Source organism: Anas platyrhynchos, chromosome 28 (assembly GCF_047663525.1).
Source record: "Anas platyrhynchos isolate ZD024472 breed Pekin duck chromosome 28, IASCAAS_PekinDuck_T2T, whole genome shotgun sequence".
In the NCBI taxonomy this organism is placed as follows: Eukaryota; Metazoa; Chordata; class Aves; order Anseriformes; family Anatidae; genus Anas; species Anas platyrhynchos.
Genome location: NC_092614.1, coordinates 4,975,955 through 5,045,666, shown reverse-complemented (window position 1 = coordinate 5,045,666; position 69,712 = coordinate 4,975,955). Strand labels below are relative to the sequence as shown.

Genomic DNA, 69,712 nt, shown 5'->3' with positions numbered 1-69,712 from the left:
CTGGAGCCTGGGTGCAGCTGAACGGAGATGGCAGCAGCCTGGCAGAGGTGTGTGCAGGGAAGAGGCACTGAAACACAGCCCCTTTCTCCTGAGCCCTCCTTTTCCTCACTCTGCAGCAATGTTCCTCAGTTTCTCCCAAATTCATGCCCAAACAAGGACTGAATCAGGACAGTTTGGATCCTTGGTTTAATTCAGGGTAACTGAATGTTTGGAGTGCCTCAGCGTGGCTGTCCATCGATGACCTTGGGATATATAGGAGAAGCAGACTGTTGTGAGGCTCCTAATGGTGCCTGTCAGTCAGAGATTTCCACCCGTAGACACTGCCAGGTCCTCCTGGGAGTCAGTGCTGAAGCCAGGCCTATCTCCTCAAACCTGTCTATAAAGGCTGGCCAGCATTGTCTCAGAAATGCATCAGAGAGGATATAGAATCCCATCCAACCCATGTCTGGCTGGTTCTCCTGAAGGCAAGGGGGCAGCTTCACATGTCGTATTTCAGAGCAAATGTGTTTTCTCAGCGTAGTGGGTGTCTCATCGAAGATAATCTGCCTTGTTCAAACTCAGAGGCAGATCCCAACCACACTTTTATCTGTTTGCCAATGACATGCACCCAGAACTACACACAAGGTTTATATATTGCTATCAGTGTCCTGGGGCATTCAAGGTAGGCAATAAACAGCAGAGCAATTAAGAAACCAATGTCTCCAGGAACTACCAGTCATGTTTTGGGTTGCAACATGGGCCAAGCCCTTCCAGGGCAATGGGCCATCCCAACAAAGCAGAAATGTCTGTCAGAGCTCTGCCTGGGTCTCTTTCCTGTGGTCTACCCCACACCTTAGCCTTGGCAGTGCCATACCTTCACCTGGGCTAAATTGGTTGCATTCTCTTGCAGCTGTGACTAATTCCATTCCTCTGGCACCAGGAAAGACAAAGGGTTTACCCCAGCACAACTTTGGCTCATCTCTCTTGCCTGCATGGCTGATTCCTTCTGGACATGACAAGGCTGTACCAAGCAGGGCCATAAGTGGATCCATAAGAAAACAGCTCTGTAATCGAGCAGGGAAGGACAAGGTGCCCTTCTGATGCGACCTGTCATAGATGTAACCAGGCTCTAATAAGATACTGATGAGAAACATCAAAGGGCTGCAAAGCACTGACAGGAAAAATGTCTGCCAGCAGTCAAGCAGGGCCTGGAAACAATGGGCATCCTTGAAGTGCAACTGGGCAACAGAGAGCTGCACGCATCCTGAACATAGCCTCTACATAACCAAAAGAAGAAACAGAGAAACAACTTGCCTGAGCAGGAGCAAAGCAAATGGTCAGGAAAAGTGGAAATGAGAGTGAGGAAGTCCCTGTGAGTGCACGTCCTGCACCTGAGGAAAGCTGTTGCATGCTTGGGGGCAAGTGGGCACCCTAGAGCAGTGTGGGGGCATGCAAACTGCCTGCTGTCTCTGCACTGACCCACCCCATATGGGTTCAGGGTCCTCAGGGACTAGAGATTTACGTGTATGGTCCATGACGGGGGACACCGATGCTGACTTGTGGAAGGGGATCAGCCCTGCATGTGTGCCATCACCTGGGCCCTGCCAAGTGCCGTGCTGGGGGCGGTTGGGCCTCATGGGACACATGTTCCTGCCGCACATGCCCATGTGTGCTGGCCATAGCCCTGAGGTAGGGCAAACAAGGGAAGATGAGGGTGGAGTAGAAGCAGTTGGGCATCCCTGCACTTATTCCACCCATTCCCCACATCTGCCATCCATCTTCTGTCCCCATCTGCTTCCCCAGCACAGCACTGTCCTGAGCAAGAAGAAGCCCATTCCTAAGAGCCTACAGGGTGCCAAGCCTCCACAGCCTCCCACAGACTCGTAGCTTCTTCCATGAGGACAGCAGAGGTTGTGCTCTCTGTTTGCAGGACAGGGGGGAGCTGTGGGCAGAGATGCTGCAAGGCAAGGGTAGATAGCCCCTAGCTCTGTGAAAGTGAGGAATGTCTTCTTCAGCCCCAAGGGGCATTGTCCAAGAGAGGACCCTCTGCAGCATGTCGCAACCTCCCATTGTTCTGGGAGTGGGGAAAAGGCTCCTTAAACACCCATCTTATACCCACCAAGGGCAAGACAATTCTCGCTGGGCGGCTCAGGAGGGCATACGCAGAGGGAAGAAACATGTACAACCAAGGCTGGGTTGCCGGAAACTTTAAAGAGTGTACAGAGGAAAAGGAGGTCACTCTGAGCAGAGGCCCTTCAGTGCAGGGATCTCCAGGGCCTACTGAGAGACATGGGCCGAGTTTTCAGAAATCTCAGGGTAGCCCCTGGTCAGGCTCCTGCCAATGTTTGCCAGAGGAGGTGAGGAAGGTCCGTCATTCTGAAAGCAATTGCATGAAGACTTTAAACACCCATCTTATACCCACCAAGGGCAAAACCATTCTCGCTGAGCAGCTCGGGAGGGCATATGCAGAGGGAAGAAACATGTACAACCAAGGCCGGGATGCAGAAATCTTTAATGAATGTAGAGAGGAAAAGGAGGTCACTCTGAGCAGAGGCCCTTCAGTGCAGGGATCACCAGGGCCAACCAAGAGGCAGCATCCTTCGCCCATGGAGGAGTTCATGCAGGGCATTTGTCTGCTGTTACCACAGTGGCAGGGCTGGATCTGAGGATCCCCACAGCACAGGGGAGGAGAAGAACACTATGAAAATTGAGACAGGAGGGTAGGTGTTAGAATGGAAGGAGAGACATGGACTGTGTTTTCAGAGATCTCAGACTAGCCCCTGGTCAGGCTCCTGCCAATGTTTGCCAGAGGAGGTGAGGAAGGTCAGTCATTCTGAAAGCAATGGCCTGAAGACTCCTCCTTCTGTTGTCCAGCACCATGGTCGTGCTGGAACCCCAGGGCCATGGGCAGTGGCTTTAGCAGGGCAGGCATCTTCTGTCACAGTAGCGGCTGGAAATGCCTGAGAGATCACAGCACCCGGAGGTGATGGGGACTCCGTCACAGCTGAGGATGCTGCCAACGGCAGCAGAGGTGGAGGATCCCACAACGGTGTTCTGCGGGAAGGAGCTGAGGATGGGGCCGGGCAGGGTCACCACTACGGGAGAGGGCTCAATGACGACGGTGGAGTTCTGGCACTGCCTGACGCAGGGCTCGTTGCAGCTGCTGGCCAGCGGGGTCGGGCCACAGGGCCGGCATGGCAGGCACTGGTCGTAGCAGGACATGTCTTGGGCTGGAGATGCACCTGGGAGAGAGGGAAGAGAGGAAGAAGAGCATATGGTGAGGAGCAGCCCCATTATCCCACCACAAAGGAGCTAAGGCAACTGGTGAGGGTGGATGTGGAGGCTATGCCAGGAGGTTCATGGTCTTCAGTGCCTTGTACTGACAGGGGCCTTCTAAGTGCAGGCTGATCTAATGAGACAATCACGTTGCATATAACCCAAAAGGCTACCTCTGCACCATGTCCCAGCCTCTCTCTACACAGAACGTCTCTCTCCACCCCTCTCCCATGGGAAGGAACTCCAAGGCCCAGTATAGCTCTGAACCACCACCAGATGAGATGTCTATTGATGCAAGATCCCTTCTACTTGAGAAGAGGAGGAGAGAGGGCTTCAGACTCACCTGGTTACCAAGGAGGATGAGGCAACAGAATTGGATGAGAGAGCAGAGAGCTGGGCTGCCTTTTATACTGGTACTTCATTGCCACAGGCCCAGAGGCACCCTTGGCAGAGGTAACAATTTTCTGACAAGCTCATCTTGAATGCAAACCATCCCTACAAATGATATGGGTTGTGTGCTGGTTTCCTGCACTGCTGCCTTTTCATTTGCAGATCTAGGCCATGGCCATTCCGCAGTGATGGTTTCTTTAGAGTGCTGGGATGAAATGTCCAAGGACTTCTAGGGCAGGAATGCATCAGTGAGGGCAGAAGACTCACTGGACGTGCTGGATGGGTCCCCTCTGATCATCTCCATGGCTCTGCTATGAACCCACTTGAACAGGTCTATATCTTTCTCGTGCTGGGAGCCCCAAAGCTGAACACAGCACTCCAGGTCAGGTCTCACTGAAGTGGAGCACAGGCCGTGAATCACCTCCCTCCACATTCTGGACGTGCTTCTGTCAAGGCAGACAAGCATGGAAACAAAGCTTCTTTCCTTGGCCAAATTCAATTCTGGCTTCGATTTAGCTCTCCTAACTAGATTCCTATCTTTCCTCATCAGACTATGTATCTATATTCTTTCCAGTCTACCTGTCCTTGCTCCCACCCTCTATGGCCTTCTCTGTCATGTTTGAGTTCAGCCAGTTGCTCCATGTTCATCCATGTAGGTATCCTGGCATTTTGCCTGACTCCTTCTTTGGTGGGATGCATCACTCCTGAACTTGGAGGAGATGATCCTTGAATATTAACCAGCCTTCTTGGGCCCATGTCCCCTCAGGGTTTTGTATCATGGTACTCTACCAAGAAGATGCCTGAGCAGACCAAAGTCTGCTCTCCAGAAGTCCAGGGCAGCAAGTTTCTTGTGCTTCCTCCTCACTGTGCTCAGGAACCTAAATTCCACCATTTCACAGTAACTGCAGCCAAGGCTGCCCTTGAGCTTCACAGTCCCACCAACCCCAGGTACTATGAGAACGAGTTTCATAATATAGCACCTGTCCTTGTAGGCTCACCTTGTGCACTCACCTGAGTGCCCGGTTGCTTTTGTTCACACATCTGCTCTTGTCTTGTGACAACCACTGTGCAGCTAGCTTTGTGTGAAGGCACGTGGGTGCAGAGATTTGTCCAGGACTCCATGCAGGTATAGATGAGCACGTGCGTGTGTCCTTGTTTCCCCTTTATCATGAGGGAATGTGCACAGTTGTAGCACTCTCCTGTGCTCTGTGCGTGAGTCCTGCAGGGGAGCGGGTTCCCATTGTCAGAAGGAGCCTGAGAGCAGTTGAACGCAGATGGCACCAGCCTCTCAGAGGTGTGTGCAGGGAAGAGGCACTGAAAAATACAGCTCCTTTCTCCTGAGCCCTCCTTTTCGTCCCGCTGCAACAATCACCCTCTGTTCCTGCCATCTTCAGGCCCAAACAAGGACCGTATCAGGACAGTTTGGATCCTTGGTTTAATTCAGGATAGCAACGTTTGGAGTGCCTCTGAGTGGCTGTCCATCGATGACCTTGGGATGTACAGGAGAAGCAGACTGCTGTAAGGCTCCTGATAGTGTCTGTCAGTCAGAGATTTCCACCCGTAGACACTGCCAGGTCCTCCTGGGAGTCAGTGCTGAAGCCAGGCCTATCTCCTCTCACTTGTCTAGAAAGGCCTGCCAGCATTGTCTCAGAAATACATCGGAAAGCAGGCAGATTCTCATGCACCCCATGTTAGACTGGTTCTCCTGAAGGCAAAGGGACAACTGTCACTCCTCCACATGTGGGATTTCACAGCAAAGGGATCACACAGTGGCAAGAGTAAATTGATCCACCCCTTGCACCAGAGGAATGCTCAGTGTTTGGAGTGCTTCAGCATGGCTGCCCATTAAGCACAGTTTTCATAGTTCCTGGGAGCCCTTCCCGGAGGCCCAAGCCTGCAGCTTTGGCGTGGAGGGCACCTTCTGCCTGAGTAGCAGCTGGCAGTGCCAGACACCCAGTCCTGCTGAATGCTTTCATTAGGGCCACAAGCAGTCGGAAGGAGGGCACCCTCGGTCAGTTTGTGCATGGTCCCCAACCAGGGCACACAGGTGGTGACTGCATAGGTCACAAATGTGTTGTGGAGAATACAGGCTGGCTGGAGAAAGGGGCTGACCAGAACCTCATTTTGGTGCAAAGGAGCAAAGAAAAGGATTTTCCTCTTGGGTAGGAAGCACCCCCAGAGTAATTCAGGATGGGGGCTGGCTGCCAAGGAAGCAGACCCTCAGGAAAGGCTTTTGGGTGCAGGAGGCACCCAGCCACACACGAGCCAGCAGCGCGCCCTTGCAGCAAAGGCAGCCAACGGCCTGTGCAGCTGGAGGCATCAGGGGGTGCCCCGCAGTGCGTGGGGCCGGGCAGGTGGGGCGTGGGCGAGGCGGGGGCACAGCCACAGTCGGGCCGCGTGGGGTCGCTGCCGGTGCTTGGAAGTCCCCTTGCAGGGCCTGGAGTTAAACAGCATGGGCCCGAGGGAGCCTCAGAACAGCCACACTGGGTTTCCTCCATTCTCTTTAGTGGTCTCTTTTTAAGAGCTTGTTGTACAGGTTTCTTCCTAAGCCCAAATCCAGGACCTCTGGTGCTGAGATGATGTCCTGGCAATACAACAAATATCTGTGCTGGTCACTCACTCTAATGACACGTGTTGGAACCTTGGATCTTGCCAAAGGACTGAGTTGTAGAGGGGTTTGCTGTACTAGCCCGCGCTGCTGAAGGTCTGCCCTTGGTGCAGGATTCACTCCTGTGTGTGTGTGCAGAGGTGCTGACTGCTGAGCAGAGCGCTGTGGTGGGGCGTCCTTCCCTGCCAACTTGAGAGAACGTGGCTTTTCCAAGGGGGTTGTGGGGAAGGGGTGGGGGAAGCAATCCCATCTTCATTGACAACAGACGTGGGTGCAGACCTCTGTGTCTGGGGCTGGGTTCTGGATGGGAGGGGGAGGCCACTTGGGATTCTTGCCCCTTGCTGGTGTTACATATGGAGTGGTAATTCAAGTCGAGAAAATGGTAGATATTAATAAAGAAGGGGGAGATGTGGGAGTGTGGCCATGGGGGTTGGCAAGCCCCGTGATTAATGATAACATTAGACTCCTAACGATGAGTCCATCAGGAATGTAAAAGAATTTAGAGGGAACAAAGAAGGGTGATTCAGGAGACTCCATGCAGTCTGGGTTTTCTTGTTCTCCAGCCCTTAAGGCATGGAAATTTCTGGGTGTTTGCTGTTGTTGTTATATTCAAAGTTGTTTGACCAATTAAAAGTTGTTTTGAAAAGAACTGCTGTGGAGAGAAGGGTGTAAGAGGGGAGCCTGCCCTCAAGATTGAAAAAAAAAAAGAAAAAAGAAAAAAAAGAAGGCAACACGATGAAGTTATGTCATTAGTAAAGGAGCAGAAAGAAGGAATGAAAAGGAACAGGCTAGCAGAACGGAGACCAGGACTGGAACAGGCACACTGATCTCCTCATGAAGATAGGTTCGGCCAAACTCAGCAAACTGCTCAAAGAAGCTCGTACAGAAAGTTGCTGGAAATAGGCGCACCAGAGCTGGAAAGAAGATAAAGCTGAAAGAAGCGGACCTGTGCACACAACTGCCCCTTGCTGGTAAGCAGTTGCGCATTATGGGGAATCATACGTCCTTTGGAACAAAGACAGTCCTGGTAACCTTACATCTTATTCTCCTTATTAACAATCAGACGGTTTATGATCCTGAAATATGGGACCAAATTGAGGTCAAGGTGTGTGACTCTGCTACTAAAAACGACAAGGTTGCAGTGGGATTGCTCGGCACCTGGCAAGCAGTCTCTGAGGCTTTAAAGAGCCACGTGGGGCCACAATCTATGCCACTGGCCCCGCTGCTGCTACAGCCGTCGAAGGCTTTCGCTGTTACGCCCCCTGCTGACCTGGACGTGCCTTTTGACCAAGGCCTATTGGCCTTGAATGGAGTCAAATCCAGCTGGAGGCTAGTCACTAGTGGCGTCCCCCAGGGCTCAGTACTAGAGCCAGTTCTCTTTAATATCTTTATTGATGATGTGGAAGAGAGGATCGAGTGCACCCTCAGTAAGTTTTCAGATGACACCAAGTTAGGTGCATGTGTCGATCTGCTCGAGGAAGGAAGGCTCTGCAGAATGATATGGATGAGCTGAGGCCAACCGTATGAAGTTCAACAAGGCCAAGTGCCGGGTCCTGCACCTGGGGCACAACAACTCCAAGCAGAGCTACAGGCTGGGAGATGAGTGCTTGGAAAGCTGCCTGGCAGAGAAGGACCTGGGAGTATTGGTTGATAGTCGGCTGAATATGAGCCAGCAGTGTGCTCAGGGGGCCAAGAAGGCCAACAGCATCCTGGCTTGTATCAGAAGCAGTGTGGCCAGCAGGTCATGGGAAGTGATCGTCCCCCTGTACTCGGCTCTGGTGAGGCTGCACCTCGAGTACTGTGTTCAGTTTTGGGCCCCTCACTACAAGAAGGGCATGGAGGAGCCTGAGCAAGTGCAGAGAAGAGCAACGAAGCTGGTGATGGGTCTGGAGAACAAGTCTTACGAGGAGCCGCGGGGGTTCCCCCGCCAGCCCGGCCCCTCCAAGGCACTTTGGTTCTGCTGAAAGGGTCTGGAGTCTGGGTGCAGCTGAACGGAGATGGCAGCAGCCTGCCAGAGACACAGCCACAGCCGGAGCCACGTGGGCGTCCTGGCGTTGCTTGGAAGTCCCCTTGCAGGTTGGATGGCAGAGGGAGGCCAATGGGGACACTTGCCCCTTGCTGGGGCTGCCCACCTGCCAGAAGGTGTGGGAATAGAAATGTTGTTTTTGCAGAGTTACATTGTTTAGAAGGAGGGAATGTGGTACTGAGATATGCTTACAGTGATAAGAAAGTTTAGCAGGCGACCTTGTAAAATGCAGACAACCAGTCTCCTTAGGACAATTAGGTGAAAATCACGGTGTCAAGTCAAGTCAGATAAGTGAAGAAACATTACCACTTCAAACAGTAAAAATGTCAAAAGAAATTTGAAATTTAACAGGCCGGCAACTGAAGACTATGCATTGTTTGTGAAGCATCAGATAGATTGTGAACCTGGATTACCCACTCAGTGGGGAAACAGGGGAGGGTCCTGCCATCAAAAGGTATATAAACTGTGTTTTGGAACTAGTAGATGCGCTCTCTCCTGCTTGTGGGGCGCCCGCCATTGCAATCGCGAATAAATTACTACTTCACTGAGATCCTCGCCTGAGCCTAAGTTATTGGCTACGGAGTGTTTCTCACAATTTGGGGGCTCGTCCGGGATCCAGTCACCTACTGGGGAGCCCCACCGCCGCAGCAGCAGGAAGGCATGCCCCGCTGATTTCAGCGGTCCTGTGCATCGACGGTGGCGGTTCTGCGGAAAGCTGACAGAGGGCCCGAGACTGGTTAAAGAGGCAGGATCCGTGAAGTAGTGGGGAAAGGAAGAAGGTAGGCACTCCGGGTTTTTAAGAATCGATCCGGTAACTCTGTGCACAGACCAAGGTAAGAAATATTAAGTATTGCCTTGGGGGTCGGGTATCTGGTGTATGGTAAGCCCTTGCACGGGGAAGTGCTGGCACTACACCAGGGGAATCTGGTGTACGGTAATCCTTGCACGGGGAAGTGCTTGGAAGTACACCGGGGAATCTGGTAAACTCAGGTGTGCGGTAACGCTGGCACGGGGAAGTGCTTGGCGGTACACCCCCATCTTTCAGTACGTTGGTGTGTGGTAAACTGCAGAAGGGAAATTTCTGTAGCACATACTGGCGAGGGTTAGGAAAGATGGGAAGTACGAGTTCCAGGGAATCTGGTAAACTCATAGGTGTGCGGTAACGCTTGCACGGGGAAGTGCTTGGCGGTACACCCCCATTTTTCAGTACGTTGGTGTGTGGTACACTGCAGAAGGGAAATTTCTGTAGCACATACTGGCGAGGGTTAGGAAAAATGGGAAAATATGAGTTCCAGGGGACAGGGAGATATCCCTGGGGGAGTGCCTACTAATAGTTCTTCCTGAAGAATGATAAGAAATTGGAAACATAATCCCAAAATTAGAGGGATTGTAAAAGAAAAATAATTTTAAAAAGGTTAAATATTGTGTATCAGTCTGGACAAAAAGAACCAATTAAGGAAACAGCAGTATTTTGGCCAAAATACGGGTCTGATGAAAATTCAGGCTTTAAATTTATGTGTAAACAAGAAGATTCCTTTTTTTAGAGAATGAGCCAAGTTATGCTCCCTATAATCTTAATATTGAACTGGTGGCAGCAGCAGTCACTCCAGGAAGGGAGACAGGGACTATAATTAACACTGTCCCTAAAAAAAAAGTATCGTACCCTAGGCTCCGGCAAGAATTAGAACAAGGTAGAAGAGATATTGAGAATTTTGCCTTCCCTGATACTAACAGTACTAACACTAACTGTGTATCCTCTTAGGTGAACTACCCCCTCCTCCTTACCAGCAGAGAGGTTAGGACTTTTAAGAAGGAGAGGAAGTCTTTATTCGAGGACCCCAACAGCCTAGTTGAACAATTAGACCAGTTCCTATGACCTGATTTATACTCTTGAGGGAGGGAATTATGTCTATAAGTATGTTGTTTACAGGGAAAGAAATGGGAATGATCAGGAGGAGAGCTGCTATACAAGAATGGGAAAGAGCTCATCCTCCAGGACCAGGGGTAATACCGGCAGGGCAGAAATACCCACTTGCCAATCCTGGCTGGAATAATAATAGTGTGCAACACAGAAATCATATGAGAGACTTGGGGTCAGAATGAGAAAGTACTTGAGGATGAGACCTGAGAACCCAGTATCCCAAGCGCTCTTGAAAGTTCATTGTGTGATTAAAGCCTGGCAAAATACGCAGAAAATGCTTCAGAAGGTGGGGGGATGTAGTGAACTGACTGGGGGACACTCCTGCGGGAGGCCCTGGAGGTATGTGTCCGGAGGGGAGATAAGAAGGAAAAAAAAAAAAAAAAGGAGAGCGAAACTAATGGTATTGACAGTGCAGTGGGTAGTGAGGCAGAGGGTCGGAGAAAGAGGAAGAAAATCTTCAGGGGGAGTTAGGACCAGGATGGAAAGGAGAGGAAGAGAGATGAAGGAATGGCAGGCAAAGAAGGCTGCCTGTGTTGTGGCCTGAGTCCTAGCAGGGACAGGCTTTGATAAGATGTTTTAAGTGTGGCCAGGCTGGCCACTTTGAATAGGAATATCTGGAGTGGAAGAAGGAGGGAAGAAGGAAAATGGGATGAAATATGCTATATTGATATGTTGTTTATCTTGGAGGGAAAAGGTATGGAATTAAGTTGGACCCTGACTGAGCCTTTGGTGCTGGTATTAGAAAAGTACAGGCTGGAGAAAGATAAAGGAAGTGTTAAAAGGGTTGCTGAAGGGGTTAAAGGTGTGGCATGTAATATTTAACAGAGCTGTCTGAAGTTGAATGAGCAGGGAAAGGTGATGTAGGCATTATCTAAGTAACAGTCTAGAAGTTTTGGTATATTTGCTGTGGTGTTTGGTCAGTTTCCCAAGCATTGGGGAGGGGGGAACAGCCTGCTCCACCAGGGGCCTCTCCAGTGGCTGCAGGGGGGCTTCGGCTCCAGCGCCTGGAGCGCCTCCTTCCCCCTCCTTCGGCACTGACTTAGGTGTCTGCGGGGGGGTTTCTCGCTCTCCCAACTGCTGTTGAGCAGCAGGCTTTTGTTTGTTTCTTTGTTTGTTTGTTTTCGTGGATGTGCTCTCACAGAGGCACGGACTGTATTGCTCATGGCTTGGCTCTGGGCAGCAGTGAGCCCCTTAGGGGCCGGATGAAATTGTCCCTTACCTGCCACGGGGAGGCTTCTGGGTTTTTTCTCACGGGGGCTGCCACTGCAGTTTCCCACACCCCCCCCACTCACACCCCCCGAACCTTGCCATCAAACCCAATACACTGAGGTCATTACTGACTTGTAAAGCATCAGGGATTAAATTAACTAATGAAACCCTAAAAAGTGATGGGGGTAGAAGGGGCTGGAATAACAGTGCCACTTTTGGGGGATACCAACCTGAGACCAGGGGATAAAATGATCACTGGGTAATTATTGTATGTACCCAAGGCAGGGACTAACTTGATGGGAAGGGATTTGATGATTAAATTGGGCATTCAAATAGTAAATTGTTAGACTGGAATAACAGTGTTATTAATGGAGTGCTCTCAGGCCCTGAGAGCAAACAAACATGTATATTCACCTCTGACTGGAAAGACCCTGAAATGGGGGCGGAAGCAACAATATAGGTGGACAATTTTACCTCAGGGGTTTACAGGGCCACCTATCTATTTGGTTAAGTTCTAAAAAAAGATTTTGGAGCAATTACAACCTCCGAAGGGGGTATTAATGTTAACAAATATATGGATCGTTTTCTATTGTCAGGACAGGAGAAAAGAGTTGTGAAGAAAGCTACTAACAAGCTATTCAACTTTCTGGGAAAGCAGGGCTTGGGAGTATTAAAAAAAAATAAATAAATTACAATATGGAGAAAGAGAAGTCAGGTATTTAAGGCATCTAATGTCTGAAGGAAAACAAAGAATAAATGCAGAGAGGATTCAAAGAATTGTTGAAAATTAAGAAAGAACTAAAAAGTTTTAAAAGAAAGATTTTTTTTTAAGAAATCAGGAGCCATGAAGTCTGAAGGAAAATGGATACTCCCTGATGGGAGAGAAATGCTGAATAAAGTGATAATGAGGCAAATATTAACTGTTTTACATCAAAAGAGTCATTGGGAGGTGCAAGCAACGTGTGATGTTGTGCTAAAAAAGTATGTCTGTGTAGGAATATACACTTTAGCGAAGCACATATGCAGAGGATGTACTATATGTCAAAAGGTAAATAAAAAGATCTTCTGTAACCCATCTAGAGGGGGACGGGAGCCAGGGGTTTGACCTTTCCAAAGTATACAGGTAAATTTTACTGAGTTACTTGTTTGTCCTAATTGACCACGTGACTGGATGGGTGTAAAGCTTTACTGCAAGGGTTAAAGCGGGCCTTAGCGATTGAGTGGGATTTTCACAGCCCCTGGCACCCCTCCTCTTCTGGGAAGGTGGAGCTAATGAATCAGACATTAAAGAAGCAATTAACTAAACTAGTGTTAGAAACCCAACTTCCTTGGGTAAAATGCTTACTCCTACAGGTTTAAACAGCACCAAGAAAGGACATAGGAATTTCACCATATGAGATGCTGTTCAGATTGCCCTATCTGGGCAGAAGGGATGAGATACCACAATTCGAAACCAGAGAGTTTTCTTAAGAACTGTATTCTGGGGTTGTCCTCTTCTTTGTCATTTCTCAGGACCTGTGGGTTGTCGGCTCAAACCCCACCTTTGGAATTCCCCATTCACCACCATCACCCAGGAAACCGGGTCCTGATTCGGACCTGAAAAGAGTCAACTCCAGCCTGACTGGGAAGGACAATTACTAACCACTGAAACAGCTGTAAGAACTGTGGAAAAAGGTTGGACTCACTATAAAAGGTTGGACTCACTATAGTCGAGTGAAGGCATCCGTCGACGCTAGTACCTGGGAAGCTGTTCCTACAAAAGACTTGTTGGAAGTTGAAATTGAAGAGAAAAATCTCATAGTGGACTCTGAATAGGATAAGAGCTTACAATTGTAAACTAACCTTTTATTTTTCACAGGTAACTAACGACTGTGACTTGTGATTGAGAGAAAGAACAGACCTATAGCGAATTGCAGTGCTCCCAAGGGGGGGTTGTTATAGTAGTAGTGTACATCTTATTTTTTTTTTTGTATCGATAATTATTTGGAAACCTAAGGTTTAAAAATAATGACAGGGAAAAATCGATTACTGATTTTGTTTTTAGTGATTCTAGGCCTCAGAGAAGGCCTCGGTCAATTGGCAACTTGGAAAAGGCATGACCAGATAATAGCAAAAACAGGATACCCCGTCAAAATATGGGTGGCTGTGACAGAGGGTTATGTACCACATTCTGTCACGTTTGATGTTTGTGAGGTGTTAGCTTGTGGAGATTTAAATGCCCAACGACAATTGAGCAGAGAGAACAAATAACTGAGAGAGACCCAACAGCCAGATTGAGAATAGCTGTATGGAAACAATCCTCTATTGCCATCAGAGAAAGGTAGAAACTCAAGGAGAAAACAGGAGAGAAAACAGGAGGCCCTCTGAAATGTGGCAGTTCAAACATTTGAGATTCAAACAGGGTATGGGATATGAATGCCTGGATAGAATGGGTCAAATATACTGTCCAGAGTCTCAACCATAGCTACTGCTATGCTTGTGCCTCGGGATGACTGATTGCCCAGATAGTGCCCTTCCCATGGGGGTGGACCAAAGACTCCCAAGGGGTGCGATGTATGATTGCATTGTACCAAGAAAAGACTGCCTGGGGAAATGAGGCCTGTAAGTCTCTCTTTGCTGTTCCTTGCATGATAACAGTATCACGGTTCCCCCTGCATTCTCTACAGCTATAGGTAACCATACAGCTTGCCTCTCACGGCAGGGTGTGAGTGCTACCTGGCATCTGGGAGAATTTGCCTTGTGCTACCAAGGACTTGATGGGAAACTGCTCAAGACTAGAGATCCCCAGGGCAGATCTCTGGTGGTACGGTGGAGGGGAGATCTTACGGTCCACCCTACCATCTAATTGGGAAGGCACTTGTGCACTTGTTCAATTAGCTATACCCTTCACCCTGGCATTTGAAAGAGAAACATCACAAATACCCAGAAGTAAAAGAGGCTTAGGAATATCATTTGATGATAGAGTATATATAGATTTTATTGGGGTACCTAGAGGAGTTCCAGATGAACATAAAGCCAGAAATCAAATTGCTGCAGGGTTTGAGTCACTGTTCTGGTGGGTAACAATCAATAAAAATGTGGATTGGATTAATTATTTCTATTATAATCAGCAGAGATTCATCAATTATACCAAGGATGCAATGAGAGGAATCGCTGAACAACTAGATGCCATCAGCAAAATGGCTTGGGAAAACAGGATAGCATTAGATATGATGCTCGCAGAGGAAGTAGGTGTGTTTGTGTGTGTAATACTGAGCAACCATTGTTGCACTCTTATACCCAACAATAGTGTCCCAGATGGCTCGGTAACAAGAGCATTGCAAGGGCTTACCACCCTTGCCAGTGAATTGGCAGAAAAAAAAAAAAAAAAAAAAAAAAAAAGGCATATTTGCAACATTGATCGTAGTTGTAGGAGTTTTGACAGCCATTGGTTGCTGCATTATCCCCTGTGTAAGAGGACTAGTACAGTGGTTAACTGAAACCGCACTATTGAAACAAATGACCATGGAGCTACCACCTTACTCAGATAAGGAGATAATGAGGAGATGGAAAGCAAAGAAGAAGTCTATCAAATTGCACCTTAGAGAAAGGTTTTGCAAAAATCAACAGTTTATAAAAAAAGAAAAGGGGGGAATTGTGGGAATAGAAATGTTGTTTTTGCAGAGTTACATTGTTTAGAAGGAGGGAATGTGGTACTGAGATATGCTTACAGTGATAAGAAAGTTTAGCAGGCGACCTTGTAAAATGCAGACAACCAGTCTCCTTAGGACAATTAGGTGAAAATCACGGTGTCAAGTCAAGTCAGATAAGTGAAGAAACATTACCACTTCAAACAGTAAAAATGTCAAAAGAAATTTGAAATTTAACAGGCCGGCAACTGAAGACTATGCATTGTTTGTGAAGCATCAGATAGATTGTGAACCTGGATTACCCACTCAGTGGGGAAACAGGGGAGGGTCCTGCCATCAAAAGGTATATAAACTGTGTTTTGGAACTAGTAGATGCGCTCTCTCCTGCTTGTGGGGCGCCCGCCATTGCAATCGCGAATAAATTACTACTTCACTGAGATCCTCGCCTGAGCCTAAGTTATTGGCTACGGAGTGTTTCTCACAAAGGGGCCAGAAGAGGGAAGCAGACAGGGGCGATGTCGTTGCCCTTTTGCCTTACCGCTGACCAGGTGAAATGTCCTAGCCTTCACAGGCCTGCAGTTTTGAGCTAACTGCACAAGTGTGACGCTCACGGTGCTTGAACACTTCTGGCTGGCCATGGGGATCCTAGGCAAAAGCAAAGATTGGCTGGATTCCTTTCTGACTGCTTTAACCACTAGTCTTGAGACTAGGGGGAGAGTTTTGCTCCACCCTCTGTGCTGAGGTTTAGAGGCTGCTTTGAGCTGGCAGAGGGGGAAGTGAACTTGCAAGCTTGAGCTCCCTCTTTCCAGGCACTACGTGGGCACCCTATGAAGGCGAGAGCGTGACATGGTCCTGCTTTTCCTGGCAGCCTTATTGGCACTGTCAGACTTTGGTGAGATGTGACATTGAGGAGGGCAAGCTAGGGGCCAGATGGCATCCCAACATTTCTGGAGGGGGGAAATTGGAGTCCTGCCTCCCTGGAAGAACTGGAAGTGTTTTCTGCAGGGAGAGCAGGGGCTGCAGACCAGTACGGGAGACAGTCTGGCAGATGTCAGGAGCAACGAGTGTACAGGGATGAATAAGCATCTGCACTTTTCCTTCTGCACATCCTCAGAGAGGAAGGGTCCCATGTTGGGCCAGGGTCTCCCTGTACAGGGGAGTGATTTTTACTCTTAGGATACTACACAGTGAGTTCATATTAGAATACGTCTAATCTTTGTATTTAGCTGTCTATTCAAATTGCATTGCTAGGTGATATATTCAAAAGTCAAATGGAGCCAAACTCTCAAAGAAAAAGGGAATAGCATAGGCTTTTTTTTTTTTTTTTTTTCCTGAAGCTGGGAACCCTGATTTATGGAGCTGTACTGGGACTGCCTGGGACAGAATTAACATTCTCCACAGTAGTCTCTAGAGTGCTGTGCTCTGCACTTGGAGCTAGAACTCCAGTGTTGGCAGAACATCAAGATTCTTTCTCCAACACCTCCAAAGCCAGGAAGTGGAGGGTGGGAAAGAGGCAGGAGGGGACATCACCAGGGCAACTGACCCATACCATCCAAAGGGATATTCCATACCATGTGATGTCACACTCAGCAATAAAAGGTGGGAAAGGGGAAGGAAAGCGGGGAGCTCTTATTATGAAGACATCTGTCCTCCCAAACAATCGCTATGAGTATTGAGGCCCTGTTGCCAGGAGACGGCCAAACCTCACTTTTTGAGGGGAAGTAGAGGATAATTTTCTTTTCTCTCTGTGCTTCCATGCAGCCTTTGCTTATTTTCTTCTCTTACTTTTGCTTTATACCAAATTTCTTTCTTTTTCGCTTCTTCTTCTTCTGAGGGTGAGTGAGGGAGTGGTTGTGGTGGAGCTCACAAAAGGAACATAAGACAGACCACTTGCTGCAGATCCCGTTCCTGCTGAGATTCACTGGCATTGTTATCTTTGGAGATTTTCTGGGATTTTTTGTGATTCTTCTTAGAAATGGAAAACTATTCATCAAACAACACATTGCTTCACTCCTACAGACTTGCCACATGCTCACTGCCATGTGCAGTGAGCACTTCTGGGGACCAGATCTGCGGAAGAGGTGTGGGGAGAAGGTCTGGAGAGCTGATCTGGGAACCTGGTCTAGGAATCAGTCCTGGGCACTAACTCTGAGGAGCAGCCCTGGGCACCCACTCTGATGACCGGGTCAGGAGACCAGCTCTCAGGAGTACAGGTCTGGGGACCAGATTCGGGAACCATGTCTGGGCACCAGGAGTGGGGACTGTGTCTGTGAACTAGCTCTGGAGACCAGATCTTGGGGGTAGAACTGGAGACCAGGTGTGAAGAGCAGGTCTGGATACCAGGTTTGTGAGAACAGAACTGAAGAACAGATCTGGGGAGCAGGTCTGCAGACCACTTCTGGGAAACAACTCTGGGGACCACCTCTGGGAAACCAGTCTGGGGAGCAGTTCTCAAGACCAGATAGGTGGAACAGGTGTGCAGAGCAGGTCATATGAGCAGGTCTGTGGAGCCAGCTCTGGGGAGCAGCTCTAGCGAGCATGTCTAGGGACCAGATCTGTGGAACAGGTGTGAGGAGAAGGTGTAGGGAGCAGGTCCTGGTGGAGCACGTCTTGGGACCAGGTCTGCCAGCTGCAGCAGGCCTCCAGGAGCTGCAGCGCAACCTCACTGGCGAGCTGCTGTGGTCTCCCGGGTGTGGCAGCGGAACCCTGCCAATGACCTGCGTCGGACTGAGGGCGTGGCAGCGGACCCCCGCTAATGATCAGCAGTGGTTTCCCAAGTGCCACAGCAGACTCACACCGAAGAGCCATGCCTGGCTCTCCAGGAGCTACGGTGGACCCTTGCCGGCAAGCTGCTGGAATCTCCCAAGTGCGGTGGTGGACCCCCACCAGCCAGCCATGGCTGGCCTCCGGAAACCACAGTGCCCCTCACTGGCAAGCTGTTGCAATCTACTGGGCTATATGGGGCCAAGAGCTGTGATCCAGATCTAAGGATCACGTCTGGGCAGCAGGTCTGTGGGAGCAGATCTGCAGACCAGGTGTTCATGCCTGGGTCATGGGAACCCGATCTGGGAACTCTGTACTGGGAAGAGCTCTGTGGGATCCAGCTCTAGGGAGCAGGTGTGGGGAGCAGATCTGGGTACAAGGTATGAAGAACAGATATGGGGACAAGATCTTGGGCTCAGGATGTGGACAGCACAGCTCTGTACAGCACAGCAGAGCTCTGTGCCTACTCAGGTGAGCTGCCATGCAGATCCCAAACTTCTCCACAAAAAATCTCCATCTGTTTCAGGAAAACACAGGCAGTGAAGAGGATTCACTGCTTCATGCGGTAAATATTTTTGGAGAGGGGGAGAACGTTCACGCTGCCTGGGGGGTATAAAAGGAACAGTTGGGGGCTGCAGGACTTGGAGTGTCATTCCTTTGTGTGTCTGAGAATTCTACATTTGAGGTGTACTGAGGGAGGTATGGGGGAAGACAATGCAACTAGCCAGGTGCAGCCAAGCCAGACAAGGTGTTAGGGGTGGTGATAGAGGGAGCCCAAGCATCAGGGAAGCAGAAACCGCTGGGGATGTGGCCCTGGGTGGGTGCCCCCTGTGGCCCATCATTGTAAATGCATGTGACCCACTGAACCCACATCCTTTTCCCTGCTGACTCCTCACCCCTTGCCCTATGGAACAGGTTGTCCTTGTCCCCTCTGGGCTTGTGCCACCCAACACCCCAATGGAGCCCCGTTCCTCTTGCAAATGCTAGGTTATCCCACCAGAACAGGACACAGCCAGAAACCCTGGGCTGCTGCATAGCATGATTCCTCCCTTCTTTCTGGGGATGTGAAAGAGAAATCAAAGTGTCTTGTCCTCCCACAGGAAACAGAAACATCCCCATGGAGCTGAGGACCCCAGGTGAAGGTGCACAATCTCAGTGGAGAAGACAGCCCTGACATCAGCCATGGCCAAGCAGTGTGTGTGAAGAAGAGAAGGCAGATGTAGCTGGGGAGGTGAGGACCCCACTGGGAGAGGAGACAAGAGCAGCCCCTGCACATGATGCTGCTCCCAGAGTTCCCAGGATCCCTGACTGTGACAACCGTCAGAGGTTGCTCCTGCTGGAGGAGGGAGAAACCCCAGGGAGCATTTGGGGCACAGTCAGAACAGAAAATTTATCTTTGCTGAATCTCCTCCTGTTCCCCCAGCAGGGTCATTTCCTGAGCTCTGTTCTCTTGGGGCTGGGAGGTGCTTTTCTGACTCTCTCTCCCACAGCAAACAAGAGGGTCGGTCTCAGCATGCACCGTGGGTATCTCATCCTCACTGCCTTCCTGGGGCAACTGCTGGGTAAGTGCTGGCTTTTAATCAAGGTATAAATCTGCTTTCCCCAGGAAGCCTTACCACGTTTATGTGGGGAACAGCTTTTGAATCACAGGGAAAATGTTGGTAAATGTTGTCTCCTGTTTCTGGTTCTTGGCCGGTTTCTATCATGATACTGTTATTCTTCGAAATTTGGAATGAGGAGATGGAGAAGAGACCTCTCCTGCTTCTCTCGTCCTTTCAGTCCATGTCTTTTCTGCCTCTCTCTTCTGGTCCACCTACTGTCACGAGAGAAGGTTTCATCAGTCTCTGCAGTCCCTCATTTCTCCCTTTCCTATAGAAAAAAACAGATTGTGTCCAAGTCAATACAGGACATGAAAGCTCTCCTCCCATGGACATTACCAGGGTGTCCAGTCTGTCTTCTGTCTGATTTGTTCCTCCAAAGTCCTCTTCCTTGTGTGCACAGGCTGGGCTCACTCCTGGGAAACTTATCTCCCACATGTCTGAATTCACTCCTGTTTGGCTGCCTGGAGACTTTTCTACAGAGCTGCTGACCTCTTTCTTCCAGAAACCATGGGGCAGGTGTCCGTTACCCAGCAAGAAGGACAAGTCTCCGTGGAGCAGGGAAACACCTTCCAGACAAATTGCACATATGAAACCTCCTCCTTTAATGGCTTGTTCTGGTACAAGCAAAAGAAGGGACAAGCCCCTCAGCTGATTACACATCAAGCAGTAGCAGGCACCAAGCAGAAGGACCGTTTCACCACGGAGCTGAACACTAAGGGGAAATCCAGTGTTCTGCATCTGAAGGAAGTCGAGCTCTCTGACAGCGCCTTGTACCTCTGTGCTGTGCGTGACACCCTGGTGCACAGAGCTGCCCTGGCTGAGCAACAACTCTGGATGTGGAGGGGATGTGTCTGTGCAAGGCAGAGCTCTGGGATGGGGCACTCAACTCTCCCCTGGCTGTGCTGTTTCCCCTGTTCACTCCGGGATCTACCAGCCCAATCCTCTTTCCCAAACAGCCTGATGTCTTTGGCTGTGCAGAGAGGGCTGACCTTGACTGGTTGACATGGGCCACAGTGCTCTACTTTCCTCCCTTTTTGGGCTGCCAGACTAGGGCAGAGCCTGCTGGGAAACAGAACTCCCCTGGGGGCTTGCCCTCAGCCCCTCATCCCCAGGGTGAGTAAATTCCTTCAAGCCCATGATAAAGCTGCTTGCTTTGAGCCCTGGCTAGCCCAGGCCAGAGACCCCTAGATGTAGTTCTGACAGAGATTTTCGGGGTACTTCCCTCTCTTCAATGAGTCAGTCAATAGCAATGGATTTGCATCCCAGCCACCAGGTTATCTGCAGCCCTCCAGCCAGTCCATGTCCAAAGCCTGTGCCTGAGGGACAGGAAAAATAGAGCAGCCCCTAGTGCCAAAGGCCATGCTCTCCATGTTCTTCACAGTAAGCAATCAGAGCAAGAGATAAATGAAGACTTACAACCCACTGAGTTCGTTGATGTCTCCTCAGGGGAGCTGGAGGCATGTATGATCATCCTCAGTCCCTGCACAGGAAGCAGTGTCATAGTGACCAGCTCCTGCAGCAGTGTGGGATTGCGTGTCTGGGACAACCTGGTGCGTGTCTGGGACAAGCCAGGCATCCTGCAGGCTGCAAATGCCAAGGCCAGACAGGAGAATCGAGGCTGTGCTGATGAACCTTCCTCTGTCTCAAAACCATGTTGAATATGGTGTTTTGATGTCCCCAGGCTTCAGGAAGCTCTTCTGTCTGTTTGCAAGAGCAAGAAGCAACACAACCTGGAGAAAGAAAAGCTTGGCCCAGGCAGCTCCCAGCAGGGGACAGCCATGGGCCCTCTTTTCTCTGTGCTCTCAGGGAAGGCAGCACCAGCCTCTGCCTTGTCTCAGAAAGGGTCTGATCTACCCCCGGGATCACTGCCCCAAGGATTCTCTGGAGACATTGAACACCTCTGCAGGAACAATGCTTTCCCTCTGGTTCTTGCCTGGGAACATGTCTGGGGCTGAACAAACAGCTGTTAAATACCAGTTTGAGAATCCGAATGAGAAAAAAAATGGAAGACGCTTTTTGTTGATGTTTTCTGCTGCTCATATTGCAGCACGAAAGCTCAGGAATAGGAAAGATGAATCAAAAATTTCACTTGTTCTCCAGACGGATTTTGTCGTTTCCAAGACAAAGGTGAATCTCCAAATTGTGAATATGCTCCTTCATCTCAGACTTCAGTGTTAGCCAGGAGATAGTTCTGGCTCAGGAGCACCTATTGATTATTGCTCTAACCCAGGCAATAGATGTGTTATGCGTAGAATGTCTCAGTCCCAGCGTGAGAGCTGCGCAGGGGCTAATACTGTTATAAGTTGCCCCCTTAATTAATTTTCAGATAGCATTGCATTAATAATAGAAAGGAATTTATTGAGTAAGCAACAGCAAGCAAAACAGCTCTGGGTGGCCGGGGAGTCTCAGCTCCATCAATGGCGCGCACCTCACCCCCACCAGGGTCCCTTTTTATATCTTGGTAATTCTGGGATTACGCAGCACGTCCTGGTATATTCTGCGACTATTCTGGTATATTCTGAACGGAGTTGGACCAGCCTGGCAGAGGTGTGTGCAGGGAAGAGGCACTGAAACACAGCCCCTTTCTCCTGAGCCCTCCTTTTCCTCACACTGCAACAATCACCCTTTGTTCCTGCAGAATTCAGGCCCCAACAAGGACCGAATCAGGACAGTTTGGATCCTTGGTTTAATTCAGGGTAACAATGTTTGGAGTGCCTCAGCGTGGCTGTCCATCGATGACCTTGGGATGTATAGGAGAAGCAGACTGCTGTAAGGCTCCTGAGAGTGCCTGTCAGTCAGAGATTTCCGCCCCTGGACACTGCCAGGTTCATCTGGGAGTCAATGCCAGTGCCAGGCCCATCTCCTCACACCTGTCTATAAAGGCCTGCCAGCATTGTCTCAGAAATGCATCGCAGAGGGGACAGATTCCCATGGCTGGTTCTGCCTGGACTGGCTGGTTCGCCTGACGGTTAAGGCGAACTCCTCCATGTGTAGAATATCACAGCAAAGGGATCACACAATAGCAAGAGTAATTTCTGTGTCCCCCCCCACTCCCCCTTGTGCCAAATGAATTCTCAGCATTTGGAGTCTTCAGTATGGCTGACTGTCTGGCACAGTGTTCATAGCTCCTGAGAGCCCTTCCCGGAGGCCTGAGCCTGCAGCTTTGGCGTGGAGGGCACCTTCTGCCTGAGTAGCAGCTGGCAGTGCCAGACATCCAGTCCTGCTGAATGCTCTCATTAGGGCCACAAGCAGTCCGAAGGAGGGCACCCTCGTTTGTGCATGGTCCCCAGCCAGGGCACACAGGTGGTGACTGTGTAGGTCACAAATGTGCTGTGGAGAATACAGGCTGGCTGGAGAAAGGGGCTGACCAGAACCTCATTTTGGTGCAAAGGAGCAAAGAAAAGGATTTTCCTCTTGGGCAGGAAGAGCCCCCAGAGTAATTCAGGATGGGGGCTGGCTGCCAAGGAAGCAGACCCTCAGGAAAGGCTTTTGGGTGCAGGAGGCACCCAGCCACACACGAGCCAGCAGCGCGCCCTTGCAGCAAAGGCAGCCAACGGCCTGTGCAGCTGGAGGCATCAGGGGGTGCCCCGCAGGGCGTGGGGCCGGGCAGGTGGGGCGTGGGCGAGGCGGGGGCACAGCCACAGTCGGGCCGCGTGGGGTCGCTGCCGGTGCTTGGAAGTCCCCTTGCAGGGCCTGGAGTTAAACAGCACGGGCCCGAGCGAGCATCAGAACAGCCACATTGGGTTTCCTCCGTTTTCTGCAGTGGTCTTTTTTCCAAGAGCTTGTTGTACTGGTTTCTTCCTAAGCCCAAATCCAGGACCTCTGGCGCTGAGATGATGTCCTGGCAATACAACAAATATCTGTGCTGGTCACTCACTCTAATGACACGTGTTGGAACCTTGGATCTTGCCAAAGGACTGAGTCACTGAGGGGTTTGCTGCACTAGCCCGCGCTGCTGAAGGTCTGCCCTTGGTGCAGGATTCACTCCTGTGTGTGTGTGCAGAGCTGCTGACTGCTGAGCAGAGGGCTGTGGTGGGGCGTCCTTCCCTGCCAGATAGTGTGTGGCTCTCCCAGGGGATTGGGTGGAAGAGGGGTGGGGGAAGCAATCCCATCTTCATTGACAGCAGAGGTGGGTGCAGGTCTCTGTGTCTGGCCGGGTTCTGGATGGGAGGGGGAGGCCACTGGGGACACTTGCCCCTTGCTGGGGCTGCCCACCTGCTGGAAGGGGCAAAAAGAGGGAAGCACACAGTGGCCATGTTGGTGCCCTTTTGCCTTACAGCTGACCAAGTGAAATGTCCTAGGCTTCACAGGCTTTCAGCTGTGAGCTAACTACACAAGTGTGACGCTCCCTGTGCTGGAACACTTCTGGCTGGCCATGGGGATCCTAGGGCACGGCAAAGATTGGCTGGATTCCTTTCTGACTGCTTTAGCCACTAGTCCATCCCTCTCTTGAGAGCCTTGCTAGGGCAGAGGTGAGCCCCAAGGAGCAGCAGGGGGAGAGCTTTGCTCCACCCTCTGTGCTGAGGTTTAGAGGCTGCTTTGAGCTGGCAGAAGGGGAAGTGAACTTGCAAGCTTGAGCTCCCTCTTTCCAGGCACTACGTGGGCACCCTGTGAAGGCGAGAGCGTGACATGGTCCTGCTTTTCCTGGCAGCCCTGTTGGCACTGTCAGACTTTGGTGAGATGTGACTTTGAGGCAGGGCAAGCTAGGGTCAAGATGGCATCCCATCATTTCTGGAGGGGGGAAATTGGACTCCTTCCTCCTGGAAGAACTAGAAGTGTTTTCTGTAGGGAGAGCAGGGGCTGCAGACCAGTACGGGAGACAGTCTGGGAGACGTCAGGAGCAACGAGTGTACAGGGATGAATAAGCTTCTACACTTTTCCTTTGCAGATGCCTAGCATTCATACATGCATTGTTCACAGGTACATAAGGACTCAAATCCTGGTGAGATACTCCTAAAAAGTAGGTAAGCTGACAGACTTGGTTATGGGAATTGAATAACACCTGCAGAAAGAAGAGTGCATGTGTACTTAGCTCAGCATTCTATAGCCCATGAAAAGGGAGATGGAGAGTGGGGACAGTGAACAAGTTGGTGAGCTGATAGACACAGGAGAGAGAGGGGGAGAACAGATACATCTTCAAGCAGTGCTGAGATGCTGTTCTGGCTTTGCAGGTCATGCACAGAAGGACTCTGTGGTGCAGTTTGCACAAGAAACTGCCATCCAGGTGGGACACAACGCTACTCTGCACTGCAATTTCTCCACCAGCTACTCTGCTCCCTATATCTTCTGGTACCAGCAGCGCCTGACCCAGTCCCCTCAGTTCTTGCTGCAGGTGAGCAAGTTCAAGCCTCATGTGCATTCTGAGAGGATCTCCTCCGTGCTCTCCATGGAGAACTCCCAGGTGCTTCTCCACGTGCAAGATGCCAAGCTCCAGGACAGCGCTGTCTACCTGTGTGCACTGAGCCCACACTGGTGCCCTCAGCTTGCAGCTTTATACAGGAAGGTGCGGGTGCTGTGAGGTGCAGTTCCGTCTCATCACAGTTTGCATAGCCCTCTGAGCTGAGCCTGCCCAGCAAGGACACCTGGGGCTTGTGGTGAGCCAGCAGCCCCTGCTCCTGATGCCTGGCAGTGTGGTTAGCATAACCAACAGAAAGGCAAATATTCATCATGTGGAAGGGGCTGTTAATGTGCACCCCTGCCTCCTTGTCTCTCCCTCTCACTGGCCCCAGCATGCTGAGATACCCACCATTGTGGCGAGAAAGGGCATTGGTGTTATCAAGCTAGTAATCAAACTAGCAATTTATTTGTAGTAAGCTTTAGGATTTTGTAGTAATTTTTAGTATTTCTAGTAATTTATTATGTAATAATACATCCCTAATTACAACCACAACCTGTGGCCAGTCCTCATTCCGCCAAGGATCCGTAGAGAACCTGCCAGTGCTCTGTAGTGTTGGGAGACAGAGCTGGGTGTAGTCAGCAGGAGCCTTGTGTTAGAATAATGAATGGTTCCCTTGAGAAATGGGCCCCACTGTGAAAGGGTTTTCTTGGAAATGGAAGGCAAGGTGCAAAGCAGCAATGGCTAAGCTCAATACACCACAATCCAAATCCCTCAAGGAATGAATTTAATAAATGGAAAGATGCATGTACAGTAAGGAAAGCGAAAAGGAAGGAAGGAGAGTTAGCTGGCTGTTAGCTGCAATGTGGAAAATTGAGAAGGAGTGGGCTGGAAGGCGATCAGGCCCAGTCAGCATGAGTTTATGAAAGGCAGGTCCTGCTTGACGAACCTGATCTCCTTCTATGACACTCTGTGACGCTCTGGGTGGATGAGGGAAAGGCTGTGGATGTGGTCTACCTTGACTTCAGCAAGGCTTTTGACACCGTTTCCCACAGCATTCTCCTCAAGAAACTGGCTGCTCATGGCTTGGACTGGCGCATGCTTCATTGGGTTAGAAACTGGCTGAATAGTCAGGCCCAAAGAGTTGTCCCTGATTTATGGAGCTGTACTGGGACTGTCTGGGACAGAAATAACATTCCCCACAGTAGCCCCTAGGGTGCTGTGCTCTGCACTTAGAGCTAGAACTCCACTGCCATCGCAACAATGTTTGGGCAATTATGGACCAGCGCTGGCACAACATCAAGATTCTTTCTCCAACACCTCCAAAGCCAGGAAGTGGAGGGTTGGCAAAAGAAGGGAGGGGACATCACCATGGCAGCTGACCCATACCATCCAAAGGGATATTCCATTCCATGTGATGTCACACTCAGCAATAAAAGGCGGCAAAGGGGAAGGAAAGTAGGGAGCTCTCATTATGAAGACATCTGTCCTCCCAAACAATCGCTACGAGTATTGAGGCCCTGCTTGCCAGGAGATGGCCAAACATCACTTTTTGAGGGGAAGTAGAGAATAATTTTCTTTTCTCTCTGTGCTTCTGTGCAGCCCTTGCTTATTTCTCTCTCTTACTTTTCCCTTATATTAATTTTTTTTCTTCTCACCCTCTTCTGATGAGGGGGAGTAAGAGAGTGGTTGTGGTGGAGCTCACCAAGGAACATAAGACAGACCACTTGTCAGGGCAAGGCACATGCTGCAGATCCTGCTCCTGCTGAGATTCACTGGCATTGTTATCTTTGGAGATTTTCTGGGATTTTGTGTAATTCTTCTTTGAAATGGAGAGCTCTATTCATCGAACAACAACACGTTGCTTCACTCCTACAGACTTGCCACATGCACACTACCACGTGCCAAAGGATGTGGACAGCACAGCTCTGTACAGCACAGCAGAGCTCTGTGCCTACTCAGGTGAGCTGCCATGCAGATCCCAAACTTCTCCATGAACAATCTCCTTCTGTTTCGGGACACCACAGGCAGTGAAGAGGATTCACTGCTTCATGCGGTAAATATTTTTGGAGAAAGGGAGAACGTTCACACTGCCTGGGGGCTATGAAAGGAGCAGTTGGGGGCTGCAGGGCTTGGAGTGTCATTCCTTTGGATGTCTGAGAAGTACACATCTGAGGCATTGACAAGGCAACTAGCCAGGCGCAGCCTAGCCAGACAAGGTGTTAGGGGTGGTGATAGAGGGAGCCCAAGCATCAGGGAAGCAGAAACTGCTGGGGATGTGGCCCTGGGTGAGTGCCCCCTGTGGCCCATCATTGTGAGTGCACGTGACCCACTGAACCCACATCCTTTTCCCTGCTGACTCCTCACCCCTTGCCCAATGGAACAGGTTGTCCTTGTCCCCTCTAGGCTCGTGCCATCCAACACCCCAGTGGAGCCCCGTTCCTCTTGCAAATGCTAGGTTATCCCACCAGAACAGGACACAGCCAGAAACCCTGGCTGCTGCGTAGCATGATTCCTCCCTTCTTTCTGGGGATGTGAAAGGCATCTACTCCTCACACAGGAAACAGGAACATTTCTATGGAGCAGAGGACCCCAAGGTAGAAAGAACAAGCTCAGTGGGGAAGACTGTCCTGACATCAGCCATGGCCAAACAGTGCCTGTGCAGAAGAGAGAAGAGAAGGCAGATGTAGCTGGGGAAGTGAGGACCCCACTGGGAGAGGAGACGAGAGCAGCCCCTGCACATGATGCGGCTCCCAGAGTTCCCAGGATCCCTGACTGTGACAATCCTCAGAGGTTGCTCCTGCTGGAGGAGGGAGAAACCCCAGGGAGCATTTGGGGCACAGTCAGAACAGAAAATTTATCTTTGCTGAATCTCCTCCTGTTCCCCCAGCAAAGTCATTTCCGGCAGCTCTGTTCTCTTGGGGCTGGGAGGTGCTTTTCTGACTCTCTCTCCCACAGCAAACAAGAGGGTCGGTCTCAGCATGCACCGTGGGTATCTCATCCTCACTGCCTTCCTGGGGCAACTGCTGGGTAAGTGCTGGCTTTTAATCAAGACATAAATCTTCTTTTCCCAGGAAGCCCTCGTCAGCCTTACCACATTTATGTGAAAAAGAGATTATGAATCACAGGGAAAATGTTGGTAAATGTTGTCTCCTGTTTCTGGTTCTTGGACTGGTTATCTCACATTGCTGTTATTCTTCGAAATTTGGAATGAGGAGATGGAGAAGAGACCTCTCCTGCTTCTCTTGTCCTTTCAGTCCATCCCTTTTCTGCGTCTCTCTTCTGGTCCACCTACTGTAACCAGAGAAGATTTCATCAGTCTCTGCCGTCCCTCATTTCTCCCTTTCCTATAGAAACAGCCAGATTGTGTCCAAGTGGATACAGGGACATGAAAGCTCTCCTCCCATGGACATTACCAGGGTGTCCAGTCTGTCTTCTGCCTGATGTGTGAGGCAGGAGGAGCAGGCACACAGCACAGCTCTCCTCAGGGTCCGCTCTGGCCAGGGAGCTCTGAGCTCTGCCCCCACACCACCTTGCTGTGCCCCAGCCCTGGGGACCTTTCAGCCCAGTAAAGGACAGGGGGCCTTATCTCCCACAGGTCTGAATTCACTCCTGTTTGGCTGTCTGGAGATTTCCCCACAGAACTGCTGAACTTCTCTTTCTTCCAGAAACCACGGGGCAGGTGTCCGTCATCCAGCAAGAAGGACAAGTCTCCGTGGAGCATGGAAACACCTTCCAGACCAATTGCACATATGAAACCTCCAACTTTAATGGCTTGCTCTGGTACCAGCAGAAGAAGGGACAAGCCCCTCAACGGATTTCCTATCAAGCAGGAGCAGGCACCAAGCAGATTGACCGTCTCACCACGGAGCTGAACACTGAGAGGAAATCCAGTGTTCTGCGGCTGAAGGAAGTCGAGCTTTCTGACAGCGCCTTGTACTTCTGTGCTGTGAGTGACACCCTGGTGCAGGAAGGTGCCCTGGCTGTGCAACAACTCTGGATGTGGAGGGGACTTGTTCTCCAGAAGGATTCTGTCATTTCCAAGACAATTGTGAATCTCCAAATTGTGAATATGCTCCTCCATCTCAGACTTCAGTGTTAGCCAGGAGATAATTCTGGCTCAGAAGCACCTATTGATTATTGCTCTAACCCAGGCAATAGATGTGTTATGCGTAGAAAGTCTCGGTCCCAGCGTGAGAGCTGGGCCGGGGCTAATACCTGATAGGCCAGACTCCAGAGAGGCCTGGATGAAGGCTCCATCCAGTGATGGCCCTGCACCACCTAAGAGGCTGGCTAGGCCAGGCTGACAAGATTTGGCCAGCCCAGGCACAGGCACACAGGCAGCAGAGCTGGGGCAATGCCATGCTAGGCCTGAGCTTGAGCAGAGTCTTTGGACTAGGGGCCAAGAGTCCTTGTGAAAGTAAAGTACCCCCACACCACAGGGCCCCGAGGTGTGCTACTGTGGGAAGGCCCTCACCTGGGTGTGGAGAGCAGTGGGGCTACATGGAGCACAAGGACCACTTCATCCTCATGGCTCTGGGAATGCCAGAGGAGCTTGGTGCCTGGGAGAAGATCTCCCAGCGTGTGCCCTGTGGTTGGGCTGGTACATGCCTTGTGACATTCAGGGCCCATACACAGATCTTGCTGAGTGCACAATCAGGTCCCATTCTCACTGCTATGTCTCAGCAGAGACTCTGGGATCCCTGCCCCCACAGAATGTCTTTTCTGGAGCATGGTGCAATTGTGCAACCTATGGGGTCTCTGAGTTCCAGGGCCTGATGAAAGCTGATCCATGCTTGGGGAAAAGAAAGCAAGACTGAGCAGCCGTGAGTGTTTGGGCATTGGTCCCTGCCCTGGGCCTGCCTTTATGAAAAAGGAATTGAGTTCACAGGGCCTGGGGACTCCAGTGTGTGGCCTGATGGGACTGGTACCAGTACGAACCTGTGGATCTCCTCAGCCCTATGCATCTTGGCAACAGCTGGGCCATGCCAGACGCTGTGCTGTAGTGTAATGGGGATGCACAGGGAAGCTGTTCCTGCTCTTCATGCCCAGACATGATGCCCATGATTAGGTGGTGGAGGAAATGTGAAAGTCGATGAGGGACAGAGGGCCATCACCAAGACAATTACCCATTCCCAGTTTCTGCAGTCCTTTGGGATCATATTGGTCTCAGCCTCCACCCCCAGCACAGCTCCATCCAAAGCAAGACAAACACTCTTCCCCAAGAGCTCGGGCCTACAATGTCAACAGCGCTTGTCTAGGCGGAGATGCCACAAGTCACGGACTGGTGGCTATTGGCTGTGATGGAACTAGGGATGTCTTCCTCACCTTCAAGAGACAGTGCCTGAAAGAGGAATTGCTGCAGTATGCCCCACCCTCCAGTGCCTAGAGGAATGAGGCAGTGCCCCCAGCCTATTCCCACTAAGGAATGGTTTTCTCCCTTGGCCATCAGTATCCAGATGAAAAGACCACACAGGGACACACTCAGGGTTGCTGCAAATGTTTATCAAGGCTCAGGAGGGAAAGGAGGTGACTCCAAGAGGAGGCCCCGAGATCGTAGCAAGCAGGAGCAGACAAAAATCTGTTCAGCTTTTCCAATGGCAGACTTGCAACAGGGCATCAATCTACCTGGCCCACATGGGGAGAGGGGATATCAGGTCTCTCCAGGCTGGTTTCTGGGGGCCTCACACAAAGGAGAGGGCAAGAAAGCAAAGAAAGAAAAAGAGCGTGTAGAAAACAGGATAGGAAGACATTGGTCATGTTGTCATAGACTCCGGGCTGGCCCCTTCCTATCTGTCTTTACAGGACAAGCCAGAGATGGTCAGGTCCTCTTAGAACAACAACATGAGGTCTCTTCTTCCATCCATTTTGGCCAGCAGCATGTTGTGAGTTCCTGGGGTCCTGGTCTGGGGCACTGTCTGGCATCTTTAGCAGGGGCGGCACCTGCTGCCACAGTAGCGGCTGGTAATGCAGGAGAGGTCACAGCACCCAGAGTTGATGGGGACGCCGTCACAGCTGAGGATGCTGCCAACGGCAGCAGAGGTGGAGGATCCCACAGCCGTGTTCTGCGGGAAGGAGCTGAGGATGGGGCCGGGCAGGGTCACCACCACGGGAGAGGGCTGGATGACAATGGTGGAGTTCTGGCACTGCCTGACGCAGGGCTCGTTGCAGCTGCTGGCCAGCGGGGTCGGGCCACAGGGCTGGCATGGCCGGCACTGGTCGTAGCAGGACATGTCTGGGGGCAGGAGGTGCACCTGGGAGAGAGGGCAGATAGGAAGTTTAACATGGAAATGCATGAGGAGCAGCCAGTCACCCCACCCTAACAGATCCAAGGCACAGGCAGTACTGTGAGCTGGAGGCTGTGCAGGGATGTGCGAGGCATTCTTGGCTGCATCCTGACAGGGCCCAAAAAGAGCCACTGCAGCCGGGATACACCCTAGGCTCCAGCACAGGAGCCATCACACCAAAGGCCCAATCTTCCTCCATGACAAACCTTCTACCCCTTGACTCTCCCACAATCAGCAGTCCCAAGATTTGGCAGGGCACACAGCTGATAGCAGCTGAAAGGTCCAAGGAACTGAGTCCTCCTGTGGGAGAATGAGGGGGACAAGAAGGGGCTTCACACTCACCTGGTTCCCAACAAGAAGAAGGCCAGAGAAGTGGATGAGAGAGCACGGAGCTGGGCTGGCTTTTATAGTGGGCCTTAGCTGCCCCATGTCCAGAGGCATCCCTTGAAGCAGGGACTATTTTCTGACAAGCTACTCATGCATGAAAAACATCCCATCTAATGATACGGGATGTGTGTTGCCTTCCTGTGATGCTGCTTTTCATTTCCTGCTTTATGCCCTTTCCCCAAAGAAGGCAACTCCTGAGTGGCAGGCAGGGAGGCCCAAGTATTTCCAGGCAACACATGTCAGTGTGGGCAGAAGACTCAGCTCACGTGCTGGAAGAGTCCAGTAAAGGCAAATGTTGTCAGTCAGGGTGACTCCCTAGGGACTCTCTGGGGCCCTTTTGATTACAGGTGACCCAGCTCCTGCCTGTGACCCTAACCCTGCTGACACTGCCCTCAGGGAAAACCTGCTGGCCTGTTTTGCCTCCTCCTGCTCTGACCCAGGGGTGTCTGTAAAGGGGGAGAGGTTGTGCAGGGCCCTTTCTGGATCACAAAAGAAAGGCCCAACAGGTCAGTGGCTGTTTTAGTTAGAAGGAATAACAAGATGAATGTACACAGAAAGGAATGCTTTCATGTGCAGGTGATCCTGCCTTCTACCAGCATCGGACAGAGCCGGGTGGATTTTCCCAAGACACACACTGCAGATCCTGTCCATAGGGAATTCCTTCTTCACTCCCATAACTTGATGCCTTTCATTTTTTGCTTCAAAAAAAAAATGAATAAAATCATACACCATCTCCTTACATGACGCAAGCTTATTTCTGTCATGACACCCACCAGTGATCAGTCGGGGCACTCCAGCACTTTCCTTACCACTGCTACTCAGGCTAACAAATAGGATTCTCAGGCCTTAAGTGCAAGGCCCAAGAAAGCTGACATTGTCTTGTCAAGAGCCCTGGCTCCAGCGCCTTCTGCAAGGCTCCCAGTCCACCTCCCCTCTCTACCACGTCAAACCATGTGCTTTGCTCAAATGCTGTCCAGAATCTTTGCTGTACACTGTGTCATGTTCATGCACATGTTCCTCCCATGTGGGCACTGTCCTGTGTTGGGGCTATGTGGGACAGACTCAACATTCCCCACAGCAGCCCCTAGAGTGCTGTGCTCAGCACTTGGAGCTAGAACAGCATTGCCATCACACCAATATTGGGGCTATAGTGGAGCAGTGCTGACACAGCATCAAGACTCTCTCCAAGCCCCACAAAGCCGGGAGGTGGGGGGTGGGCATGAGGTTGGGAGGGGACATCACCAGGGCACCTGACCTAAACCAACCAAATGGATGTTCCGTACTGGATGATGTCACACTTAGCAGTAAAGATGTGAAAGGGGAAGGAAAAACAGGGGTGGGCATACTAAGTCAGTGCTTCCAAAGACTTCGACGAACATCACTTGCTGATGGGAAGTGGAGTATAATTTTCTCTCAGTTTGTTTCCAAACACCCTTCGCTCTTTAGTTTTATAATTTTTCTTTCTTTTTCACTTAATTATATTATACCTATCTCAACTTGTAAGTCCTTTAGCTTAAATCACATTCTCTCCCAACATCTTGCTTTCAGCAGGGGGTGTGAGAGAGCTGTGTGGTGGATGTTTACTTGGCAAGAAGAGAGGAAGAAGGAACCTGAGAACAGCTGAACAATCACAGAACAAAATAGCCCAGAAGTGCCCACAGCACATATGCTGAAATGCAGCCTTCTGTATCTGAAGCCCTCTTTCTCCTGACCCTAAGAAGTTCATTGCCAATGTCAGTCCCCAACAAGGATGGGCCCACAACAGTTTGGATCCTTTCTTTAATTCTGTACCACAGGATTCAGAGTGTAAGAGCATGGTGGCAGTCACCCCTCCCTGCCTCTCCAGGCCAGGACACAGCTGCACTCCCCATGGCTAGAGAGTTCAAAAGGATGGCATTAGCTTTATGCACAAGGAGAAAGGCTGAGAAATCCTGCCATCTTTGTGCAGGCCCAGCCCTGTGTGGATCTGCTGCCGGTGCAGTGTCAGTGGTGTGTGGGGTGGGACGGAGGTCCCCCATGGGGAAACCAATGCCACACATACATCTGTGACTCATGGGCCTGGTGCTGAGTCATGCAGGGTCTGAAACCTTGGGCAGAAATGGCATCGAACGAGAGGAACATGGGTCCTGGTGTTGCTGTGCTGTGGGAGGAAGGACAGACCCTGTGGGTGCAACACAGAAAGCCAAACAGACGTGTATCGTCTACGCCCACCTCACAGGGGGATTCAAAGGACACAGAGCTGAACTCTGGAGATGAAGCATACTTAGTCTGGGGCTAATGCGTGCAATTTCAGAAATTGGTAGGTTTGGTTATATGGATGAAATATACATGGAAGCGGCGCTCACCCTTCGTTTGCCCTGCTCTGGCCCTACACAATCACAGCTTCTTCTGGGACTTGCTGTCAGTCATGCAGCTGCCTTCTGCAGAGAGCTTCTGGACTGCTGTGCTCCTTAAATACAACAGCACCACCAGTTTTCCTGTGCTCCTTGAGCTCCTGCAGGGTGCTCCTGGTCTCCCTCTGAACGTAGACGTGTGAGGAGACACAAGACACTGTCTGCTCACTCTCACTTCCCTGCACTTGTATCATGCCGGGGGCTACGTTCCCTCCTCTATACCCACCCCATTGCAAACTTCTCCCACAACAAAGTGGTGTCCATCTTCTCCAGGGCTGTGATTCCCTCTGCCCCATGCACCAACCTACAGCGTAAAGACCGAGAAGGTGAAAGAAGCCATGCGAAACCTGAGAAACAGAGGGAGGTTGTTTCTTTGTTTCCTCTGCTGTGTTTGCTGTCTCTGCTTTCAGGGCCATGCCGTTTTCTCTACTCTCTTCTGACATGGAGGTCTTGGGGAAGCTGCCATCACTGCTTCCACAGCAGCCCTTATTTTCTTTCTTACCTTTCAGCTCCTCCCTCCTTGTTTCCTACCCTAGAAGCAGCCCTTCAGCACTTGGGAGGGGGGCCGAGAGAAAGAACTGCAGGAAGCTGGAAACAACACACACGGATACAAACCTGACTGATAGATGATGAGGGAGGAAGAGAGGAGATCAAATGTGGGCAGTCACAACACCAGTTGGTGGCCTATCAAGAAGCCACAGGGAGATCAGCTTGGGCCTTGCACCTCCTACAGCTGTGGGCTAGGACACACGCTGGGGTGGGTGCAGGACAGACCTATACAACCCCATGAGGGGACGTGCAGGGAAATGGGAGCCGGGAGGAGTACACTAGGGCAGACAGAGCAGGGTGTAAAAGGGGCTGCAGCCTGTACTTGCATGGCTGGGCCCTGCACATGAGCACCGCTGTCTGTCCTGTCCTCTTCTGGAATATTTCCTTACGTCTCCATAATCTCGCTCTGTCCCATGAACACATGTGCTGCAAGGAGAACGTAGCAATTCCTCATGGAGTGGCAGAAGTGGATTTGATGCTAGCTGCTGGAGTCAGACTCAGCACAAGGACATCCCTGCCCTGTGCTGTCAGCTGCTGGAGCCAGGGGTCCCCGTGCAGCTCCTGGAGCAGGGAAAGGGGGTCTCAGCCTCCAGGAAAATGTGGCAAGTCCATTTGGGGTCTCCAAAAGCAGCTACTGGGGGTACTGGCCTGCGTCTATCTTCCCCAAATGGGCATGCTTGTCCCTGCCTGTGTGTCTCCTGGGTACGTGCTCAGCTACTATTGCCGTGAAGCCTGTAAATGGGAAAGTGGCAACTGTGCCCCTCAATCTGGGCAGAGACGCTCGACCGACGATGACAGCTCAATGGGCAGTGCCAGACAGCAGGGCCCCGTACGGTTTGGGGTGCTGTCGGGGCACTGTGTCCCCGGACCCGTTCCTGCTGCTGGCTTTCCACACCTGCAGCAGTGCCGGCCACAGCTGTGATACCAGCGCACCACAGCACAAAGCTCCCAGGCCCAGCCCAGCCTGACCCGTTGCCCTCCACTGGGGACGCTTCAGGCAGGCAGCTGCTTTCTCCTCTCCCCCTTCTCTCCTCTCTCCCTACTCATCTCCTACCCCATTCACTGCCCTCCTCTCCCCTTCCCACTCCCAAAGGAGATGCCGTAGCAGACGGGCAGCTGCTGTCTCCGCTCCCTCGCCCTTTCGCTCCCGCTCCATCTCCCACTCTCTCTCCCTCTGCCTCTCCTATCCCGGGCTGGGCTGCAGGACGGGCAGAGCCCCGCGGGCAGCAGCCGAAGCCCTGCCCGCCCACAGGCGCCCAGCACTCGCAGCCCGGGCCAGCCCCCGAGCGGCCCCGGGGCGGAGCTGGCGGCGCCGGGCGGCGGCGGGGAGGAGGCGCCGCGGGCGGAGCAGAGCCGGGGCTGGCGGGGGCAGCGCGGCGCGGGCGGCGGAGCGGCGGGATGCGGCAGGGCCGGGCCGCAGGGCTGGCGGCGCTGGCCGCGGTGCTCCTGGGTGCGCGGGGCTGCCGGCGCCGGGGACGGGACGGGACGGGACGGGGCTGCCCTCGCTTCTGGCCCGCCGGCTTCTTACGGACCTCGCTCCCCTCTGGCCTCCCTCTGCAGCCATCCCGTCTGCCTCCAGCGAGCTCAGCCGGCCGTTGCCTCCCACCTTGCCTTGCTCCCTGCCTCCCTCCTCTCCTTTCGGCACACCCCCACTCATTGCTGCCTGCTTCCCTTCTCCTCCTGGCTCGGACTCTCCTCCCAAACAGCCCTGCTCCGACTTGGTCCCCTAATAACCATTCCCAGTGAAATTCCTTTGCATGCTTTCTTCTGAGAAAAAGCTCGCATCAGCTGTCAACTGTTTTCTTCTCCCCTCTCCCCCTGCGTGACATTTTCAGTGCAGGAAAGACGTTTTCTGAGTTTTCTCCTGCTTGCTTTCTCGGCAGTGGCTGTGTGCAGAGCCCAGGTGCAGCAGGAACCATGGGCAGAGACCAGGGAGGGCACCAGCATCAACATCACCTGCTCACACCCCAACATCCAGACTGGTGAAGTCATCCACTGGTACCGCCATCTCCCGGGCCAAGGACCCGCATTCCTCATGAGCGCTTTCAGTGGTTCCAGAGAACTGACGGACCTGCCGGGGTGGCTCGTGGTGGCAGCAGACCGCCGGTCCAGCGCCCTGTGGCTCACCAAGCCCCGGCTTCGGGACGCGGCGGTGTATTACTGCGCCCTGAGAGCCACGGGGAGAGGAGCCGGGGCTGCGGCCGTGCAGGAACCGTGGCGGGCGGGGCCGGGCGTGTGTGGCGGGGGCGAGGCAGGGGCACAGCCCCCAGGGGGCGCTGCCGCTCCGCCCGCCAGGACCACCTCGTCCCGCAGCCGCGGGGGTTCCCCCGCCAGCCCGGCCCCTCCAAGGCACTTCGGTTCTGCTGAAAGGGTCTGGAGCCTGGGTGCAGCTGAACGGAGATGGCAGCAGCCTGCCAGAGGTGTGTGCAGGGAAGAGGCACTGAAACACAGCCCCTTTCTCCTGAGCCCTCCTTTTCCTCACTCTGCAACAATGTTCCTCAGTTTCTCCCAAATTCATGCCCAAACAAGGACCGAATCAGGACAGTTTGCATCCTTGGTTTAATTCAGGGTAACAATGTTTGGAGTGCCTCAGCGTGGCTGTCCATCGATGACCTTGGGATGTATAGGAGAAGCAGACTGCTGTGAGGCTCCTGAGAGTGCCTGTCAGTCAGGGATTTCCGCCCCTGGACACTGCCAGGTTCTTCTGGGAGTCAGTGCTGGAGACAGGCCTATCTCCTCACAGTTGTCTATAAAGGCCGGCCAGCATTGTCTCAGAAATGCATCGCAGAGGGGACAGATTCCCATCCAGCCCATGTCTGGCTGTTTCTCCTGAAGGCAAAGGGGCAGCCTCACGTCTTATTTTAGAGCAAAGGTGTTTGCTCATGGTAGCATGTTTTTCAACCAAGCTAAGCTGCCTTGTGCAAACGTAGAAGCGTATCCCAACCACAGTTTTGTCCATTAGCCAATGACATGCACCCAGAACTTCACCCAAGCATTATATACTGCTAACAGTGTCCTGGGGCATTTAAGGTAGGCAATAAACAGCAGAGCAATTAAGAAACCAATGTCTCCAGGAACTACTAGTCATATTTTGGGTTGCAACATGGGCCAAGCCCTTCCAGGGCAATGGGCCATCCCAACAAAGCAGAAATGTTTGTTAGAGCTCTGCCTGGGTCTCTTTCCTGTGGTCTACCCCACACCTTAGCCCTGGCAGTGCCATACCTTCACCTGGGCTAAATTGGTTGCATTCTCTTGCAGCTGTGGCTGATTCCATTCCTCTGACACCAGGAAAGACAAAGGGTTTACCCCAGCACACCTTTGGCTCGTCTCTTGCTTGCATGGTTGATTCCTTCTGGATGTGACAAGGCTGTACGAAGCAGGGACATACATGTATCCATAAGGAAAGAGCTCTGTAATTAAGCAGGGAAAGACAGGGAGGAAGGACAGCTCCCTTCTGATGGGAGCTGTTACAGAGGTTACTAGGCTCTAATTAGATACTGGTGAGAAACATCATGGGGGTGAAAAGCACTGACAGGAAAAATATCTGCCAGCAGTCGAACAGGGCCTGGAAACAATGGGCATCCTTGAAGTGCAACTGGGCACCAGAGAGCTGCACACATCCTGAACATAGCCTCTACATAACCAAAAGAAGAAACAGAGAAACAGCTTGCCTGAGCAGGAGCAAAGGAAATGGTCAGGAAAAGTGGAAATGAGCATGAGGAAGTCCCTGTGAGTGCACGTCCTGCACCTGAGGAAAGCTGTTGCATGCTTGGGGGCAAGTGGGCACCCTAGAGCAGTGTGGGGGCATGCAAACTGTCTGCTGTCTCTGCACTGACCCACCCCATATGGGTTCAGGGTCCTCAGGGACTGGAGATTGCCATGTATGGTCCATTACGGCGAACACCAATGCTGACTTGTGGAAGGGGATCAGCCCTGCATGTGTGCCATCACCTGGGCACTGCCAAGTGCTCTGCTGGGGGCGGTTGGGCCTCATGGGACATGTGTTCCTGCCACACATGCCCATGTGTGCTGGCCATAGCCCTGAGGTAGGGCAAACGAGGGAAGATGAGGGTGGAGTAGAAGCAGTCGGGCATCCCTGCACTTATTCCACCCATTCCCCACATCTGCCATCCATCTTCTGTCCCCACCTGCTTCCCCAGCACAGCACTGTCCTGAGCAAGAAGAAGCCCGTTCCTAAGAGCCTACAGGGTGCCAAGCCTCCACAGCCTCCCACAGACTCGTAGCTTCTTCCGTGAGGACAGCAGAGGTTGTGCTCTCTGTTTGCAGGACAGGGGGGAGCTGTGGGCAGAGATGCTGCAAGGCAAGGGTAGATTGCCCCTTGCTCTGTGAAAGTGAGGAATGTCTTCTTCAGCCCCAAGGGGCATTGTCCAAGAGAGGACCCTCTGCAGCATGTCGCAACCTCCCATTGTTCTGGGAGTGGGGAAAAGGCTCCTTAAACGCCCATCTTATACCCACCAAGGGCAAGACAATTCTCGCTGGGCGGCTCAGGAGGGCATACGCAGAGGGAAGAAACATCTACAGCCAAGGCTGGGTTGCTGGAAACTTTAAAGAGTGTACAGAGGAAAAGGAGGTCACTCTGAGCAGAGGCCCTTCAGTGCAGGGATCACCAGGGCCAACCAAGAGGCAGCATCCTTTGCCCATGGAGGAGTTCATGCAGGGCATTAGTCTGCTGTTACCACAGTGGCAGGGCTGGATCTGATGATCCCCACAGCGCAAGGGAGGAGAACAGTACGAAAAGGGGGGCAAGGCGGTAGGTGGAGGAATGGAAGAAGAGACTTGGGCCATGTTTTCAGAGATCTCAGGCTAGCCCCTGGTCAGGCTCCTGCCAATGTTTGCCAGAGGAGGTGAGGAAGGTCAGTCATTTTGAAAGCAATGGCCTGAAGACTCCTCCTTCTTTTGTCCAGCACCATGGTCGTGCTGGAACCCCAGGGCCATGGGCAGTGGCTTTAGCAGGGCAGGCACCTTCTGCCACAGTAGCGGCTGGAAATGCCTGAGAGATCACAGCACCCGGAGGTGATGGGGACTCCGTCACAGCTGAGGATGCTGCCAACGGCAGCAGAGGTGGAGGATCCCACAAAGGTGTTCTGCGGGAAGGAGCTGAGGATGGGGCCGGGCAGGGTCACCACTACGGGAGAGGGCTCAATGACGACGGTGGAGTTCTGGCACTGCCTGACGCAGGGCTCGTTGCAGCTGCTGGCCAGCGGGGTCGGGCCACAGGGCCGGCATGGCAGGCACTGGTTGTAGCAGGACATGTCTTGGGCTGGAGATGCACCTGGGAGAGAGGGCAGAGAGGAAGCAGAGCATATGGTGAGGAGCAGCCCCATTATCCCACCACAAAGGAGCTAAGGCAACTGGTGAGGGTGGATGTGGAGGCTGTGCCAGGAGGTTCATGGTCTTCATCGCTTTGTACTGACAGGGCCCTTCAAAGCGCAGGCTGATCCAATGAGACAATCATGTTGCACATAACCCAAAAGTCTACCTCTGCACCATATCCCAGCCTCTCTCTACACAGAACGTCTCTCTCCACCCCTCTCCCATGGGAAGGAACTCCAAGGCCCAGCATCGCTCTGAACCTTCACCAGATGAGATGTCTATTAATGCAAGATCCCTTCTACTTGAGAAGAAGAGGAGAGAGGGCTTCAGACTCACCTGGTTACCAAGGAGGATGAGGCAACAGAATTGGATGAGAGAGCAGAGAGCTGGGCTGCCTTTTATACTGGTACTTCATTGCCACAGGCCCAGAGGCACCCTTGGCAGAGGTAACAATTTTCTGACAAGCTCATCTTGAATGCAAACCATCCCTACAAATGATATGGGCTGTGCACTGGTTTCCTGCACTGCTGCCTTTTCATTTGCAGATCTAGGCCATGGCCATTCTGCAGTGATGGTTTCTTTAGAGTGCTAGGATGAAATGTCCAAGGATTTCTAGGGCAGGAATGCATCAGTGGAGGGCAGAAGACTCACTGGATGTGCTGGATGGGTCCCCTCTGATCATCTTCATGGCTCTGCTCTGAACCCACTTGAACAGGGCTATATCTTTCTCGTGCTGGGGGCCCCAAAGCTGAACACAGCACTCCAGGTGATTTAAAGATCAAAGCCAAAATTTCTTTAAGTGGTATTATCACTCCAGGTGATTTAAAGATCAAAGCCAAAATTTCTTTAAGTGGTATTATTCTTCAGGGGACTGGGACGGTTAGTGGACGGAGCAGGAGTGCAAGTAGTTTTTTCGTCCGTCCCTACGTTGACAGGGAGGGGTACGGAGAGGACAACGAAAGCCCACCTGTTAAACACGTGGCTCCGGGGCTGGTGCCTACGCAGAAATCTTGGGTTTTTCGACCATGGGGCAGTTTACTCAGCACCTGGTCTGGTGGCCGTAGACGGGTCCCTATCCTTTAGGGGAAAAAGGATCCTGGGCCAGGAGCTGGCGGGGCTCATTGATAGGGCTTTAAACTAGGTAAGAAGGGGGATGGGGCTGGAGCGAGGACTGTTGGGGCTGTACCAGGGGGAGCAGTGGCAAGGCCGGAGGATAAGGTAAAGGCCCAGCTGAAGTGCATCTACACCAATGCACGCAGCATGGGTAACAAACAGGAGGAGCTGGAAGCCATCGTGCAGCGGGCAGGCTACGACTTGGTTGCCATCACGGAAACGTGGTGGGACCAGTCTCATGACTGGAGTGCTGCGATGCCTGGCTATAGGCTCTTCAGAAGGGACAGGCAGCATGGAAGGGGTGGCGGTGTGGCTCTCTATATTAGAGAGTCTTTCGATGTTGTAGAACTCGAGGCTAGGAATGACAAGATCGAGTCCCTTTGGGTTAGGATCGGCAGGGACAACAAGGCTAGTGTCCTGGTCGGGGTCTGCTATAGACCGCCGAACCAGGATGAGGAGACGGATGAGGAGTTCTACAGGCAGCTGACAGAAGTTGCGAAATCGTCAGCGCTTGTACTCGTGGGGGACTTCAACTTCCCAGACATATCCTGGAAGCACAACACAGCCCAGAGGAAGCAGTCTAGGAGGTTTCTGGAGAAAGTGGAAGATAGCTTCCTGACGCAGCTGATTAGTGAACCTACCAGGGGTGGTGCCCTGCTAGACCTTCTCTTCACAAACAGAGAAGGACTGGTGGAGGATGTGATTGTCGGGAACAGTCTTGGGCAGAGTGACCACGAAATGGTGGAGTTCTCTATTCTTGGCGGGGCCAGGAAGGGAACCAGTAAAACCACTGTATTGGACTTTCGGAGGGCTGACTTTAGGCTGCTCAGGACACTGGTTGGTGGAGTCCCATGGGAGGCGGTTCTGAAGGGCAGAGGGGTTCAGGAAGGCTGGGTGCTATTCAAGAGGCAAATCCTAATGGCACAGGAGCGGTCTATCCCCATGTGCCCAAAGATGAGCCAGCGGGGAAGACGACCAGCCTGGCTCAACAGAGAATTGTGGCTTGAGCTTAGGAGGAAAAAGAGGGTTTATAATCTTTGGAAAATTGGGCAGGCCACTAGGGAGGACTATAAGGATGTAGCGAGGCTGTGCAGGGACAAAATTAGGAAGGCCAAAGCTCATCTGGAGCTCAAGCTGGCTACTGCCGTTAAAGATAACAAAAAACGCTTTTATAAATACATCAACACAAAAAGGAGGACTAAGGAGAATCTCCATCCTTTACTGGATGCGGGGGGAAACTTAGTTACAAGAGATGAGGAAAAGGCGGAGGTGCTCAATGCCTTCTTTGCCTCAGTCTTTAGTGGTAAAACCGGTTGCTCTCTGGATACCCAGTACCCAGAACTGGTGGAAGGGGACGGGGAGCAGGATGTGGCCCTCACCATCCACGAAGAACTGGTTGGTGACCTGCTACGGCACTTGGATGTGCACAAGTCGATGGGGCCGGATGGGATCCACCCAAGGGTACTGAGAGAACTGGCAGAGGAGCTGGCCAAGCCCCTATCCATCATTTATCAGCAGTCCTGGCTATCGGGGGAGGTCCCAGCTGACTGGCGGCTAGCAAACGTGACGCCCATCTACAAGAAGGGCCGGAGGGCAGACCCGGGGAACTACAGGCCGGTCAGTTTGACCTCAGTACCAGGGAAGCTCATGGAGCAGATCCTCTTGGGAGTCATCATGCGGCACTTGAAGGGCAAGCAGGCGATCAGGCCCAGTCAGCATGGGTTTATGGAAGGCAGATCCTGCTTGACGAACCTGATCTCCTTCTACGACAAAGTGACGCGCTGGGTGGATGAGGGAAAGGCTGTGGATGTGGTCTACCTTGACTTCAGCAAGGCTTTTGACACCGTTTCCCACAGCATTCTCCTCAAGAAACTGGCTGCTCTTGGCTTGGACTGGCGCACGCTTCGTTGGGTTAGAAACTGGCTGGATAGCCGGGCCCAGAGAGTTGTGGTAAATGGAGCCAAGTCCAGTTGGAGGCCAGTCACTAGTGGCGTCCCCCAGGGCTCGGTGCTGGGGCCGGTCCTCTTTAACATCTTCATCAATGATCTGGATGAGGGCATTGAGTGCACCCTCAGTAAGTTTGCAGATGACACCAAGCTAGGTGCGTGTGTCGATCTGCTTGAGGGTAGGAAGGCTCTGCAGGAGGATCTGGATAGGCTGCACCGATGGGCTGAGGTCAACTGTATGAAGTTTAACAAGGCCAAGTGCCGGGTCCTGCACCTGGGGCGCAATAACCCCAAGAAGAGCTACAGGCTGGGAGAGGAATGGCTGGAGAGCTGCCAGGCAGAGAAGGACCTGGGAGTGATGGTGGACAGTCGGCTGAATATGAGCCAGCAGTGTGCTCAGGTGGCCAAGAAGGCCAACGGCATCCTGGCTTGTATCAGGAACACTGTGACCAGCAGGGCTAGGGAGGTGATCGTCCCCCTGTACTCGGCTCTGGTGAGGCCGCACCTCGAGTACTGTGTTCAGTTCTGGGCCCCTCGCTACAAGAAGGACATCGAGGTGCTTGAGCGGGTCCAGAGAAGGGCGACGAAGCTGGTGAGGGGCCTGGAGAGCAAGTCCTATGAGGAGCGGCTGAAGGAGCTGGGCTTGTTCAGCCTAGAGAAAAGGAGGCTCAGGGGTGACCTTATCACTCTGTATAAGTATATTAAAGGAGGCTCTAGCGAGATGGGGGTTGGCCTGTTCTCCCATGTGCCTGGTGACAGGACGAGGGGGAATGGGCTAAAGTTGCGCCAGGGGAGTTTTAGGTTAGATGTTAGGAAGAATTTCTTTACTGAAAGGGTTGTTAGACATTGGAACAGGCTGCCCAGGGAGGTGGTTGAGTCACCATCCCTGGAAGTCTTCAAAAGACGTTTAGATGTAGAACTTAGGGATATGGTTTAGTGGGGACTGTTAGTGTTAGGTCAGAGGTTGGACTCGATGATCTTGAGGTCTCTTCCAACCTAGAGATTCTGTGATTCTGTGATATTCTTTATTGCAGCGCTGGATGCACGGGGGATCCTTCCGCCTATCGTGCACGTTCGAAGTGACAAAATATCTCATATTTATACAGCGAAACAATGAATATTCAATTAGCACCCATACATATTCATTACCTATCCCCGCCTACCCTCGCTTCGTATGCTAATTAGCTTATCAGTCCTTGCACTTGCGCATAAGTCTTCCAAGAATTGTGGGCCGGGGTCTCCAGGATGTGGGCAGTGGTCTTTGGGAGGAAGGCCGTAGGTCTTCCTCATAATGCACTTTTCACCTTTGTTTAATCAGTTGTTTTCCAAGCTGTAAAAATGCTGAGTTGGCTTTCAGTTTAACTGAGGGTCGGCAGATAACAGGAAGTCTCAGTTAACAAGACAAGACAGTTGACTCAAGTTATCTCAAGTCTCAGCCTGACTAACGGTTAACAGATACTGGGATGTTTTCAAATAACAAGATGCTTAAACATAACAGAAGGTCTACAGATAACAAGATGTCGTTTACTTTGTCCTTGCTAACTTTTAACCACAAGTTTTATTCTATCCTAAAGTGAGTTTATACTATATCACAGGTCGGGTCTCAATGGAGCGGAGCACAGGCCGTGAATCACCTCCCTCCATGTTCTGGACATGCTACTGTCAAGGCAGACAAGCATGGAAACAAAGCTTCTTTCCTTGGCCAAATTCAATTCTGGCTTCGATTTAGCTCTCCTAACTTGATTCCTATCTTGCCTCATCAGACTATGTATCTATATTCTTTCCAGTCTACCTGTCCTTGCTCCTACCCTCTATGGCCTTCTCTGTCATGTTTGAGTTCAGCCAGTTGCTCCATGTTCATTCATGCAGGTCTCCTGGCATTTTGCCTGACTCCCTCTTGGGATGCATCACTCCTGAGCTTGGAGGAGGTAATCCTTGAATATTGCTTGAATATTCCTGGAATATTAACCAGCCTTCTTGGGCCCATCTCCCCTTCAGGGGTTTGTATCATGGTACTCTACCAAGCAGATGCCTGAGCAGGCCAAAGTCTGCTCTCCAGAAGTCCAGGGCAGCAAGTTTCTTGTGCTTCCTCCTCACTGTGCTCAGGAACCTAAATTCCACCAATTCACAGTAACTGCAGCCAAGGCTGCCCTTGAGCTTCACAGTCCCACCAACCCCAGGTACTATGAGAACGAGGTCCATAATATAGCACCTGTCCTTGTAGGCTCACCTTGTGCACTCACCTGAGTGCCCGGTTGCTTTTGTTCACACATCTGCTCTTGTCTTGTGGCAACCACTGTGCAGCTGGCTTTGTGTGAAGGCACGTGGGTGCAGAGATTTGTCCAGGACTCCATGCAGGTATAGATGAGCACGTGACTGTGTCCTTGTTTCCCCTTTATCACGAGGGAATGTGCACAGTTGTAGCACTCTCCTGTGCTCTGTGCATGAGTCCTGCAGGGGAGCGGGTTCCCATTGTCAGAAGGAGCCTGAGAGCAGCTGAACGCAGATGGCACCAGCCTCTCAGAGGTGTGTGCAGTGAAGAGGCACTGGAAAATACAGCTCCTTTCTCCTGAGCCCTCCTTTTCGTCCCGCTGCAACAATCACCCTCTGTTCCTGCCATCTTCAGGCCCAAACAAGGACCGTATCAGGACAGTTTGGATCCTTGGTTTAATTCAGGATAGCAACGTTTGGAGTGCCTCTGAGTGGCTGTCCATCGTTGACCTTGGGATGTACAGGAGAAGCAGACTGCTGTAAGGCTCCTGAGAGTGCCTGTCAGTCAGAGATTTCCAACCCTGGATACTGCCAGGTTCATCTGGGAGTCAATGCCAGTGCCAGGCCCATCTCCTCTCACTTGTCTAGAAAGGCCTGCCAGCATTGTCTCAGAAATGCATCGTAGAGGGGACAGATTCCCATGGCTGGTTCTGCCTGGACTGGCTGGTTCGCCTGAGGGTAAAGGAGCAGCTGTCACTCCTCCATGTGTAGAATATCACAGCAAAGGGATCACACAATAGCAAGAGTAATTTCTGTGTCCCCATCCCACTCCCCCTTCTGCCAAATGAATTCTCAGCATTTGAAGTCTTCAGTATGGCTGACTGTCTGGCACAGTGTTCATAGCTCCTGAGAGCCCTTCCCGGAGGCCCAAGCCTGCAGCTTTGGCGTGGAGGGCACCTTCTGCCTGAGTAGCAGCTGGCAGTGCCAGACATCCAGTCCTGCTGAATGCTTTCATTAGGGCCACAAGCAGTCCAAAGGAGGGCACCCTCGGTCAGTTTGTGCATGGTCCCCAACCAGGGCACACAGGTGGTGACAGCGTAGGTCACAAATGTGCTGTGGAGAACACAGGCTGGCTGGAGAAAGGGGGTGACCAGAACCTCATTTTGGTGCAAAGGAGCAAAGAAAAGGATTTTCCTCTTGGGCAGGAAGAGCCCCAGAGTAATTCAGGATGGGGGCTGGCTGCCAAGGAAGCAAACCCTCAGGAAAGGCTTTTGGGTGCAGGAGGCACCCAGCCACACACGAGCCAGCAGCGCGCCCTTGCAGCAAAGGCAGCCAACGGCCTGTGCAGCTGGAGGCATCAGGGGGTGCCCCGCAGGGCGTGGGGCCGGGCAGGTGGGGCGTGGGCGAGGCGGGGGCACAGCCACAGTCGGGCCGCGTGGGGTCGCTGCCGGTGCTTGGAAGTCCCCTTGCAGGGCCTGGAGTTTAACAGCATGGTCCCGAGGGAGCCTCAGAACAGCCACACTGGGTTTCCTCCGTTTTCTGCAGTGGTCTTGTTTCCAAGAGCTTGTTGTACAGGTTTCTTCCTAAGCCCAAATCCAGGACCTCTAGCGCTGAGATGACATCCTGGCAATACAACAAATATCTGTGCTGGTCACTCACTCTAATGACACGTGTTGGAACCTTGGATCTTGCCAAAGGACTGAGTTGTAGAGGAGTTTGCTGCACTAGCCAGCACTGTTGAAGGTCTGTCCTTGGTGCAGGATTCACTCCTGTGTGTGCAGAGGTGCTGACTGCTGAGCAGAGCGCTGTGGTGCGGCGTCCTTCCCTGCCAGATAGTGTGTGGCTCTCCCAGGGGATTGGGTGGAAGGGGGGTGGGGGAAGCAATCCCATCTTCATTGACAGCAGAGGTGGGTGCAGGTCTCTGTGTCTGGCCGGGTTCTGGATGGGAGGGGGAGGCCACTGGGGACACTTGCCCCTTGCTGGGGCTGCCCACCTGCTGGAAGGGGCAAAAAGAGGGAAGCACACAGCAGCCATGTTGGTGCCCTTTTGCCTTACAGCTGACCAAGTGAAATGTCCTAGCCTTCACAGGCTTTCAGCTGTGAGCTAACTGCACAAGTGTGACGCTCCCCCAGTGCTGGAACAATACTGGCTGGCCATGGGGATCCTAGGGCACGGCAAAGATTGGCTGGATTCCTTTCTGACTGCTTTAGCCACTAGTCCATCCCTCTCTTGAGAGCCTTGCTAGGGCAGAGGTGAGCCCCAAGGAGCAGCAGGGGGAGAGCTTTGCTCCACCCTCTGTGCTGAGGTTTAGAGGCTGCTTTGAGCTGGCAGAGGGGGAAGTGAACTTGCAAGCTTGAGCTCCCTCTTTCCAGGCACTACGTGGGCACCCTGTGAAGGCGAGAGCGTGACATGGTCCTGCTTTTCCTGGCAGCCCTGTTGGCACTGTCAGACTTTGGTGAGATGTGACTTTGAGGCAGGGCAAGCTAGGGTCAAGATGGCATCCCATCATTTCTGGAGGGGGGAAATTGGACTCCTTCCTCCTGGAAGAACTAGAAGTGTTTTCTGTAGGGAGAGCAGGGGCTGCAGACCAGTACGGGAGACAGTCTGGGAGATGTCAGGAGCAACGAGTGTACAGGGATGAATAAGCTTCTACACTTTTCCTTTGCAGATGCCTAGCATTCACATACATGCATTGTTCACAGGTACATAAGGACTCAAATCCTGGTGAGATACTCCTAAAAAGTAGGTAAGCTGACAGACTTGGTTATGGGAATTGAATAACACCTGCAGAAAGAAGAGTGCATGTGTACTTAGCTCAGCATTCTATAGCCCATGAAAAGGGAGATGGAGAGTGGGGACAGTGAACAAGTTGGTGAGCTGATAGACACAGGAGAGAGAGGGGGAGAACAGATACATCTTCAAGCAGTGCTGAGATGCTGTTCTGGCTTTGCAGGTCATGCACAGAAGGACTCTGTGGTGCAGTTTGCACAAGAAACTGCCATCCAGGTGGGACACAACGCTACTCTGCACTGCAATTTCTCCACCAGCACCTCTACACCCTATATCTTCTGGTACCAGCAGCGCCTGACCCAGTCCCCTCAGTTCTTGCTGCAGGTGAGCAAGTTCAAGCCTCATGTGCATTCTGAGAGGATCTCCTCCGTGCTCTCCATGGAGAACTCCCAGGTGCTTCTCCACGTGCAAGATGCCAAGCTCCAGGACAGCGCTGTCTACCTGTGTGCACTGAGCCCACACTGGTGCCTTCAGCTTGCAGCTTTATACAGGAAGGTGCGGGTGCTGTGAGGTGCAGTTCCGTCTCATCACAGTTTGCATAGCGCTCTGAGCTGAGCCTGCCCAGCAAGGACACCTGGGGCTTGTGGTGAGCCAGCAGCCCCTGCTCCTGATGCCTGGCAGTGTGGTTAGCATAACCAACAGAAAGGCAAATATTCATCATGTGGAAGGGGCTGTTAATGTGCACCCCTGCCTCCTTGTCTCTCCCTCTCATTGGCCCCAGCATGCTGAGATACCCACCATTGTGGCGAGAAAGGGCATTGGTGTTATCAAGCTAGTAATCAAACTAGCAATTTATTTGTAGTAAGCTTTAGGATTTTGTAGTAATTTTTAGTATTTCTAGTAATTTATTATGTAATAATACATCCCTAATTACAACCACAACCTGTGGCCGGTCCTCATTCCACCAAGGATCCGTAGAGAACCTGCCAGTGCTCTGTAGTGTTGGGAGACAGAGCTGGGTGTAGTCAGCAGGAGCCTTGTGTTAGAATAATGAATGGTTCCCTTGAGAAATGGGCCCCACTGTGAAAGGGTTTTCTTGGAAATGGAAGGCAAGGTGCAAAGCAGCAATGGCTAAGCTCAATACACCACAATCCAAATCCCTCAAGGAATGAATTTAATAAATGGAAAGATGCATGTACAGTAAGGAAAGCGAAAAGGAAGGAAGGAGAGTTAGCTGGCTGTTAGCTGCAATGTGGAAAATTGAGAAGGAGTGGGCTGGAAGGCGATCAGGCCCAGTCAGCATGAGTTTATGAAAGGCAGGTCCTGCTTGACGAACCTGATCTCCTTCTATGACACTCTGTGACGCTCTGGGTGGATGAGGGAAAGGCTGTGGATGTGGTCTACCTTGACTTCAGCAAGGCTTTTGACACCGTTTCCCACAGCATTCTCCTCAAGAAACTGGCTGCTCATGGCTTGGACTGGCGCATGCTTCATTGGGTTAGAAACTGGCTGAATAGTCAGGCCCAAAGAGTTGTCCCTGATTTATGGAGCTGTACTGGGACTGTCTGGGATAGAATTAACATTCCCCACAGTGCTGTGCTCTGCACTTAGAGCTAGAACTCCACTGCCATCGCAACAATGTTTGGGCAATTATGGACCAGCGCTGGCACAACATCAAGATTCTTTCTCCAACACCTCCAAAGCCAGGAAGTGGAGGGTTGGCAAAAGGAGGGAGGGGACATCACCATGGCAGCTGACCCATATCATCCAAAGGGATATTCCATTCCATGTGATGTCACACTCAGCAATAAAAGGCGGCAAAGGGGAAGGAAAGCGGGGAGCTCTCATTATGAAGACATCTGTCCTCCCAAACAATCGCTACGAGTATTGAGGCCCTGCTTGCCAGGAGATGGCCAAACATCACTTTTTGAGGGGAAGTAGAGAATAATTTTCTTTTCTCTCTGTGCTTCTGTGCAGCCCTTGCTTATTTCTCTCTCTTACTTTTCCCTTATATTAATTTTTTTTCTTCTCACCCTCTTCTGATGAGGGGGAGTAAGAGAGTGGTTGTGGTGGAGCTCACCAAGGAACATAAGACAGACCACTTGTCAGGGCAAGGCACATGCTGCAGATCCTGCTCCTGCTGAGATTCACTGGCATTGTTATCTTTGGAGATTTTCTGGGATTTTGTGTAATTCTTCTTTGAAATGGAGAGCTCTATTCATCGAACAACAACACGTTGCTTCACTCCTACAGACTTGCCACATGCACACTACCACGTGCCAAAGGATGTGGACAGCACAGCTCTGTACAGCACAGCAGAGCTCTGTGCCTACTCAGGTGAGCTGCCATGCAGATCCCAAACTTCTCCATGAACAATCTCCTTCTGTTTCGGGACACCACAGGCAGTGAAGAGGATTCACTGCTTCATGCGGTAAATATTTTTGGAGAGAGGGAGAACGTTCACACTGCCTGGGGGCTATGAAAGGAGCAGTTGGGGGCTGCAGGGCTTGGAGTGTCATTCCTTTGGATGTCTGAGAAGTACACATCTGAGGCATTGACAAGGCAACTAGCCAGGCGCAGCCAAGCCAGACAAGGTGTTAGGGGTGGTGATAGAGGGGGCCCAAGCATCAGGGAAGCAGAAACTGCTGGGGACGTGGCCCTGGGTGGGTGCCCCCTGTGGCCCATCATTGTGAGTGCATGTGACCCACTGAACCCACATCCTTTTCCCTGCTGACTCCTCACCCCTTGCCCAATGGAACAGGTTGTCCTTGTCCCCTCTAGGCTCGTGCCATCCAACACCCCAGTGGAGCCCAGTTCCTCTTGCAAATGCTAGGTTATCCCACCAGAACAGGACACAGCCAGAAACCCTGGCTGCTGCGTAGCATGATTCCTCCCTTCTTTCTGGGGATGTGAAAGGCATCTACTCCTCACACAGGAAACAGGAACATTTCTATGGAGCAGAGGACCCCAAGGTAGAAAGAACAAGCTCAGTGGGGAAGACTGTCCTGACATCAGCCATGGCCAAACAGTGCCTGTGCAGAAGAGAGAAGAGAAGGCAGATGTAGCTGGGGAAGTGAGGACCCCACTGGGAGAGGAGACAAGAGCAGCCCCTGCACATGATGCGGCTCCCAGAGTTCCCAGGATCCCTGACTGTGACAATCCTCAGAGGTTGCTCCTGCTGGAGGAGGGAGAAACCCCAGGGAGCATTTGGGGCACAGTCAGAACAGAATATATCTTGTCACTGAATCTGCCCTTGTTCCCCCAGCAGAGTCATTTCCGGCAGCTCTGTTCTCTTGGGGCTGGGAGGTGCTTTTCTGACTCTCTCTCCCACAGCAAACAAGAGGGTCGGTCTCAGCATGCACCGTGGGTATCTCATCCTCACTGCCTTCCTGGGGCACCTGCTGGGTAAGTGCTGGCTTTTAATCAAGACATAAATCTTCTTTTCCCAGGAAGCCCTCGTCAGCCTTACCACATTTATGTGAAAAAGAGATTATGAATCACAGGGAAAATGTTGGTAAATGTTGTCTCCTGTTTCTGGTTCTTGGACTGGTTATCTCACATTGCTGTTATTCTTCGAAATTTGGAATGAGGAGATGGAGAAGAGACCTCTCCTGCTTCTCTCGTCCTTTCAGTCCATCCCTTTTCTGCGTCTCTCTTCTGGTCCACCTACTGTAACCAGAGAAGATTTCATCAGTCTCTGCCGTCCCTCATTTCTCCCTTTCCTATAGAAACAGCCAGATTGTGTCCAAGTGGATACAGGGACATGAAAGCTCTCCTCCCATGGACATTACCAGGGTGTCCAGTCTGTCTTCTGCCTGATGTGTGAGGCAGGAGGAGCAGGCACACAGCACAGCTCTCCTCAGGGTCCGCTCTGGCCAGGGAGCTCTGAGCTCTGCCCCCACACCACCTTGCTGTGCCCCAGCCCTGGGGACCTTTCAGCCCAGTAAAGGACAGGGGGCCTTATCTCCCACAGGTCTGAATTCACTCCTGTTTGGCTGTCTGGAGATTTCCCCACAGAACTGCTGAACTTCTCTTTCTTCCAGAAACCACGGGGCAGGTGTCCGTCATCCAGCAAGAAGGACAAGTCTCCGTGGAGCATGGAAACACCTTCCAGACCAATTGCACATATGAAACCTCCAACTTTAATGGCTTGCTCTGGTACCAGCAGAAGAAGGGACAAGCCCCTCAACGGATTTCCTATCAAGCAGGAGCAGGCACCAAGCAGAGTGACCGTCTCACCACGGAGCTGAACACTGAGAGGAAATCCAGTGTTCTGCGGCTGAAGGAAGTCGAGCTTTCTGACAGCGCCTTGTACTTCTGTGCTGTGAGTGACACCCTGGTGCAGGAAGGTGCCCTGGCTGTGCAACAACTCTGGATATGGAGGGGACTTGTTCTCCAGAAGGATTCTGTCATTTCCAAGACAATTGTGAATCTCCAAATTGTGAATATGCTCCTCCATCTCAGACTTCAGTGTTAGCCAGGAGATAATTCTGGCTCAGAAGCACCTATTGATTATTGCTCTAACCCAAGCAATGGATGTGTTATGCGTAGAAAGTCTCGGTCCCAGCGTGAGAGCTGGGCCGGGGCTAATACCTGATAGGCCAGACTCCAGAGAGGCCTGGATGAAGGCTCCATCCAGTGATGGCCCTGCACCACCTAAGAGGCTGGCTAGGCCAGGCTGACAAGATTTGGCCAGCCCAGGCACAGGCACACAGGCAGCAGAGCTGGGGCAATGCCATGCTAGGCCTGAGCATGAGCAGAGTCTTTGGACTAGGGGCCAAGAGTCCTTGTGAAAGTAAAATACCCCCACACCACAGGGCCCCGAGGTGTGCTACTGTGGGAAGGCCCTCACCTGGGTGTGGAGAGCAGTGGGGCTACATGGAGCACAATGGCCACTTCATCCTCATGGCTCTGGGAATGCCAGAGGAGCTTGGTGCCTGGGAGAAGATCCCCCAGCGTGTGCCCTGTGGTTGGGCTGGTGCATGCCTTGTGACATTCAGGGCCCATACACAGATCTTGCTGAGTGCACAATCAGGTCCCATTCTCACTGCTATGTCTCAGCAGAGACTCTGGGATCCCTGCCCCCACAGAATGTCTTTTCTGGAGCATGGTGCAATTGTGCAACCTATGGGGTCTCTGAGTTCCAGGGCCTGATGAAAGCTGATCCATGCTTGGGGAAAAGAAAGCAAGACTGAGCAGCCGTGAGTGTTTGGGCATTGGTCCCTGCCCTGGGCCTGCCTTCATGAAAAAGGAATTGAGTTCACAGGGCCTGGGGACTCCAGTGTGTGGCCTGATGGGACTGGTACCAGTACGAACCTGTGGATCCCCTCAGCCCTATGCATCTTGGCAACAGCTGGGTCATGCCAGACGCTGTGCTGTAGTGTGATGGGGATGCACAGGGAAGCTGTTCCTGCTCTTCATGCCCAGACATGATGCCCATGATTAGGTGGTGGAGGAAATGTGAAAGTCGATGAGGGACAGAGGGCCATCACCAAGACAATTACCCATTCCCAGTTTCTGCAGTCCTTTGGGATCATATTGGTCTCAGCCTCCACCCCCAGCACAGCTCCACCCAAAGCAAGACGAACACTCTTCCCCAAGAGCCGGGGCCTACAATATCAACAGCGATTGTCTAGGCGGAGATGCCACAAGTCACGGACTGGTGGCTATTGGCTGTGGTGGAACTAGGGATGTCTTCCTCACCTTCAAGAGACACTGCCTGAAAGAGGAATTGCTGCAGTATGCCCCACCCTCCAGTGCCTAGAGGAATGAGGCAGTGCCCCCAGCCTATGCCCACTAAGGAATGGTTTTCTCCCTTGGCCATCAGTATCCAGATGAAAAGACCACACAGGGACACACTCAGGGTTGCTGCAAATGTTTATCAAGGCTCAGGAGGGAAAGGAGGTGACTCCAAGAGGAGGCCCCAAGATCGTAGTAAGCAGGAGCAGACAAAAATCTGTTCAGCTTTTCCAATGGCAGACTTGCAACAGGGCATCAATCTACCTGGCCCACATGGGGAGAGGGTCTACCAGGTCTCTCCAGACTGGTTTCTGAGGGCCTCACACAAAGGAGAGGGCAAGAAAGCAAAGAAAGAGAAAGAGCGTGTAGAAAACAGGATAGGAAGACATTGGTCATGTTATCATAGACTCCGGGCTGGCCCCTTCCTATCTGTCTTTACAGGAAAGCCAGAGATGGTCAGGTCCTCTCAGAACAACAACATGAGGTCTCTTCTTCCATCCATTTTGGCCAGCAGCATGTTGTGAGTTCCTGGGGTCCTGGTCTGGGGCACTGTCTGGCATCTTTAGCAGGGGCGGCACCTGCTGCCACAGTAGCGGCTGGTAATGCAGGAGAGGTCACAGCACCCAGAATTGATGGGGACGCCGTCACAGCTGAGGATGCTGCCAACGGCAGCAGAGGTGGAGGATCCCACAGCCGTGTTCTGCGGGAAGGAGCTGAGGATGGGGCCGGGCAGGGTCACCACCACGGGAGAGGGCTGGATGACGATGGTGGAGTTCTGGCACTGCCTGACGCAGGGCTCGTTGCAGCTGCTGGCCAGCGGGGTCGGGCCGCAGGGCTGGCATGGCCGGCACTGGTCGTAGCAGGACATGTCTGGGGGCAGGAGGTTCACCTGGGAGAGAGGGCAGATAGGAAGTTTAACATGGGCATGCATGAGGAGCAGCCTGCTACCAGAACCTAACAGATCCAAGGCACAGGCAGTACTGTGAGCTGGAGGCTGTGCAGGGATGTGCGAGGCATTCTTGGCTGCATCCTGACAGGGCCCAAAAAGAGCCACCACAGCCAGGATACACCCTAGGCTTCAGCATAAGAGCCATCACACCAAAGGCCCAATCTTCCTCCATGACAAACCTTCTACCCCTTGACTCTCCCACAACCAGCAGTCCCAAGATATGGCAGGGCACACAGCTGATAGCAGCTGAAAGGTCCAAGGAACTGAGTCCTCCTGTGGAAGAATGAGGGGGACAAGAAAAGGCTTCACACTCACCTGGTTCCCAACAAGAAGAAGGCCAGAGAAGTGGATGAGAGAGCACGGAGCTGGGCTGGCTTTTATAGTGGGCCTTAGCTGCCCCATGTCCAGAGGCATCCCTTGAAGCAGGGACTATTTTCTGACAAGCTACTCATGCATGAAAAACATCCCACCTAATGATACGGGATGTGTGTTGCCTTCCTGTGATGCTGCTTTTCATTTCCTGCTTTATGCCCTTTCCCCAAAGAAGGCAACTCCTGAGTGGCAGGTAGGGAGGCCCAAGTATTTCCAGGCAACACATGTCAGTGTGGGCAGAAGACTCAGCTCACGTGCTGGAAGAGTCCAGTAAAAGCGTATGTTGTCATTCTGGGTGACTCCCTAGGGACTCTCTGGGGCCCCTTTGGCTACAGGTGACTCAGCTCCTGTCTGTGACCCTAACCATCCTGACACTGCCCTCAGGGAAAACCTGCTGGCCTGTTTTGCCTCCTCCTGCTCTGACCCAGGGGTGTCTGTACAGGGGGAGAGGTTGTGCAGGGCCCTTTCTGGATCACAAAAGAAAGGCCCATCGGGTCAGTGGCTGTTTTAGTTAGAAGGAATAACAAGATGAATGTACACAGAAAGGAAACCTTCCATGTGCAGGTGATCCTGCCTTCTACCAGCATCGGACAGAGCCGGGTGGGTTTTCCCAAGACACACAGTGCAGATCCTGTCCATAGGGAATTCCTTCTTCACTCCCATAACTTGATGCCTTTCGTTTTTTGCTTTAAAAAATGAATAAAATCATACACCATCTCCTTACATGACGCAAGCTTATTTCTGTCATAACACCCACCAGTGATCAGTCGGGGCACTCCAGCACTTTCCTTACCACTGCTACTCAGGCTAACAAATGGAATTCTCAGGCCTGAAGTTCAAGGCCCAAGAAAGCTGACATTGTTTTGTCAAAAGACCTGGCTCCCGTGCCTTCTGGAAGGCTCACAGTCCGCCTCCCCTCTCTATCTCTTCAAAACATGTGCTTTGCTCAAATTCTGTCTTTGCTGTACACTGTGTCACATTCATGCACATGTTCGTCCCTTGTGGGCACTGGCCTGTATTAGGGCTATGTGGGACAGACTCAGCATTCCCCACAGCAGCCCCTAGAGTGCTGTGCTCTGCACTTGGAGCTAGAACAGCATTGCCATCACACCAACATTGGGGCTATAGTGGAGCAGTGCTGACACGGCATCAAGACTCTCTCCAAGCCCCACAAAGCCAGCAGGTATGCACGTGAGCACGAGGTTGGGAGGGGACATCACCAGGGCACCTGACCTAAACCAACCAAAGGGATATTCCGTACTGGATGATGTCACACTCAGCAGGAAAGATGTGAAAGGGGAAGGAAAAACAGGGGTGGGCATACTGAGTCAGTGCTTCCAAAGACTTCGACGAACATCACTTGCTGATGGGAAGTGGAGTATAATTTTCTCTCAGTTTGTTTCCAAACAACCTTCGCTCTTTAGTTTTATAATTATTCTTCCTTTTTCATTTAATTATATTATCCCTGTCTACACTTGTAAGCCCTTTAGCTTAAATCACATTCTCTCCCCACATCTTGCTTTCAGCAGAGTGTGTGAGAGATCTGTGTGGTGGATGTTTAGTTGGCAAGAAGAGAGGAAGAAGGAACCTGAGAACAGCTGAACAATCACAGAACAAAAACAGCCCAGAAGTGCCCACAGCACATATGCTGAAATGCAGCTTTCTGTATCTGAAGCCCTCTTTCTCCTGACCCTAAGAAGTTCATTGCCAATGTCAGTCCCCAACAAGGATGGGCCCACAACAGTTTGGATCCTTTCTTTAATTCTGTACCACAGGATTCAGAGTGTAAGAGCATGGTGGCAGTCACCCCTCCCTGCCTCTCCAGGCCAGGACACAGCTGCACTCCCCATGGCTAGAGAGTTCAAAAGGATGGCATTAGCTTTATGCACAAGGAGAAAGGCTGAGAAATCCTGCCATCTTTGTGCAGGCCCAGCCCTGCGTGGATCTGCTGCTGGTGCAGTGTCAGTGGTGTGTGGGGTGGGACAGAGGTCCCCCATGGGGAAACCAATGCCACACATACATCTGTGACTCATGGGCCCGGTGCTGAGTCATGCAGGGCCTGAAAACTTGGGCAGAAGTGGTACTGAACCAGAGGAACATGGGTCCTGGTGTTGCTGTGCTGTGGGAGGAGGGAACAGTGCAACACAGAAAGCCAAACAGACGTGTATTGTCTACTCCCACTTCACAGGAGGATGCAAAGGAAACAGAGCTGAACTCTGGAGATGAAGCATAGCAAGTCTGGGGCTAATGCGTGCAATTTCAGAAATGGGTAGGCTTGGTTATATGGATGAAATATACATGGAAGAAATATTTACCTTGAAGGCGATCAAGTCCTAGAGCAGATTGCCAAAGAGATGCTATTGGAGCTCCACCCTCTGAAAAGCTCAGACTTTGCCTGGACTTGATCCTAAGCAACCTGATCTGATGAGATCCGCTCTGAAAACAGGGTTGGACTACGTGCGTGCTGGAGGTGCAGCCTGTGATCCTCTGGAGGAGGATCATGCACAGTCACCACATACCAGCCTTGGAGGGATGCTGTTGACAGATCACTGTTTCTGTTAATTCCAAGGGTGACCCATGATCACGTACCGATATCATTCATGACATCAAAAGCGGGTGGAGGGAACAGCACTCATGCACACTGCTGCTCATGTCAAAAGATGCATGATTTCATGGGTGCACTCACAGACACTCCTGGATGCATACTGAAGTATATTTGGACACACACATAGATAGTTGTGCACACAGTGAAGAAAACAAATACTGCTCTCCTGAACTCCAGAGTTCGGATTTTACTTTCAACTGTCTGTCAAGGAACATCCTGGATTGCTGAGGCCCTGCTGTGTTTTACCTACAGAAGATATTGAGTGGTGGAAGGCAATGAATCCTGAGCAGCAACTCTATCTCCTTCCCACAGGAGTGAGGGGAAAGCCTAGAGAGAGGTTTCTTTTGTTGCTGCTGGGTTTGTCTGAGAGCTGAGAGCTGCTGCTCTTCATTCTGGAATTCTCAGCCATCTACCTCTTGATCCAGGCTGGGAATACACTCGTGTGGGGTGCCCAAATAGCCCATGCATCCTTCTGTGTAATTTGTCTTTGGAAACCTCTCATTCATTGACATGTGCCATGTCTTGGTCAGGACGCCTCTTTATGGACAATTTACTTTTCCAGCGGTGTGGTCTGGCTCCTCTTCCTCCACTAGCGGGCCTAAACTGGGATATCCTCTTCACACTCATGGCCTATGACCAAGCTGCGTGCATCTGCCACCCACTGCAGAACTCCAGTCTGGTGGGAGGCCTGTGGGCTGAGCTCCTGCTCCCCTCCTTGGCACAAGCGGCGCTCACCCTTCGTTTGCCCTGCTCTGGCTCTACACAATCGCAGCTCCTTCTGGGACTTGCTGTCAGTCATGCAGCTGCCTTCTGCAGAGAGCTTCTGGACTGCTGTGCTCCTTAAATACAACAGCACCACCAGTTTTCCTGTGCTCCTTGAGCTCCTGCAGGGTGCTCCTGGTCTCCCTCTGAATGTAGACGTGTGAGGAGACACAAGACACTGTCTGCTCACTCTCACTTCCCTGCACTTGTATCATGCCGGGGGCTACGTTCTCTCCTCTATACCCACCCCATTGCAAACTTCTCCCACAACAAAGTGGTGTCCATCTTCTCCAGGGCTGTGATTCCCTCTGCTCCATGCACCAACCTACAGCGTAAAGACCGAGAAGGTGAAGGAAGCCATGCGAAACCTGAGAAACAGAGGGAGGTTGTTTCTTTGTTTCCTCTGATGTGTTTGCTGTCTCTGCTTTCAGGGCCATGCTGTTTTCTCTACTCTCTTCTGACATGGAGGTCTTGGGGAAGCTGCCATCACTGCTTCCACAGCAGCCCTTATTTTCTTTCTTACCTTTCAGCTCCTCCCTCCTTGTTTCCTACCCTAGAAGCAGCCCTTCAGCACTTGGGAGGGGGGCCGAGAGAAAGAACTGCAGGAAGCTGGAAACAACACACAGGGATACAAACCTGACTGATAGATGATGAAGGAGGAAGAGAAGAGATCAAATGTGGGCAGTCACAACACCAGTTGGTGGCCTATCAAGAAGCCACAGGGAGATCAGCTTGGGCCTTGCACCTCCTACAGCTGTGAGCTAGGACACACGCTGGGGTGGGTGCAGGACAGACCTATACAACCCCATGAGGGGACGTGCAGGGAATTGGGAGCTGGGAGGAGTACACTAGGGCAGACAGAGCAGGGTGTAAAAGGGGCTGCAGCCTGTACTTGCGTGGCTGGGCCCTGCACGTGAGCACCGCTGTCTGTCCTGTCCTCTTCTGGAATATTTCCTTATGTCTCCATAATCTCGCTCTGTCCCATGCACACATGTGCTGCAAGGAGAACGTAGCAATTCCTCATGGAGTGGCAGAAGTGGATTTGATGCTAGCTGCTGGAGTCAGACTCAGCACAAGGACATCCCTGCCCTGTGCTGTCAGCTGCTGGAGCCAGGGGTCCCCCAAGCAGGGAAAGGGGGTCTCAGCCTCCAGGAAAATGTGGCAAGTCCATTTGGGGTCTCCAAAAGCAGCTACTGGGGGTACTGGCCTGCGTCTATCTTCCCCAAATGGGCATGCTTGTCCCTGCCTGTGTGTCTCCTGGGTACGTGCTCAGCTACTATTGCCGTGAAGCCTGTAAATGGGAAAGTGGCAACTGTGCCCCTCAATCTGGGCAGAGACGCTCGACCGACGATGACAGCTCAATGGGCAGTGCCAGACAGCAGGGCCCCGTACGGTTTGGGGTGCTGTCGGGGCACTGTGTCCCCAGACCCGTTCCTGCTGCTGGCTTTCCACACCTGCAGCAGTGCCGGCCACAGCTGTGATACCAGCGCACCACAGCACCAAGCTCCCAGGCCCAGCCCAGCCTGACCCGTTGCCCTCCACTGGGGACGCTTCAGGCAGGCAGCTGCTTTCTCCTCTCCCCCTTCTCTCCTCTCTCCCTACTAATCTCCTACCCCGTTCACTGCCCTCCTCTCCCCTTCCCACTCCCAAAGGAGATGCCGTAGCAGAAGGGCAGCTGCTGTCTCCGCTCCCTCGCCCTTTCGCTCCGGCTCCATCTCCCGCTCCAACTCTGATATAGTATAAACTCACTTTAGAATAAAACTTGTGGTTAAAAGTTAGCAAGGACAAAGTAAACGACATCTTGTTATCTGTAGACCTTTTGTTATGTTTAAGCATCTTGTTATTTGAAAACATCCCAGTATCTGTTAACCGTTAGTCAGGCTGAGACTTGAGATAACTTGAGTCAATTGTCTTGTCTTGTTAACTGAGACTTCCTGTTATCTGCCAACCCTCAGTTAAATTGAAAGCCAACTCAGCATTTTTACAGCTTGGAAAACAACTGATTAAGCAAAGGTGAAAAGTGCATTACAAGGAAGACCTACGGCCTTCCTCCCAACGACCACTGCCCACATCCTGAAGACCCCGGCCCACAATTCTTGGAAGGCTTTGCGCAAGCGCAAGGACTGATAAGCTAATTAGCATACGAAGCGAGGGTAGGCGGGGTTAGGTAATGAATATGTATAGGCGCTAATTGAATATTCATTGTTTCGCTGTATAAATATGAGATATTTTGTCACTTCGAACATGCACGATAGGCGGAAGGATCCCCCGTGCATCCAGCGCTGCAATAAAGAATATACCACTTAAGGAAATTTCGGCTTTGATCTTTAAATCAATTTGGCGACCCAGATGGGACAACCTCTCTGCCGGTCCGCAGGACCCGCTGGGGACAGGACTCCCTAGGGTACCCCCGGGATTTCCCGGAGGGACTCCTCGACTCACCGGATCACTGCGGAGGCAGACAAGGACCCCATCATTGTAAGTGAGTATATTCTTTATTCTGGTTTGGTTTTCTGGTAGACCGGTCATCTGGGACTGTCCAGTAAGTCGGAAGGTGATCTTCTGCAGGACAGTATTTGGTATATACTTTGTGGTTAGTACCACAAGTATATCTGGGGACCTTGAGGTCCATCTGTATCTGGAACTGTCTGTTAAGTCGGGAGGTGATCTTCTGCGAGGCAGTGTTTGGTATATACTTTGTGGTAAGCACCATAAGTATATTTGGGGACCTTAAGGAAAGAGCTCGCTTTAAGGTCCATCTGGAATTGTGTTGCCTATTTTGGTTTTCTGACTCATGGAGTATGGTATTTAACTCTGGTTATTGTTACTGCGATTTTGGCTATTTCTTGGTGATAATAATAAGTTTCGTGACGTTGTTATAAGGAAGATATCGTTACAGTGTTACATATTTTGGTTTTCTGACCTATCGCTTGTGGAATTTGACTCTGATTATTGTTATTGTGATTTTGGCAATATCTCCTGGTAATAATAGTAGTTTTGTGACATCGCTATTGAAAGATACCTGTGTGCCCACAGTTTTGTAAGTGATACATGTATTCTGAAAGTGTGAACTGGAAAATGGGGGGACGAGTAAGCAGTGAAATTCCTAAGAAAAGTACGTTGAGCTGTATTTTGAGTTATTGGAAGGATATAGGGGGGGCTCCGGGTGGAAGTGAAAATAAGAAAACTCTGACAAAATATTGTAATCAATGGTGGCTGCTTTATAAGCTGGAATGTTGAAAAAAGTGGCCTTTTAATGGAGCTTTAAACTATAATACTTTGCTACAGTCAATGTTGTTTTTGAGAAGGAAAATAGGATGGAATGTTGTATACTGATGTTGTTTCAGCATCTTGGAGGGAAAAGGTACGGAATTAAGTTGGTCCCTGACTGTGCTTTTGATGCTGGCATTAGAAAAGTACAGGCTGGAGAAAGATAAAGGAAGTGTTAAAAGGGTTATTGCAAGTGTTAAAGGTGTTTGAAGTTGAATGAGCAGGGAAAGAGGATGTAGGAATGTTAACAGTTCTGCCTCGGCCTGGGGCTGAGACCTTAAAATCTTGGGTGTTAGCCCTCTGGGGCAAAGGGATCATGATGAGTCCCAGAGAGTTGTCACAGAAACAGAAAAGCAGTTAACTCTGAAAACAACCTGAGTTCATGTGTGAGCTCAGATTGCCGATGGGATCGCTCAGGGAACTGTGGACAATTGCATTTTCCTGACCGACCCCCACTAAGACCCTCATCATCCTGAAAATTATGAACGGTTAAGTAAATACTAGAATCTGGACGATTTGGGAATTGAGAATATGCTTCCAACAAGGTCTAAAAGAAACCCCTGTGGAATTTTTGGACCAACTCTGAAATGTAATGAAAATAAATAAATAAATAAAACAAAACGGTTTGGACCTGGCTTCGGAGGACAAATTGACTAGCCTATTTCTAGGGTAATCATTGGTCCCTGATTTCAACAGGAATAACAGGGACCTGGGGAATCTACCCTAGCGGATCCTCCACTGATTATAATGAAGTTAGGAGAGGAACAGAAGTGAAATTTCTTATTGATACGGGGCAACGTATTCAGTTCTAAATCAAGCATTAATGCCTTTACGGAATGATTATGTTAAGGTAAAAGGGTGTAACCAAAAAGGCTTATTTTTGTGAACCTTTGAAATACAAGTTGGGGAAATGTTATATCTGGAGTGGTAATTCGTGTCGAGAAAATGGTTGATATTAACAAAGAAGGGTGATTCAGGAGACTCCATGCAGTCTGGGGTTTCTTGTTCTCCAGCCATTAAGGCATGGATGTTTCTGGGTGTTTGCTGTTGTTGTTACATTCAAAGTTGTTTGACTAATTAAACAGTTGTTTTGAAAAGAACTGCTGTGGAGAGAAGGGTATTAGAGGGGAGCCTGCTTCTAAAAAAAAAAAAAAAAAAAAAAAAAAAAAAGGCAACACTATGAAGTTACATCAGTACAGAAGCAGGAAAAAGAAGTGAAGAGGAACAGGCTGGCAGAATGGGGACTGTTAAGTTATGGAACTCAAAGGATTGTTTGTTACCTATCCTGATTGTATGTATGTATAGGCATACTCAGGTTATTATGTAAAGCAATGTTCTGTATACATGTATTTAGAACGTTTGATGTTTGTGTGTGCGTGTTGGTGGAGCGTAGACTCCCTGCACACCCAGCGCTGTTTACTTGCCTTTTATATACCTTTTAGAAATATTTGTTTTATAAATATTACAAAATTCAGACCTCATTTATAACAGGAAACAAATGGGGATACATAGGTTTTTATATCTACCTGGATCTCCAAAATCTCTATTAGGTTGAGATCTGTTAGAACAATTAGAAGCAGAAATTATCTTCGAAAAAAGGAAAATGGAATTAAGGATAGGAGAAGAACAACTAATAAATGTGTTAAGCCTGGCACTAATACAAACCGACCCTAAAAAGTGAAATACCCTTAGAGATCATAAATCAAATATATCCAGGAGTTTGGGCCACTGAAGTCTCTGGAAGAGCTAAAAATGTGACCCCAATAATTATTAAATTAAAGCCAGGAGAGAAACCCATTAAGGTTAAGCAATATCCTTTGAGGATAGAAGATAGGAAAGGAATTAAAGAGATAATTGATAGATTTATACAGTATGGATTATTGATTGAATGTGAATCAGAATACAATACACCCATATTGCCAATTAAAAAGGCAGATGGAAAAAGATATAGGCTAGTTCAGGATCTGAGGGCCATAAATAAGATCACTGTGGATATACATCCAGTAGTGGCAAACCCTTATACTTTGCTGACTAAATTAAGGAATAGTCAAGTCTGATTTACCGTACTGGACTTAAAAGATGCCTTCTTCTGCCTACCTTTAGCCACTGAAAGCCAAAACCTATTTGCCTTTGAATGGGAAAACCCTGACTCAGGCAGAAAGACACAGTTAACGTGGACAGTGCTACCACAAGGATTCAAGAATAGCCCCACTATTTTTGGAAACCAATTAGCAAAGGAACTTGAAACTTGGACACCTCCGGACACTGAAGGGGCTTTGTTACAATACGTAGATGATCTCTTAATAGCTACCGAGACTAAAGAGAGTTGTATTCAATGGACTATAAGTCTCCTTAATTTTCTGGGTTTAAATGTATATCGAGTCTCTCAACAGAAAGTCCAGCTGGTTCAACAACACGTGACCTACTTGGGATTTGGAATTTCGGGAGGTCAGCGAGAACTAGGAACTGAACGTAAGGAAGTCATTTGCCAGACTCCAGAACCTCAAACGGTAAAGGAGCTACGAACCTTTCTAGGAATGACAGGTTGGTGTCGCCTTTGGATTTATAATTATGGACTAATGGTAAAGCCTCTATATGAATTGATAAAGAGTAATCAGTCAAAGTTAGTCTGGACTGGAGAAGCACGAAACGCCTTCAAACAACTTAAACGAGAATTGCTGCAAGCTCCAGCTTTGGGATTACCGGATCTTTCGAAACCCTTCTGGTTGTTTTCTCATGAGAGACAAGGGATAGCTTTGGGAGTACTAGCACAAAGATTGGGTCCCTATAAACGAGCAGTAGCTTACTTCTCTAAACAATTAGATGAAGTAAGTAAAGGATGGCCCGGATGCCTTCGAACTGTTGCAGCTGTTGTTATCAATATACAAGAAGCTCGGAAGTTTACAATGGGACAGAAAATGATAGTGTTAGTCTCCCATATGGTCTCAACAGTTTTGGAACAAAAAGGAAACCACTGGCTTTCGCCACAGAGATTTGAAAATATCAAGCAATATTAGTAGAACAAGATGATGTGGCATAACTGTATAGAAACAATGGAGACTGTGTATTCTAGTCGACCCGATCTTAAGGAGGAACCTTTAGAAGATGCTGATGAATCTTGGTATACTGATGGGAGCAGCTTTGTAAAACAAGGACAACGTAAGGCAGGATATGCTGTTACAACTACTCAACAGGTAATCGAGTCCAAACCATTACTCCCTGGGACGTCCACCCAGAAACCACAGGTAATTGCACTTACGTGAGCACTGGAACTGGCAGCAGGAAGGAAAATAAATATTTGGACAGATTCTAAATATGCATTCGGCATGATACATGCTCATGGAGCGATTTGGAAAGAACGTGGATTGCTAACTGCTCAGGGAAAACAAAAAAATATGCTGAAGAAATTTCAAAATTGTTAGAGGCTGTAAAACAATCAGAAAAGGTAGCTATCATGCATTGTCAAGGACTCCAAAAGGGAAACGCTGATTTTGAAATTGGAAATCGATTGGCAGATCAGGAGGCTAAACAGGCAGCTGAAATAACTGAGGTGAAGGCATTGTCTTTAATACCAGACGGTAAAATCCAAACTATATACATGAACCAAAAAGCCAAATTATACAAAAGAAGACTTAAAATTAATTGAAGATTTGAAAGGTAAAATGAAACCAGATAGATGAGTATATTTAAAAGATAACTGTGTAATAATACCCTCTAATTTGATATGGCCCATAGTTTTTACAGAACACAATAAAACACATCGGGAAGCTGACACATTGCATAAGAGCATGAGTCAGACATTAGTGGGATGACACAACAATAAAACAAGTAACTTAACAATGTAGCATCTGTTTACGTAATAACCCCAATACCAGGAATAGAATAAAATTTGGAATAATTGGTAAAGGAAATTATCTGGGACAACAGTGGTAAATTGATTTTTTCAGAACTCCCTAGAAAAGGGGGGTTTCGTTATTTACTGGTTTTGACTGACACATTTTCTGGTTGGCCCGAAGCTTTTCCCTGTCGAACAAACAAAGCAAGAGAAGTGGTTAAAGTCTTGTTAAATGAAATAATACCACGCTACGGGATTCCAGTAGCAATGTCTTCTGATAGAGGTTCACATTTTTGTGCACAAGTGGTACAACAGATAAGTAAGATCTTAAAGATAGATTGGCAACTACATACCCCTTATAGACCACAGGCAAGTGGACAGGTAGAAAAAATGAACCATTTAATTAAACAACAAATAGCTAAAATCGGACAAGAGGCTAATTTGTCATGGCCTCAATCCCTCCCTTTAGCATTACTCAGAATTAGAGTTAAACCTAGAGTAAAAGAGAATTTGAGCCCCTTTGAAATTTTATATGGAAGGCCATATCAATTTCTATTTAGTGGGGAGGATCTAACGCAGCTGGGATCAGAATATTTATATACTTATATAACTGAACTTCAAAAACAATTAAATAAAGTACATAAATTTGTGTTAGGGACCAGAGCTAGAGGGTTGGATCAACCAATCCACCCCTTTAAGCCTGGGGACTATGTATATATAAAGATTTTTTCAGGACAACCCCTAGAGGAGAAATGGAATGGACTGTATCAAGTGTTGCTGACAACTCACACTGCTATCAAGATTAGAGAACAAACCGCTTGAATCCACTATTCCCGAGTGAAGAAGGCTCCAGGAGCTCCTTGAAAAGTAACACTAGGTGACAATGAACTGAAACTAAAGCTTAGTCGATCAAGATGAGGACATTATGGTCGGGAGTATTTGGTAATATAGTTGGTAGAAAATTTGTTCATAGAATTGTTTTGTTTTTATGGCTTATAGTTGTAATTGTGATTCAAGAAGGTGCCTCTGTGATAATAGAGAATGGTGGGTGGCCTTGAACTAAAGCCGTAACAACAGAGGATAAGAACTTTAATGGAAAGTTATCAGTTATGGTCATCTGGCGAACAAATGGTAACTATTTATAAAAACCATCAGAATGGTGAAAATTAGGAGAAGAGTGGACACAAGATAATGTATCCTGAGCTCTTAGTTGTATGCAAGCACAGTTATGGTTGCAGGCAACGGCTGCCTTGATCATTAGGGAAGGAAGTAAAGGCATTTTTCCGGCTGAAGTCCAAAAGGCAGTCTGGGACAATGCCAATGATTTCGAGAAGTTCCAGTCCTCGTGGACCCTGGTAAATTGTACTTATGCCCATTATTAACATGGCTACTGCCTTCGTGCTTACTATACGGATGGAGAATGGGAAACGGCAGTCTGTAAATCTAGAATCATGTGTTACCGGGGAACAACGAGGATTTATTTGTGAAAGCAATACAATTGAGGCTCAGGATGTATGTTTTGACACGGAGCAAGGTATCTGCCACTTTGAAATTCATCCAAATACCAGTCAAAAGACTGTGCTTGTATATGTTGGTAAAGGGTGTGTGTGTTTAAGAACTGCTTGTGATTTTGTAGAAATAGACAAGGAGAATATAACTCTCCATAGCAAAAATCATTCTAATTTTTGTATTTGTAACTTTGTTAGAATCATCGGGTGTGATTTTCTATATTTAGCACCAGTGGTATCCCACCAGCTGATCAAGTCTAACAACACAATGTATCATAAGTTACTACCTACACCTATTGGGATGAACCTCACACTAGTGAAGCAACTAGTTAAACACCAAGACCTGATTAGAATTTTAAAAGGTATTCAGGAAAATGGAGAGAAGACTCTAATTACTGTCCATCATGATACAAAGGAAATAAGCAGAGTTTTGCAGAGAGTGAAACGAGACACAAGTCACAACTGGTGGGATACACTTTTTGGATGGTCGCCAACTGCAACTGGGATTTTGAACACACTGAGTCACCCAATTATTGTTTTATTGATATTGGTTGGTATAAGTTTAATATTGTCTTTTGTATTACTTGTTTGGAATTGGAAATTGTTACAACGAATGTCCATGTTAGCCTCCTTGACAAATGTGCATGGTAAAGTATTGAGGGGTACATATCATAAAGACTGGGAAGAAAATTTCCGTATTAAGTAAAAGAATTTACTAGATTTTCCAGAAAAGGGGGGAATGATATAGTATAAACTCACTTTAGAATAAAACTTGTGGTTAAAAGTTAGCAAGGACAAAGTAAACGACATCTTGTTATCTGTAGACCTTTTGTTATGTTTAAGCATCTTGTTATTTGAAAACATCCCAGTATCTGTTAACCGTTAGTCAGGCTGAGACTTGAGATAACTTGAGTCAATTGTCTTGTCTTGTTAACTGAGACTTCCTGTTATCTGCCAACCCTCAGTTAAATTGAAAGCCAACTCAGCATTTTTACAGCTTGGAAAACAACTGATTAAGCAAAGGTGAAAAGTGCATTACAAGGAAGACCTACGGCCTTCCTCCCAACGACCACTGCCCACATCCTGAAGACCCCGGCCCACAATTCTTGGAAGGCTTTGCGCAAGCGCAAGGACTGATAAGCTAATTAGCATACGAAGCGAGGGTAGGCGGGGTTAGGTAATGAATATGTATAGGCGCTAATTGAATATTCATTGTTTCGCTGTATAAATATGAGATATTTTGTCACTTCGAACATGCACGATAGGCGGAAGGATCCCCCGTGCATCCAGCGCTGCAATAAAGAATATACCACTTAAGGAAATTTCGGCTTTGATCTTTAAATCAACTCCCACTCCCTCTCCTATCCCGGGCTGGGCTGCAGGACGGGCAGAGCCCCGCGGGCAGCAGCCGAAGCCCTGCCCGCCCACAGGCGCCCAGCACTCGCAGCCCGGGCCAGCCCCCGAGCGGCCCCGGGGCGGAGCTGGCGGCGCCGGGCGGCGGCGGCGGGGAGGAGGCGCCGCGGGCGGAGCAGAGCCGGGGCTGGCGGGGGCAGCGCGGCGCGGGCGGCGGAGCGGCGGGATGCGGCAGGGCCGGGCCGCAGGGCTGGCGGCGCTGGCCGCGGTGCTCCTGGGTGCGCGGGGCTGCCGGCGCCGGGGACGGGACGGGACGGGACGGGACGGGACGGGACGGGACGGGGCTGCCCTCGCTTCTGGCCCGCCGGCTTCTTACGGACCTCGCTCCCCTCTGGCCTCCCTCTGCAGCCATCCCGCCTGCCTCCAGCGAGCTCAGCCGGCCGTTGCCTCCCACCTTGCCTTGCTCCCTGCCTTCCTCCTCTCCTTTCGGCACACCCCCACTCATTGCTGCCTGCTTCCCTTCTCCTCCTGGCTCGGACTCTCCTCCCAAACAGCCCTGCTCCGACCTGGTCCCTAAATAACCCTTCCCAGAGAAATGTCCTTTGTGTGCTTTCTTCTGAGAAAAAGCTTGCATCGGCTATCAACCGTTTTCTTCTGCCCTTTCCCCTTTCCTGACATTTTTGGTAGAAGCAAAGCCATTTTCTGAGTTTTCTCCTGCTTTTCTTCTTGGCAGTGGCTGTGTGCAGAGCCCAGGTGCAGCAGGAGCCACGGGCACAGACCACCGAGGGCACCGGCATCAACATCGCCTGCTCACACCCCAACATCCAGTCATATGATATCATTTATTGGTACCGTCATCTCCCGGGCCGAGAACCCGCATTCCTCGTGTCGGCTCAGAGTGGGTCCAGAGATGTGACGGACCCGGCAGGGCGGCTCTCGGTGGCAGGAGACCGCCGGTCCAGCGCCCTGTGGCTCGCCCGTCCCCGTCTTCGGGACGCGGCGGTGTATTACTGCGCCCTGAGAGCCACGGGGAGAGGAGCCGGGGCTGCGGCCGTGCAGGAACCGTGGCGGGCGGGGCCGGGCGTGTGTGGCGGGGGCGAGGCAGGGGCACAGCCCCCAGGGGGCGCTGCCGCTCCGCCCGCCAGGACCACCTCGTCCCGCAGCCGCGGGGGTTCCCCCGCCAGGCCGGCCCCTCCAAGGCACTTCGGTTCTGCTGAAAGGGTCTGGAGGCTGGGTGCAGCTGAACGGAGATGGCAGCAGCCTGGCAGAGGTGTGTGCAGGGAAGAGGCACTGAAACACAGCCCCTTTCTCCTGAGCCCTCCTTTTCCTCACGCTGCAACAATGTTCCTCAGTTTCTCCCAAATTCAGGCCCAAACAAGGACCGAATCAGGACAGTTTGGATCCTTGGTTTATTTCAGGGTAACTGAATGTTTGGAGTGCCTCAGCGTGGCTGTCCATCGATGACCTTGGGATATATAGGAGAAGCAGACTGTTGTGAGGCTCCTAATGGTGCCTGTCAGTCAGAGATTTCCACCCGTAGACACTGCCAGGTCCTCCTGGGAGTCAGTGCTGAAGCCAGGCCTATCTCCTCAAACCTGTCTATAAAGGCTGGCCAGCATTGTCTCAGAAATG

General features: G+C 50.8%; 2 protein-coding genes, 1 long non-coding RNA gene, 1 other non-coding gene and 2 pseudogenes across 7 annotated transcripts; 2 read left to right on the top strand and 4 right to left on the bottom strand.

Annotated features, from left to right (window-relative positions):
• Positions 1-2,472: 2,472 nt before the first annotated feature.
• On the bottom strand, positions 2,473-3,732 carry LOC139999702 (feather keratin Cos2-3-like; annotated as a pseudogene).
• Positions 3,733-22,646: 18,914 nt separating this feature from the next.
• LOC101797094 (uncharacterized) lies at positions 22,647-24,856 on the top strand. The gene is made up of 3 exons (XR_011805197.1): positions 22,647-24,077; positions 24,574-24,626; positions 24,723-24,856. It is a non-coding gene; the product is annotated as an uncharacterized lncRNA (long non-coding RNA).
• A 5,365-nt stretch (positions 24,857-30,221) lies between these two features.
• LOC119714161 (feather keratin Cos2-3-like) lies at positions 30,222-31,480 on the bottom strand. Its single transcript, XM_072028929.1, has 2 exons — positions 31,367-31,480; positions 30,222-30,991 (listed from the first exon to the last, which is right to left on the bottom strand). The coding sequence occupies exons 1-2, from the start codon at positions 31,463-31,465 to the stop codon at positions 30,665-30,667; spliced, it is 426 nt and encodes a 141-aa protein (XP_071885030.1). The 5' UTR covers positions 31,466-31,480; the 3' UTR covers positions 30,222-30,664.
• Positions 31,481-38,902: 7,422 nt separating this feature from the next.
• Positions 38,903-40,172, bottom strand: LOC139999700 (feather keratin Cos2-3-like; annotated as a pseudogene).
• Positions 40,173-46,837: 6,665 nt separating this feature from the next.
• LOC119713036 (uncharacterized) lies at positions 46,838-48,195 on the top strand. Of its 3 annotated transcripts, XR_011805195.1 has the most exons (4): positions 46,838-47,412; positions 47,660-47,703; positions 47,911-47,963; positions 48,060-48,195. It is a non-coding gene; the product is annotated as an uncharacterized protein (transcript). The 3 variants fall into 3 exon arrangements; XR_011805194.1 differs by lacking the exon at positions 47,660-47,703; XR_011805193.1 differs by lacking the exon at positions 48,060-48,195 and having other exon boundaries at positions 47,911-48,048.
• Positions 48,196-53,546: 5,351 nt separating this feature from the next.
• Positions 53,547-68,953, bottom strand: LOC113840602 (feather keratin Cos2-3-like). Of its 2 annotated transcripts, none has more exons than XM_038168926.2 (2): positions 68,933-68,953; positions 53,547-54,315 (listed from the first exon to the last, which is right to left on the bottom strand). In XM_038168926.2, exons 1-2 carry the CDS (start codon positions 68,936-68,938, stop codon positions 53,989-53,991), a joined length of 333 nt encoding a protein of 110 aa, XP_038024854.1. In that variant the 5' UTR covers positions 68,939-68,953; the 3' UTR covers positions 53,547-53,988. The 2 variants fall into 2 exon arrangements, with proteins under 2 accessions (XP_038024854.1, XP_027303130.2); XM_027447329.3 differs by lacking the exon at positions 68,933-68,953 and adding an exon at positions 54,691-54,789.
• Positions 68,954-69,712: the final 759 nt, after the last annotated feature.

Coding starts and splice junctions, on each gene's coding strand:
- LOC119714161 (XM_072028929.1), bottom strand. CDS start 31,465: ATGCCTCTGGACATGGGGCAGCTAAGGCCCACTATAAAAGCCAGCCCA. Junction 30,992..31,366: donor TTCTTCTTGTTGGGAACCAG/GTGAGTGTGAAG, acceptor CCTCTCTCCCAG/GTGCACCTCCTGCCCCCAGA.
- LOC113840602 (XM_027447329.3), bottom strand. CDS start 54,789: ATGCCTCTGGACATGGGGCAGCTAAGGCCCACTATAAAAGCCAGCCCA. Junction 54,316..54,690: donor TTCTTCTTGTTGGGAACCAG/GTGAGTGTGAAG, acceptor CCTCTCTCCCAG/GTGAACCTCCTGCCCCCAGA.